The following is a 72,089-nucleotide window of genomic DNA, read 5'->3' on the forward strand; positions in this document are numbered from 1 at the left end:
CATACAACACTCACAAACATGTGGAACAGCTGAGATCACTGAAATCTGCAATTTCTTGCAGCCAGGGGGCCCATGTCCCTCCCTGCCAGGCTCAGTCCCATGGGGAAAGGGGCAATCAGTGCTGGGAAACAGGAGGGAGAATGAAGCTGCAGCCATAGATAAACTGAAAGCAGACCAGAAAATCTGGGAGCAGTCAGCCAAGCAGAGAGGACATAGGGCTAGTAAAACAGCAAAAAAAAAAAAATAGAAAACAAAATAAAAACAGAGACTCTGGAGTCAGGTAAACAGAATACTGAGAACAGCAGGGCTCAAACAGAATCAGACACATGCAAATCCAGGGAGGAAGAAACCTTGTCTGAAAAGCCAGCTTCTCTGCTTCTTTGATTGTTCCTTAATCTCCCTCAACTCCTGGTCTTTTAGCATTTCAATAGCCCATTAGATCTGCAAGGACTGTAAATTGTCCATACTGGCCCTGCCTCTTTTTTGTTTAAATTTTTTTCTCTTTTTCTAAAACAATTTTTCTAAAAAGCCCCCTACAAAAGGCCTCAAAGACTTGCAATTTGGGCCTAGACAAGAGCAGAGCTAAGAGAGCTCTGAGAAACAAAGCAATAAGTATAGTGGTGGAGAAAATTTGCTAAACACCATAAATTCCTAGCCCTTGGGAACTCAAATCCCAGGGTTGGAATTCAGAAACTAGGTTCAGTCAGCCATGCACCTGACAGGGTCAGGGTCACCTGGAGATCTAAACGCTCCCTGCCTCCTTACACTGGTGGGGGAACTGCAGGCTGGCAAGCACCACCTGCTGGACAGCATAGAAGAAGCACAGAGTCTAAAGGCCTCACAGGAAGGTCTCATTTAAAACAAAACTCCATGCCCTCCTCCTGAGACCTGGGCATCTCTGGACTAGGAAAACCTGATGGGGCTGACCGTATGTGAAAAGATCACCACACAAAAAGGCTACAGAGAGGCAGGGCAAGAAACAGAAAAACAAGAGGTGAAAAATTCTGATCAACTAAACAGAATCTAAGTTAAAGGTCTAGAATAAGCTGAACTAAGCAGCAAAGGTTAGAGAACAAATCCAAAATCTAAGGTTAAAAGAGTGAAATTAAGCTCCAGAATAAACTAATCAAGAAAGTCAGATGCCTACACAGCTTAAGATAACAAGCCATACTAAGAAACATGAAAATATGGATCAGCCAAAGGAACAAACTTATAGTTCAACTGAGATACAGGAATTGAAGCAAATATTGCTAAATCAATTCAATGAGCTGAAGGAAGAACTAATTGGAGATGTTCAAAGAAATCTAAATCAATTCATAAATTAAGTCAATGGACTGAGGGAAGACATAGCAAAAGAGATCAAGGATATATGAAGGACACTGGATGACCATAAGGAAGAATTCATAAACTTAAAAAAACAAATGACAGAACTTATGGGAATGAAGGGCATAATGGAGGAGATGAAAAAGATGATGGAGGGATGCAACAGTAGATTTGAACAGGCAGAAGAAAGGATCAGTGAATTGGAAGATCAGGCATCTGAATTCACACACATGAAAGAACAGATGGTGAAAAGAATAGACAAAAATGAGCAGGGTCTTAGGGAGCTGAGTGACAACATGAAATGAACAAACATAGGTGTTATGGGTTTCCCAGAGCGATAAGGAGGAGGAGTGTAGGGGCAGAAAGAATAATAGAAGAAATAATCACTGAAAATTTCCCAACTCTTATGAAAGACAGCAAATTAGAGATTCAAGAAGTACAGCACACCCCAAACAGAATAGACCCCAATAGACATACTGCAAGACACTTAATGATCAGATTGTCCAATGTCAAAGACAAAGAAAGAATTCTGAAAGCAGCAAGAGAAAAGCAATCCATCACATACAAGGGAAACTAGATAAGACTATGTACAGATTTCTCCACAGAAACCATGGAGGTGAGAAGACAGTGTTATGATATATTTAACATACTGAAAGAGAAGAACTGCCAACCAAGAGTTCTGTATCCAGCAAAACTGTCCTTCTAAAATGAGGGAGAGATTAAAATATTTTCTGACAAACCAGACACTGAGAGAATTCATGAGTACAAGACCAGTGCTACAGGAAATACAAAAGGGAGTGCTACAGGCTGATAGGGAAAGACAGGAGAAAGAGGCTTGGAGAAGAGTGTAGAAAGGAAGATTATCAGGAAGAATAAAAAGAGAGGAAAAAATAAGACATGACATATAAATTTCAAAAGACAAAATGATAGAAAAAAGCACTGCCCTTAAAGTAATAACAGTAAATAATCATGGATTAAACTCCCCAATAAAAAGACACAGACTGGCAGAATGGATTAAAAAACAGGAATGATCTATATGCTGTCTACAACAAACTTACATTAGACACAAGGACAAAAATAGGCTGAATGTGAAAGGTTGGAAAAAGATATTTCATACAAATGACAACCAGAAAAAGTCAGGAGTAGCTATATTAACATGAGACAATGTAGACTTCAAAAGTAAAACAATTAAAAGAGACAAAGAAGGGCACTATATATTAATAAAAGGGGCAATTCATCAAGAAAACATAACAATCATAAATATTTATTCACCAAGCCAGAGTGCCCCAAAATTCATGAGGCAGACACTGAGTGCACTGAAAGGAGAAGTAGATAAATGCACAATAATAGTGGGAGACTTCAATACAGCACTCACATCAATGGATAGAACATCTAGACAGAGGATCAACAAGGAAACAGAGATGTTGAATTATATGATAAATGAAATAGACTGGACAGATATTTATAGAACACTACACCCCACAACAGCAGGATAAACATTCTTCTAGAGTGCTCATGGAACATTTTCTAGGATAAACCACATGCTGGGTCACAAAGCCAGCTCTGACAAATTTAAAAATATTAATATTGTAAACAACTATCTCAGATCATAATGGAATGAAGTTGGAAATAAATACCAGGCAGTAGATTGTAAAATTCACAAATATATGGAGACTAAACAACACAGTCTTAAAAAACGAGTGGGTAAAGGAAGAAATTACAAGAGAAATTAGTCAATACCATGAGGCAAATGACAATGAAAACAAAGCATATCAAAACTCATGGGATGCAGCAAAGGTGGTGCTGAGAGGGAAATTTATTGCCTTAAATGCCTATATTAAAAGAGGAGAGAGAGCAAAGACTAAGGAATCAACTGTCCACCTGGAGGAATTAGAGAAAGAACAGCAAATAAATCTCAAAGCAAACAGAAGGAAAAAAAAATAAAGATCAGAGCAGAAATAATGAAACTGAGAACAGGAAAAAAAAAAAAAAAGAATCAGCAAAACCAGAAGCTGGTTCTATGAGAATACCAACAAAACTGACAGACCCATAACTAGGCTAACAACAACAAAAAAAAAGCAGATGCAAATAAATGCAACCAAAAGTGGGAAAGGAAACATAACTACTGACCCTGCATAAATAAAGGAGATAATGAGAAGATACTATGAACAACTATATGCTAATAAACTGGACAACATACATGAAATGGACAACTTTCTAGAAAAGCATAAACAACAAATATTGACCCAGGAAGAAATAGAGGACCTCAATGAACCAATCACAAGCAAAGAGATTGAGTCAGTCATGAAAAAGCTCCCCAAAAAAGAAAACCCTAGGACCACATGGCTTCACATGTGAATTCTACCAAACATTCAAGAAGGAATTAATACCAATCCTGCTCAAACTCTTCAAAAAAATTGAGAAGTACAGAAAGCTACTCAACTCATTCCATGAAGTCAACATCACCTTAATACCAAAATCAGACAAAGATACTACAAAAAAAAAGAAAATTATAGACCAATCTCTTTAATTAACATAGATGCAAAAATCCTCAACAAAATACTCACAAATTGAATCCAGCAGTGCATTAAAAGAATTATACACCATGACCAAGTGGGGTTTATTCCAGTTATGCAAGGCTGTTTCAACATAAGAAAATTAATTAATGTAATGCACCACATCAATAAATGAAAGCAAAAGACATGATCACCTCAATCAATGCATAAAAGGCATTTGAAAAAATTCAAAATCCCTTCTTGATGCAAACACTTCAAAGGATAGGAATAGAAGGGAATTTTCTCAATATGATAGAGGCAATATATGAAAAACCCACAGCTAACATTGTACTCAATGGGGAGAGACTGAAAGCTTTCCCTCTAAGATCTGGAACAAGACAGGGATGCCCACTGTCACCATTGTTATTCAATATTGTGCTGGAAGTTCTAGCTAGAGCAATCAGGCAAGAAAAAGAAATAAAAGACACCCAAATTGGAGAGAAAGAAGTAAAATTTTCACTGTTTGCAGATGACACAATTCCATATTTAGAAAATCTGGAAAATTCTACAGCAAAGCTATTAGAGCTAATCAATGAATACAGCCAAGTGGCAGGCTACAAGATCAACACGCAAAAATCTGTAGTGTTCTTTTACACAAGGAATGTGCAACATGAGGAAGAAATTTTAAAAAAATCCTTTTACAATAGAAACCAAAAGAATCAAGTATTTAGGAATAAACTTAATGAAGGCTACAAAAGACCTATACAAAGAAAATTACAAGAAACTGTGAAAATAAATTGAACAGGACCTAAAAAATTGGAAGAACATACCATCTTCATGGATTGGAAGGCTAAATATAATTATGATGTCAACTCTACCTAAACAGAATTATAGATTCAATGCAATACCAATTAAAATCCCAACAACTTATTTGCAAAAATAGAAAAATGAATAATCAAATTTATTTGGAAGGGCAAGGTGCCCTGAACAGCCAAAAATATCTTGAGAAAGAAGAACAAAGTGGGAGGTCTCACACTACCTGACTTTGAAGCATACTACAAAGCTACAGTGCTCAAAACAGCATGGTACTGATATAAGGACAGAGATATCAACCAATGGAATTAAATTGAGTCTTCAGAAATAGACTTTCATATCTACAGACAATTGATCTTTGATAACGCAGTCAAGCCAAATCAACTGGAACAGAGCAGCCTCTTCAATAAATAGTGTTGGCAGAACTGGATATCCATTTCCAAAAGAATGAAGGAGGACTCCTACCTCACACCTTATACAAAAATTAACTTTAATTGGATAAAAGACCTAAACATAACTGCTAAGACCATAAGACTCTTAGAAGAAAATGTAGGGCAGTATCTTAAAGATTTTGTGAAAGGAGGTGGTTTCCTAGACCTTACACCCAAAGCACGAGCAACCCAAGAACAAATAGACAAATGTGATCTCCTCAAAAACAAACACTTCTGTACATCAAAGGACTTTGTTAGAAACATAAAAAGGTAGCCTACTCAATGGGAGAAAATATTTGGAAACTATATGTCAGATAAGGGTTTAATGTCCCAAATATATAAAGCAATCCTACAACTCAACAACAGAAAGGCAAACAACCCAATTAAAAATTGAACAAAAGACATGGACGGACACTTTTTGGAAAAAGAAATACAAATGGCTCAAAAACATAAAAAATGCTCAACTTCACTGGCTACTAGGGAAATGCAAATCAAAACCACAATGAGATATCATCTCACACCTAACAGAATAGCCATTATCCAAAAAGAAACAGAAAATTACAAGTACTGGAGAGGAAGTGGAGAAAGAGGCACACTTATTCATTGCTGATGGGAATGTAGAATGGAGTAACCACTTTGGAAGACAGTGTGGACTTTCCTCAGGAATCTAAGTATAGATTTGCCATATGTCTCAGCTATTCCATTGCTAGGTATATACTCAAAGGAACTGAAAGTTAAGACACAAATGGACGTTTGTAAACCAGTGTTTATTGCAGCACTATTCATGATTGTCAAGAGATGGAAGCAGCCCAAATGGCCATCAATGGATGAGTGGATAAACAAACTGTGGTGTATACACATGATGGAATATTACGCAGCTGTAAGACACAACAAAGACATGGAACATAATATGATGTGGATGAACCTTGAGGACATTATGTTGAATGATGTTAGCCAGAAACAAAAGGACAAATATTGTACGATCTCACTAATATAAATTAACATTTATGAGTAAACTCTGAGAGTTAAAAGCTGATAACACAGGCTACCAGGAAATAGAAAGAGGGTAGAAATCAGGCATCTGACGCTGAAGGACTACAGAAATGTTCAGCAAGATTGATTGTATAGATCCAGAAATAGATAGCATTGTACTGTGTAATGGTAGCACAACTTTGTAAGTACATGAAACAAAGACGTCTGTGAGTAAAGCTGAAAGAAGTGGGATACGGAAATGTGTGACACCAGAGGTAAAGATACATGATGAAGACTGGAACTGTATAACTTGGCAAAAACTGGAGTGGCCAATGACTGTTGCTAAATGTACAAATATAAAAATGTTTTCACATGTGGGAGAACAAATGGATGTCAAACATGCAGAGTGTTGGAAAAGGGATGGTATTTGGAAAAAAACATAATCAAAGCAAACTGGAGTCTATGGTCAACAGTAGCATTCCAATATGCTTCCATTAAATGTAGCAAAGGCAATATACCAAAGTTAAATTTCTATGAGAGAGGAATATGGGGGAGGGCTGTGGGATTCTTGTAGGTGGTGTTTATTTCTGTCCTATTATATTGTATTGTATGACATTTTTATTTTCTTTTTATCATCTTTTTTATTATTCACCAAAAAACTTTTTCATAATAATATGTTCAAGTGCTGACTGTGGTGATAAATGTACAACTATGTGATGATGCCATGAACTACTGATTGTACACTATGGATGGTTATATGTTATGTGAATACATCTGTATAAGATTGTGGGAAAAAATATAAATAGAGCTAAAAATGCTGGAGAAAACATTGAGAGAGGGATGTACCCATTTACTGTTGATAAGAGGCATAATGATGTAGCCTTTCTGGAGGTCACTGCGGTGGCTCCACAAGAAGCTAAGTATGTGGGTCCATAAGTTCCTGCAACCTCATTATGAGGTACATACTTGGAAGATCTGAGAGCAGAGACATAAATGGACATTTGCACATTGGTGTTTATGGAGGCAGTATTCATGGTTTGCAATGGATGGAGGTGGCCTAAGGGTTCATTGACAGGAACAGAGTGGTGAACTGTGGTACATGCATACAATGGAATATTGAACAACTACAAGAAGGGGTGAAGCTGTGAGACACATAACGATGTGAATGGATCCTGTAGACAGCAAACACTATAATGCCTCACCAATTTGGACTAACTACAATGTGTAAATTCAGATTTGAATCTTATAGCACAGCCTAACAGGGAAATAATTATTGTAATGGTCCCTAGATTGTAAGCTATTACAGCAGTCAAATCTATTCCTATATTTTAATGGCTATCTCCAAACTCTGAGATGTTGATCCCTTAACATATAACCTGATTAGTCTCTGGAACCTTGGGCATCTGTGTGACACCTGAAACTCAGAGCTAGAGCTTGGCAGATATGAATATCAGTATTAATGCTTACAGCAACTGTTTAAAAAAAAGCTGAAATAGAGGCCAGACTTCAATTAGATATATGAATAAAACAGATCTGGTTAAGACTAGAACAAATTTGGCCAAAGGGTAAGGATTGAAACTGACTGTGTGTTAAAATGTCAACTTCCATGTGAGACCAAGGGAAGATATATTTATCTGATGTGGGATCTATATTTTCTAAACAATATAACTTCTACGGTCAGTTTGTTCAAACACTACAATTACATGGAACTTTGAATAGGAAGTGAGCTATGGTAGGTTTGTATAGACTAGAATGAAACAACAACAAATCCTAAAGTAATTTGGGTGGAGAATAAATATGTATATTTGGGGCCCCCTTGAAGAGCTGGGGTAGGATGCAGAGGTGTTGAACTTCCTCATCTGGATTGTTGCTGATGTTCTCACAAATGTTAGGGACTGACAGCTTGATATGCTGAGCCCTGTGTCTTGGGGCTGGCCCCTATTAAGCTGTTTGCTCCAAGGAGTGGCTAAACCTGTTCATAATTGTGCCTAAGAGTCTCCCCCTTGGTGCCCCTTTGTTGCTCAGATGTGGCCCTCTCTAAGTCACCTTGCTGGGTGATGTCACTGCCCTCCCCCCTACATGGGACCTGATTCTCAGAGATTCACATCTCTGAGAGATGTGAATCACCCTGACAATGACTTCTGGGGATGAATCTGGACCCAACATCATGGGATTGAGGGCATCTTCTTGACAAAAAAGGGAATGCAAAATGAAATGAAATAAAGCTTCAGTGGCTGAGAGATTTCAAATGGAGTCAAGAGGTTACTCTGGTGGACATTCTTATGCACTATATAGATAACACCTCTTAGGTTTTGATGTATTGGAAAAGCTAGAAGTAAATATGTGAAACTACCAAACTCCAACCCAATAGCCTTGACTCTTGAAGATGATTGTAAAAACAATGTAGCTTACAAGGGGATGACAGTAAGGTAACAGTACATTTGTGAAAACCTTGTGGATCACACTCCCTTTATCCATTGTTTGAATGGATGAATACAAAAATGGGGACAAAACCTAAATGAAAAATAGGGTGGGATTGGGGGGTGATTTGGGTGTTCTTTTTTATTTTTATTTTTTATTCTTTTTCTGATTCTTTCTGGTATAAGGAAAATGGGGATAGATTGGGGTGATGAATGAACAGCTATGTGATGGTACTGTGGATGGCTGAATGTACACCATGGATGATTGTATGGTATGTGAATATATCTCAGTAAAACTGAATTAAAAAAAAACTAACAGTCCCTTTCTATTAAAAGCTCTGGGGTTTATGGAAAAGAAAATAAAACCTACTGGGCCAAGTCTCAACTGAAATAACCTAATCAAAATGTTCCACCCACAATAATTAAACATCCACATGAAAGTATTAGCTTTAAGAACATGCACTTCTGGAATCCATAAATCTTCAAAATGTCTAGGTTTTTTCTGTACCATACTGGACAAAGCAGTCAGAAAGTCTTGTCTATCCAAGTTCAATGGGAGGGTGCATGGACTCCAGTTCTTAATGGAGAAGTAGCAAGGTTCTTGTTGAGATTATCAGCTCATGATATTTTGCAATGATCTTTGAAAAATACAACCTGTTCACAGATACCTATATCATTATGCTCTTTAGATAATAGGAATTATGTCACATTCTTCTCTTAACTCTTAAAACTGCCAAATACAACCTTTGAAAGAGAGATATATAGGAACCCTCAATAAGCAAGACCAGCCATCCTTTGCAACTAAGCTCTATGAAAAGTATATCTGGTATATAATTAACATGTTTTGATTATACTGTAGTTTAGAGTTTGTGGGTTCATGAAGTAATCTATGCTCATATAAAATTCCCTAAATATATTTATAAATATATATTTATCACTCAAATATATTTACATAATTTTTTTTAATTATGGAAAACCCAGGCATATAACCACCCATGGCCAGGACTTGAATGTAGTACTACTTCCTTTGTTGTATGCATTTAGAATGAATTGTGCTTGAAACTGATGTTTTGTGATATGGATTTATATCCTCTTATCCTAGTTGTATTCTAACTTAATTCATTTAATGTAGTGACAAGAAAGATGGTTTGATGTTAACTTTTATTTGAGTTTTACAAGTTAAAGGATGTAAAAACAGCACTGTCTGACAGAAAAACACTTTAATCGTTGATATTGTAGAGTGGCATGCTTTCCTTATTTCTTGCAGATCTGCAGTAGTGGTGTGATATTTTAAGTTAATCTGGGCATTTTGATGAAATAGATATGCTATTTCATCCACATATTGTTAAAATTCAGATGTTAAGAATTTTTGGCAAGCAGATTATTTTCATTCTGTTTTCTTCATTTCTAAACTGAGATTTCTTTCATAAAAATTGTATAGGTCTTTCTGTTTCTGAACAAAAAATTAACATGTAACAAAGTTGTATACTTTTATATCACTGATTATAAGAGTTTTCAGAACACATCTGAACCAAAACCACAAAGGATCTGAAACTTGAAGCCTGTGAGGCTTTCTTTGTAATATATGATGCTATGTTTTCATCTGCATAAAAATTAAGTGCAAGTCAATATTTACTGATTTTAATATGTGAAAATTTACTTGGCTGTGTTTGTTCTCAATTACTATTATAAGTAAACATATTTCACAGTAATTATGTGAAAAACAATGAAGTCATACTGGAAAATTGAGAGCAAAATTAATTGATACAACACATAGAATAAGTTAAATAGCACAAATGAGGTAACATTTGAGAATGTAGCGGAACCCAATTTGGGTGTTGCCATTGCTGCAAATTGTGCTCAATATTGATATCACCTAAAATGTTTCTCAGGTCACTTCCTCAAAGCCCCTTGACTTCTTTATTCCTCACATTGTATATAAGGGGTTCAACACAGTTGTGAGGATGGTGTAAAAAGCTGAGAACACCTTGTGAGGGTCCACTGAATTATAAGATTCAAGCCTCATGTAGATGGATACAATGGTGCCATAGAACAGTCCCACAACAGCCAAGTGAGAGGGACAGGTCATAAATACTTTGTTTTGGACCTCAGTGGACTGCATGTGCAGCACAGCAGCCAGGATTAGACCATAGGATGTCAACATGAGAGACAAAGGGATCAAGAGCATCAGGATGCAGCAGACATACATGAATAACTCAAAAATTGTGTGGTCATCACAGGCAAGGCACACAAGTGTTGGTGCCTTACAAAGAAGTGATTGATTTCCCAGGAGCCACAGTAATGGCAGCTCAAAATGTCCCCAGTCTGCAACAGCCCATCAACCCCTCTCAGGAACCAGGAACCTGCTGTCATGAGCAATCACATTTCATTCATGAGAATGGAGTAGCACTGTGCATAACTGATGGCCATATAGCAGACATGGGATATGGCTGCTAAGAGGAAGCACTCACTGCCACACAGCCTGAGAAACAGGAAGATCTGGGCTCCATAGTGAGTGGGAAAGATGGACATAGTGTCCATTATGTAGTTGGCTGCCATTTTGGGGATGATGGTGGAGACCAGCATCGTATCCATAAGGAAAGCTGGCTAAGCAGGATGTACGTGGGCATGTGGAGTCTGGGGCCTACAGAGATGAGGACAATCATAAGGGTGTTGCTCATGAGGGAGGTGATTCAGGTCATGAGCACCATGGAGAACAGGAGCAGATGGGACCTGTGTGGTTGAAAAACACTAGAAGAATGACATTCTCCCTTTGGTTTCATTTACATTCTCCATAGCTGTAAGCATACCTGGAAGACATACTAATAATTAAGTGATGAGATCAGTTTTAAAGGAAACTTGAGCATTCCCTAAAAAAACAGGTTCAGTTGACATGGGAAATCTCAGACCTGGAGGATTCATTGTCTTTAATCTTTTACTTACCAAGAAGTATTTTGCCAAAACATCCTGCTTTTCATTATTGCTGTTTTTACACACTAATTTTTATTCAAGATAAATCAGACAAAATTTACATATAGTAATACACATCAAAATTCTATTTAATTTTAATATTTTCTTCTGTATGTCATGTATAATTTTCTCAGTGTATTAAGAAATATTACATATGCAATCCCAGTTGACTACACTTTTGGTGTTCCTCTGTTGAAGTAGTTTCATATTCATGCATTTTAGTCTATGATGTGACATCTCTCATAATTATCACATCATATTTATCCTAAATTCTCTTAATGTGGTCTCTTAAAATTTCCATCATTTCCTTCAATATCATGATGAATTAAAATTTAAAAAGTAACAAATTTCATTAAAAGTTGGAGACTAAAAGTGATCAGTTAATTATGACTTACCCAAATGAACTTGTTCTCCAGGACCTTCTTCAAATAAAATATAAGGCATCTCATTTACTTCCAACATGAGCTTCTCATTTCACTAATGCCTCTAGGTCCCATTTCTCTTACTTTAAGTATTTTGATAGTAAAAGGGTATATGAATGTTCAAATGGTTTTCCCTGTTATACTTATATGAGGTATGTCTTTTGCTCACAAATTCAAATTGTCAAACAGCAATGGACCTAGTATTACCGAGAGGATTGTGTTTGGGCTTCAGCTGTAATCTATGGTAAAGCAAATCCTTTTTTGTTTATTTGTTACTTAATTGAAAAGCAGTGATCCTTGTGCCAACTGGCATCATAGTTTAAATAAATGCTAGCATATTTTGGTGGTTAGTATACATCACCAATATTCTTCATATCATTAAAATATATAAATGTTCTGTTTGCTAAAATTGAAGTAAGTGCTGTAAAATATTGAGCATATCACTCTCTCATGCTTTGTTTACTCAATAATATGTATTACACATTTATGTTATTAAATTAATTGCTACTTTAATTTAATATATTGTATGCATATAGCATAGTGTACTTACTAATATTTTGGTTCTTTCTACTATTCCCTAATATAACCCCTGCCTTTGTGCATGAAACATTTTCCCTAGTAAATATTCTAAAAGTTTTTGAATATTGCATCCTCAACTGTTATACTCTGACTTGTGTTTCAATTCTTCCAAATTTGATATTGGTAAGTATCATTAAGTTGTATAATTATTGCCAATAATGTAAGAGTAGAAAGTAATTTGCTTTAAGTTACATGTTCCTTAATGATAGTGAAGCAAAAACTCATTTTTTTCTATTCATTACCCTCTTGAATTTCTTCTGCAAACACTCTGAATTTCTCATGAACAGTATGTTTTCTATTACATTGTTTAAATTTTCCTCATTGATTGAATAATAATGTATATTCTTATTTATATATTGTTATATCTTGGTATTTGTATATATTGCAATATCTTCTCCAGCCCATTGTATATAGTTATTGTTTTAGTTTGCTAATGCTGCCAGAATGCAAAACACCAGAGATGGATTGGCTTTTTTGAAGGGGGTTTATGTAGTTACAAAGTTAGTCTTAAGGCCATAAAGTGTCCAAGGTAAGGGGGTACCTTCACTGAAGAATGGCCAATGGCATCTGGAAAACCTCTGTTAGCTAGGAAGGCCCATGGCTGGCATCTGCTCCAGAGTTCTGGTTTCAAAATGGCTTTCTCCCACGATGTCCATCTCTAGGCTTCAGCTTCTCTCCAAAGTGTTACTCTCAGTTGCTCTTGGGGCATTTGTCCTCTCTTAGCTTCTCTGGAGCAAAAGTCTGCTTTCTAAGGTCATCTCCAAAATGTCTCTGTAAGTTTCATCTCCTTTCACAGCTTCTGTGCTTTCTTCAAAGTGTCCCTCTTGGCTGTAGCAAGCTTGCTCCTTCTGTCTGAGCTTACATAGTGCTCCAGTAATCTAATCAAGGCCCATGCTGGATGGGCAGAGCCACACCTCCACAGAAACTATCCAGTCAGAGTCATCACCCACAGTTGGGTGAGTTGCATCTCCATGGAAACACTCAAAGAATTACAATCCACTCAACACTAATACATTTGCCCACACAAGATTACATCAAAGATAATGGTGTTATGGGGTACATAATACCTCCAAACTACCATAGGCAAGGAAATTATCCAATGAAAGATCTTACCCACAGTTGAGTGATCACATCTCCATAGAAACATCCAATCAAAAGTCTCCAACTCAATCACCACCAATACATTTCCTGCTCACACAAGACTGCATCAAAGATAAAGGCATTTTGGGGGACATAATACATCCAAACCAGCACAGTTATACTTTGTATTACATTTTTTGAACTAAATTTTCACATTCTATAATACATGTATTTAGGATACTTATATGTTTTTATTCAGTTAATATTAGTGTGCACACTACATTAAGATATTTCCTCATGTTAAACTATTTGAATATGATTTGGATAAAATTTGCTATTGACATATAAATTTCTGACTCTATAATCATAGTGATTTTAGCATTACTTCTGTACTATTTTTATTTGCAATGATATCAAATATATTACAAATACATGTATTGTGTAGAGATCATCTTTTAGTTTTATGATAGTAACTTTCAGGAAATAGGTCATGAATGGTTTAGATTTCATCAAAATACACACACAGGTTGACTGTAAGGAGAATATGGTTACTCACCCAGTTACCATAAGCTCTGACTGTATTTTGACCCTTGAACACATTAATTATGCACAATCCTTCCCCCCTCCAGGTTTGGCAGCATGGAATAATAATGACAAACTAAGTGACAAAGAAGTGCAGTAACACAAATCAAATCAATAACAAAAACTTTGACAAGAGAAACTCTGACCTTCAGAGTAAACTCACAAAGATAATCCAATGTCCAGACAACAGCAAAGCATTGCAAATCACACTAAGAAACAGGAAGGTATGGTCCAGTCAAAGGAGCAAATCAAAAAGTCAGAGGAGTTACAGAATTTAGAACTAATTAAAGATGTTCAAGCCAATCTCCTAAATCAATTCAAGGAGATGGCAAAAGAGATAAATAATATTAAGAAGACACTTGGTGAACATAAAGAAGAATTTGAAAGCATGCAAAAAAAAAGCAGATCTTATGGGAATGAAAGGCAAGACAGATGAAGTTAAAAATACACTAGAGGCATAAAACAGCAGATTTAAAGAGGCAGAGGAAAGGATCAGCAAGCTAGAAGACAACGTATTTGAATTTGAATAGACAAAAGAACAGATATAGAAAAAATGGGAAAAATTGAGCAGTGCTTCAGGGAACTGATTGACAACATGAAATATACAAACACACATTTCATGGGTGTCCAAGAAGGAGAAGAGAAGGGAAAGGGGGCAGAAGACATATTTGAGGAAATAATGGTTGAGAATTTCCCAACTCTTATGAAAAGCATTGATAACCATGTCAAAGAAGAACAATGTACTGAAAATTGAATAAATCCAAAAAGACTTACTACAAGGCACATACTGAACAGAATGTCATATGTCAAAGAAAAGAATTCTGAAATCAGCAAGGGAAAAGAGATTCATTGCATACAAAGGATGCCTGATAAGACTATGCCCCACTCAAAAGGTGGCATGGAGGCAAGAAGGCAGTGGTATGATATACTCAAGATACTGAAAGAGTAAAACTGCCAGCCCTGAATTCTCTATCTGATAAAACTGCCCTTCAAAAATGGGGTAGAGTTTAAGACATTCAAAGATAAGCAGAAGTTGAGAGATATTTTGTTAAAGAAACCCAACCCATAACAAATACTAAAGGATGTCTTGCAGGCTGACTGGAAAGGAAAGGAGAGTGAAGCTTGAAGGAGAATGCAGAATGAATAGTATCATTAAAGGTAACTAAATTGGTAGAAAGACAAAAAAGGTATGACACATAAAAGTCATAGGATAAAATGGTTAAAATACTGTTTTTACAGTAATAATATTGAATTTTAATGGATTAAATAACTTAATCAAAAGACATACTTGCAGAATGTATAAAAAAATATGAGCTATCTATTTGTTATCAACAAGAGACTCACCTTACATCCAAGGATACAAATAGGATGAAAGTGAAAGGCTGGAAAAGATATTACAAGCAAACCATATACAAAACAAAGCAAAACAAAACAAAACCTGGCTTAGCTATCAGATATAACAGACTTTAAATGCAACTGTTATAGGAGACAAAGAAGGTCACTATATATTAATAAAAGGGGCAGTCAACCAAGAAGAAGTAACAATCATAAATATATATGCACCTAATCAAATTGCCCCCCAAAACAGACTGCAACCACTAGAAAACTGAAGGGAGAAGTAGATGTATCTAAAATAATAGTTGGAGACTTCAATACACCACTCACATCAGGAGACTTCAATATAACACTCACATCAAAAGACAGAATATCTAGACAGAGGATCAATATAGAAACAGAAAACTTGAATAATTTGATAAATGAACTATACCTAACACATATATACAGAACAATGCATCCCAAAACAGAAACATATACATACTTCTCAAGTGCTCATGGGTCATTCTCCAGAATAGACCACATGTTGAGTCAGAAACAGGTCTTAATAAATTTTAAAAAGTTGAAATTGTATAAATCACTCTCTCAGATATAATGGAATGAAGCTAGAAATCAACCACAAGCAGAAAACTAGAATATTCACAAATTTATGGAGGTAACACACTCTTAACAATCAGTTTAAAAAAAGAAGAAATTGCAAGAGAAATCAGTAAATATCTTAAGACAATTGAAAACAAGAACACAACATATCAAAACTTGGGGGATGCAGTGAAGGCAGTGCTGAGAGGGAATTTTGTAGCCCTAAACCTCTATATTGAAAAAGTAGGAAGAGCTAAAATCAAAGACCTAACTACACACCTGGAGGAGCCAGAAAAAAAAAAAAAAAAAAAAAAAACACAAAAAAACAAAAAAACAAACAAACAAACAAAAAAAAAAAAAAAAAAAAAAAAAAACCAGCAAACTAATCCCAAAGCAAGCAGAAAGAAATAATCAAAAGTAGATCAGAAATAAATGAAATTGAGAACAACAACAACAAAAATATAGAGAATCAACAAAACAAAATGTCTTTTTCTTTAAGATCAACAGAATTGACGGGCCCTTGGACCCACCTTCTCCCGTGGAAAGAGAAGGAGGGGATCCCGCTCAACGCACGAAACCAAGAATGGGCGACTGGAGAGGGCACCGTACGGGAGCATTGCGTTGTATATTTGCGTGTGTGTCTGTTTCCGAAAGCACTCTGGGGAGGTTGGTCTGCAGAGGCGGAGCTCAACGGACCCAGGCCTGGGCTCCAGGTCGCGGCAGACTCCCGCCAAGACGCCAGCCCATCTGCGCCTGAACGCTGTTGAAACAACCAGCCCGACGGCGCTCCGGGCGGCGAGGCCGACGCACTGATGGGAGGCTGGGGCCGGACGCCTGAAAGGGTCCGAACCCCGCGGCCCCTGTCTCGAGCTGTGGATAGAAGCTGTGCAGCCAGTGTCTGCTCAGATACGTGGACTTGAGTGGGGGAGGCTCGGACGCGGGAAACCGGCAGGAGAGAACCCACCACGCTCCGCGTAGCCCGCCTGCTCGGTCCACTAGGGGAGTGCCGCCAGAAAAGCAGTCTTTGCCGCTGCGCGCCCGCAGGCATCGGCTGTGTCGGGAGCGCGCTCACCTGCCCCTCAGCCGCCCCTCCAGGACCCGGAGAGACGCGCACCATGAGCGGCGGCGAGGTGGTATGCTCGGGATGGCCCCGCAAATCCCCCCCGGAGAAAAAGTTGAAGCGTTACGCATGGAAGAAGAGATGGTTTGTGTTACACAGTGGCCATTTAACTGGAGATCCAGATGTCTTGGAATATTACAAAAATGATTATTCCAAGAAGCCTATTCATATTATTGATTTAAATTTATGTCAGCAAGTTGATGCTGGATTGACATTTAACAAAAAAGAGTTTGAAAACAGCTACATTTTTTGTATCAACACTATTGACCGGATCTTCTACTTGGTAGCAGACAGTGAAGAGGAGATGAATAAGTACGTTCTTGTATTTGTGATATCTGTGGGTTTAATCCTACAGAAGATGCTGTGAAGCCACTGGGCAACTCCTTACAAGCAGCAGCTGATTTATCTTTATCTGTAAATACAGTCCCGTCGTCCACCCGGGTGGATTCTTCTTCGGCTACTCTACTTCCTCCATATCGGCTAATTAACCTTCCACCACACCTGGAAAACTCTTGGCATCCAGGAGCATCCTCAAGACTACCTCTCGCTAATCAACTTTCAAAGCAAGAAGCCTGAACCCAGGAGAACACATGCTGACTTTGAAAAATCCATCTCCTTTGCAACAGACTGCAATGATAACGTCCCTTCTTATAAAAATCCTGCTTCCTCCCTGAACAAACAAGGAGTGAATGGCTTTTTTTCAGCAGCAAATAATGTATGACTCTCCACCATCACATACTGCATTGCTTTCTGTAGACTCCAGCCTTTATAATCTGCCCAGGAGTTATTCCTGTGGTATTTTACCAAAGGTATCTCCATTGAATGCCGAAGCAGATGGAGAATTCTATGTTTTTAATACCCCATCAGGGACATCAAATGCAGAGTCTCAAATGAGGCATGTGTCTATTAGTTATGACATTCCTCCAATACCTGGTAATTCCAGATTCCATGAACATTTCCAGAAGGAACCTTGGGACAGATGTCAGAGCTAGAGACTATTCCAGATACTCTACCACCTCAGCTACCAAAACCACATCCAGTTCATGACCGATCTCTTGTGGAAATGAGTAGTATCACATGCATGGGTTCAGACACTGTCAGTAGTTACTATATCCCTAAAGCAGGAATGCCTCCATTACATAGTAATATCATTTCCACTGTAGATTGAACAAATTGTGAAAAGACGCTAGTTCTCAAGACTGCTATGATATTCCACGAACATTTCCAAGTGATAGATCTAGTTCACTGGAAGGCTTCCATAGCCACTTTAGAATCAAAAATGTGTTGACAGTGGAAAGTATATCAAGTGAGGAACTGGATGAAAATCATGTCCCAATGAATCCCAACTCTCCACTGTGACAACACTCCAGCAGTTTTATAGAACCAATACAGGAAGCAAATTATGTGTGAATGACACCAGGGGCATTTGATTTTTCTTCATTTGGGATGCAGGTTCCCCCTTCTGCTCATATGGGATTCAGGTACAGCCCAAAGACCCCTCCCCGAAGGCCAGTTCCTGTTGCAGACTATGAAATACCCCCTGTGGATAGGAATCTCAAGCCAGACAGAAAAGCCAAGCCTGCACATTTAGAAATACAACTTTCACCAGAATGGAAAGAATTGCAAGCCTCAGTTAGAGCTCCCATCACTAGGAGTTTTGCATGAGACTGCTCTAGGTTTCTCATGTTCCCCCAACTGGATTCAGTGCACAGCACAACTTCAAGCAGTGACTGACATGATAGCGAAGAGAAATATGTTCCCATGAACCCAAACTTGACCAGTGAAGACACAAATCTTTTTGGTAGTAATAGTCTTGATGGAGGAAACAGCCCTATGATAAAGCCCAAAGGAGACAAACAGGTGGAATACCTAGATTTAGATTCTGGGAAATCCACACCACCACAAAAGCAAAAGAGCAGTGACTCCAGCAGCAGTGCAGCAGATGAGAGGGTGGATTATGTTGTGGTTGGCCAGCAGAAGACACTGGCACTAAAGAGCACCCGGGAAGCCTGGACTGATGGGAGAAGATCCACTGAATCAGATACACCAACCAAGAGCATGAAATGAAAATATTTCTTTGCTGTTTCTGAACACAAGAAAACAGAACTGTAAAAAACAAACCCTGAAAACAGAACCACATCCATAGCAGTGTTTGACTGAAGATGACTTGACACTTCTATTCTAAGCAGATCCTCCAGTGAGCGGAATTGAAGTCAAAGAACCTTGCAGATATAATCAAGCAACTGAGACCCTAAATGGTGCTATGTGGTATCTGAACAATTCATAATTTGTAAATAATGTACAAAAATAGCATTGTTTAGCTCCCAGAGAAACATTTGTTCTACAGTTAACACACTTATAGTATTGTTACTGCATTTATGCACTTTTTCACTTAAAACACTTTTTCACTTAAAGTATTCCCAATGTACCTTAACATAATTCCTTTGGGAGTACTTGCTTCTCCTCACACTACTCTCTATAACAATACTAAGTTAATGAAGCTACTTTTAGATTTTAGATTTGAAAATTGCTATTTGAACTACAGTTTAACAACATTAAATGAGTAGATTCACAATTTAACTTTCTACCTGGAACTTTGTGTAGCTGAAAATAGAGTGTAGTTGGACTCGTCACACATTGCTGAGGATAATGTAAATACTGGTTTCAAGAACTCACTCTCTGGTTCATGTATGTTTAGTTTTTAGTGGTGGAATTCTATTATATTTTGTTAATTACAGTGTTTTTGGTTCCTTGGGTAAAGATTCTGCTGGGTCAGATCTTGTACTCTTTAAAGACTGAAGAGTTAAAGCATCCAGTAAGCCTATAAATCACTGCCAGGATGAAGTGATGATGTGCTTTCACAGTAGTTAATATGTATTAAACTTTATATTGTTTACAAGGGTAGATTATATAAATAGTCAGGTACACACCAGTGTGCTAATACACTGATCAGGTTTAGTCAATGTGATTTAGTTGTGTTCTTGTTAGTCCTAATATTGGTTTCCAATTTGGAATTAATGGAACAGTTGACGTTCACTGTTAAAGCAACATACTGTGATTTTTAATTAGGCAGTTATTCAGATTTATTACTCTTAAGAATGAAAATTCTCTCTTTTGACACCATAGTGCCCTTTTTATGATTTTTTTTACTTAATGTTCTTCTTGTCCTTATATTTAAATCCCTATGCAATTAATACTTTATATCTTCATTTTAAAATGGATGTTATATAAGTGATTCTCATATTTAGCACCGGTTGGTTCTCCAGTGAAAGAATTAAAGATTTTGTACTGTGATTTATAGTCCCTGCCCTGATTCAAGAAATATTGGAGCCTTGCTATAATATGAAATCTTATAGTATGGACCCCTTCCAATCATTCTGAAATCACCAGAGGAATCTTATAATTCCTTCTTAACTTTAACATGGTCCTGTGACATGTGGATAGCAAAACCATAAATTAGAGTGAGGCTACAATTTTGTTCATCTGTTTTGACTTTGCAATGTAATTTAGAAAGTAGGTGTAGTTGTTTTGTTTTGTTTGTTTTACTAAGTTAAATACAATCTCTTATGCATTGACTTGGGACTCACTAACAGGTTTGGAGGGGGCGGAGATCTAAGAGTGCCTGCATCTGAGGTGTGGCTCCCTCAATTCAGACCTCTGATTGCTGCCTGAGTACACAGATGTGCCCCAATTCTGGCCTGTTGGCCAAGAGTACTCTGCCTAATCAAGTCTAATGGGTTTATCTCCCCACACAAACTAAAAATGTTCCTAGCAAGATGAATTGTAGACTAGTAACATTTAATACTTCTAAATGTTTGCTTCTTTTCAAACAAAAAATAAAACCCAGAGATGAATTTTGGGATGGATTTTTAAATAAAAAAAAGATTGTTTGATTAAAAAAAATTGAAAGGCCCTCAGACTGACAAAGAAATAGAGAAGATTCAAATAAATAAAATCAGACAATTCTACTGATACCACAGAAATAAAGAAGGTAATAAGTCTATACTATGTGCACAACAAACTAGACAACTTAGATGAAATGGACAATTTTCTAGAAATACAAAAACAACCTTCACTGACTCCAGAAGAAACGTAAGACCTCAACACACCAATCACAATAAAAGTATTTGAAAATCATCAAAAACCCTCCTAAAAAGGAAAGCCCAGGACCAGATCTGGCTTCACAGGTAAATTCTACCAGTCATTCCAAGAAGAATTAATACCAATTTGCTCAAACTCTTCCAAAATTTGAAGAGAAAGAAACACTACCTAAATCACTCACTGAAGCCAATATCACCGTAATTACAAATGTAGATAAATATAGAAGAAAGGGATATTACAGACCAATCTCTATAATGAATATAGATTCAAAAATCCTCAACAAAATACTTGCAGACTGAATCCAACTGTACATTAAGAGAATCATACACCATGGTCAAGTGGGGTTTATCTCAGGTATGCATGGGTGGTTCAACATAAGGAAATCAATTAATGTAATACATCATATAAAAAAATTGAAAGTGAAGAACCATGTGATCATCTCAATTGATGCAAAAATGGCATTTGAAATAATTCAGCATCCCTTCTGGATTCAAAACCCTTCAAAATTAGGAATATAAGGAATATTTCTCAATGCAATAAAGAGCATAAATGAAAAACCAACAGCTGACATTGTACTGACTGGTGAAAGACTGAAAGCTTTCCCACTAAGATTGGACACAAGACAAGGATGCCCTCTGTCACCACTGTTATTTAATATTGTGCTAGAAGTTCTAGCTAGAGCAATTAGGCAAGAAAAGGAAATAAAAGGCATTCAGAAATGAAGAAGTAAAACTTTCAACATGTGCACATGGCATGATCCTATATTTAGAAAGGATGGAAAAACCTACAAGAAAGCTCCTAAAGCTAACAAACAAGTTCAGTAAAGTGGTGGGATCCAATCAGCATGCAAATATCAGTAATGTTTCTAGATACTAGTAATGAACAATCTGAGGAGGAAATCAGGAAAAATATTCCATTTGCAATCACAATTAAAAGAGTCAAACAGCTAGGAATAAATTTAACCAAGGATATAAAGGACCTGTTCACGGAAAATTACAAAGCATTGATAAATGGAATAAAATAAAACATAATAAATGGAAGGACATTCCATGTTCATGGATTGGAAGACCAAATATTGTTAAGATGCCAATGCAATTCCAATCAAAACTCCAACATCCCACTTTGCAGAATTGGAAAAGGCAATCATCAAATTTATCTTGAAAGATAAGTGGGCATGAATAGCCAAAAACATCTGGAAAAAGAAAAATGTATTGGAAGAACTATTACTCCCTGACTTTAAAGCATACTACAAAACTACAGTAGTAAAAACAACATGGAATTGTCATCAAGATTGTCATGTTGATGAATGGAGTCAAATTGAGAGTTCAGAAATAGACCCTCATATCTATGGTCAACTGATTTTGACAAGGCTAAGTCCACTCAACTGGTACAGGGATGTCTCTTCAACAAATGTTGCTGGGAGAAATGGATATCTATATACAAAAGAATTAAGGAAGACCTTCGTCTCACACCTTATACAAAAATTAACTAAAAATGGATCCAATACCTAAACAGAAAGCCAGAAATATAAAACTCCTAGAAGAAAAACTAGAGAAGCATCCTTAAGGTCTGACAGTAGGAGGTGGTTTCTTATACCTTATACCCAAAGTACAAGCAATGAAAAAAATGATGAAGAAGAATTCCTAAAAATTTCAAACTTTTGTGCTTCAAAGGACTTTTTCAAGAGAGTGAACAAGTAGCCTACTCAATGGGAGAATATATTTGGAAACTACATATCTGATACATGTTTAATATCCAGGATATATGAAGAAATCCTGCAACTCAGTGAAAAAAAGACAGACAACTGAATTTAAAAATGGGCAAAAGAGTGGAATAGACATGCTTCCAAAAAGAATATATATATAAATCAACAGTGAATACTGCAAATATTTTTCCATAACTTGAAGAAATAAATTTTAGGACACACAATATAATGTATTAAGATATAAAATATTTTACTTGAAATATGAGGGAAATATGCTAAATTTACTGTGTCAGTTCAGAATCACATAAATCTCCTTTCCCAAAATGTAAAGCTTCTTTCCCAAAATGGAAGGAATCCAATTCCTCCCTGCCTCCTCCTCCCTCCACATCCAAAGTCACTTATTTAATATAGATGAAATTCCAAATGTGAACATCAATTGAAATTATTTTACAAGAAATATGTTGAGAAATGAACATTTTATGGTAATTTATTCACTAGTAGATTTAAACAAATTGCAAACAACATGCCTAAGGTAGTATAATTATACTGCAAATCTTGTGCATTACTAAAGACCTTAAATGTGAGGGAAGCAATTTGAAATAATATACAATGAAAATGAACCAGTGGAGATTTGAGAACTGGTTTAGAATCAATGGAGACATAAACTGAAAGCCATACATTTTTTTCTATACAACATTAGCAAATAAGGTATTAAATTACATTTATTTATTTCCTAATATAGCTTAACCTGGTCCTTATCATCTTCCACACACATTTTTGAAAGCACTCCAAATTTCCCTTACATTAAAGTTCACCATCATGAAGTTGATTTAATATATTACATGTTTACATTGAAAACATTATATGTGACATACATATCATAGTGGATTTAAATATGTTAAATGTGTAAATTTTACAAAGTATTTTAATACAGCTTTATAAAATTCTCATGATGTATTTGTATTTTTGAAACATTTTACAAACTTGTACCATTCCAAAAATACATAGCCAAAATCAAGAATATGGGCATAAAGGAAGACACAGACATAATTCATTTTATTGTGCTTTGCAGATAATGTGCTTTTATTAATTGAAGGCTTGTGGCAACCCTGCATCAAGCAAATCTGCACAAAATTTTTCAATAACATGCTTATTTCATGTCTCTATGTCACATTTTGGTAATTCCATAAAATTTCAAGTTGTTTCATTATTATTACATCTGTTATGGAGATCTTTGACCAGTGATCATTGATGTTACTATTGGAATAGTTTTGGGGCATCATGAACTGCATCCATTTAGGACGGCAAACTTTAACCAATAAATGCTGTGTGCTCTGATTGCTCCACCTTCTCTCATCTCTCTCCCTCCCCTTGAGACTCTCTATTCTCTGAGACTCAACGATATTGAAATTAGGCCAATTAATAACCCCACAGTGGCTTCAGATTTAAATGAAAGGAAAATCCACATGCCAACTTTAAATCCAAGTCCAGAAATGATTATGCTTACTGAGAATGCATGTCAAAAGTCAAGATAGGATGAAACCTAGGCCTATTGTACCAAACAGTTAGCCAGGTTAAGAATGCAAAGGAAAAGTTCTTGAAGGAAATTAAAAGTGCCACTCCAGTGAACACAAGAGTAATAAGAAAGTGAAACAGACTTATTACTGGTATGAGGAAAGTTTTAGTCATCTGGATAGAAGATCACACCCTTACATTCCCTTACAATAAAGCTTAATACAAAGCAAGGCCCTAACTCTTTTAAATTCTATAAAGTTTGAGAGAGGTGAAGAAATTGAGGAAGAAAAGTTTGGAACTAGTGGTAATTGGTTCATGAGGTTTAAAGAAAGAAGCCATCCCCATAATATAAAAATGCAAGACAAAGTGGCAAGAGCTAAAGCAGAGTCTCTGGCAAGTTATCCAGAAGATCTAGGTCAGGTAACTGATGAAGGTCCACACTAAAGAACAGATTTGAATGTAGATATAACAGCCTTTTATTGGAATAAGATGCCATTCTAGGACTTTCATAGCTAGACAGATGTCAAAACCTGGCTTCAGATTTTCAAAGGGCAGGCTAACTCTCTGGTCACAGGTTAATATACCTGGTGTTTAAGTTGAAACCAATGCTCATTTACCAATCCAAAAATCCTAGAACTTTTATGAGCTGTTCTAAATCTACTCTGCCTGTGCTCACTAAAAGGAATAACAAAGCCTGAATGACAGCACAGAGTTGTTTTTCCAGAGATCATTTTGGAAATCTTAGTCCCTAATCCACAGTTAAGCACAGATGATAATTGCAGGTGGTGCATTGTTAGAACTGACGTCTGCAATCAAAAAAAAAAATCTACTTCAGATTTTGTGTTCAAAATATATTTGTTCAAATGGAAACTGAAATCAGATAACTGATTTAAATTTATTGGCTTTTGAAAAAATATATTTACTCTATTTTCCCTTTCAAATACACATCCACATGATTAAAACCTCAATAATAAATAGTTTGATTTTTGTGTAAAATATATATATATATATGCATGTATAAATGTGGATTACTGAAGAATTACATGAAAAAGTAGAAAGAGTATTTTAATATTGCAAAAATTTGAATTCCCCCCAAAATCCCAATATTACCATGATAATGGAAGTCATGCTTCTAAATGTCCACAGGTTCAATTAAAATGTTGCATCCATAAGGGTTCATTGTGCCCAAGTTTGTAGAGAGAATTTTAGATAATTTCATGTTGCTCACTTTACCTTGTTCAATTGCAAAGTGATCTATTCAGTCTTGGAAAATTAAAGTGAGTTTGATTTTAACCAGACAATTCTCTTACATAATTCCATGGGATAATAAGATGTTCATATATGAAGAAGGAAAGTACAATAACTTAACATGCAAGGTGATGTAGGTTGGAGTTCAGAGGGAGGACACACAGGCTTACACTTCCATTTACTTAACTTTACATCAGTTAGTTACTATTAACATAAGTAGGAATGTCTCTTATGTTCATTTTCCATTTTCCCCTAAGCTAACATGTGTTATTATTTAGTTTATAATATCATTTTGTTCACATTTATGTAAAACATGTTACAACAACTTCCCCAAAAAAGGAAAAAAACAAAACAAAAAACAAGAGTCATGCAAACCTTGACCATCAATTGTAGAAGGAAACATAGTCATCATGGAATTCAAATCCCAGATTTTATATGATGACTTGAGACTGAAAGACAGTCTCTACTTACTTCAAATTCATCCACTGAGTGAAATATTTCTAGAATATCAAAGTGATGTATCCAAATTCAGAAGAGAATTAAATTTTACACTTTTTGGTGTTTTATTTAAGAGAACACAGAAATATAAATACAAAATTAAGATAGGACCTTGGAAGGACCCAGGGTATTTGTGAGGCCTTGGAGACTAAGTTTCTTTAGCATAAAGGTAAAATTGCCTCTTGAAATTATGTCTAATACCTTTTAGTAGTGTTTATTATTGTTATTTCTCAATACTATGTGAAAAATATTTTGCATTTAATGCACTAACCCAAGTTTCTACTTAGATGACCATAAAAAAAAATTCCAACAACCTTCTTTTCAGATATGAAAAACTGAATCATCTATTTATATGGAAGGATAAGTGTTCCCAAAGAGCCAAAGCCCTTTTGAAAAAGAAGAATGAAGTTGAAAGGCTCACACTTCCTGATCTTAAAACTTCTTACAAAGTCACAGTCATCTAAAGAGCATGGTACTAGCACAAGAACAAACATAGGGACCAATGGAACTGAATTGAGAGCTCAGAAATCAACAGCCACATTTATGGTCAAGTGATTGTTGACAAGCAGGCAAGGACTCTTCAGTTGGGGAAAAATTAGTGTCTTCAAAAATAGTGCTGAGAAAACTGGATTTCTATTTGCAATGGAAAGGAAAAGGACCCCTACCTCACACACCTATGCTTTTGTCAGTCTCAAGAAATAATGTTGGTCATCAAGATGGTGGCATGTCATAACTGGGCAGATCTCCTCTTAGAGCAGATCTGAGTTGCTTGGAACTCTGGAGGACAACAAACACTGAAGAAAGACTCTACTGACATTGAATTGAAGAAATAAAGAACACCCCTCCCCCCAAAACTGTAGGAAGCTTATAACAGAAGCAAGCAAGTTGTGAAACCTCCCCAATGCTTGGTGCTCATAGCTTAAGTGTCACAAAGTGGCAGCACTCTGCCTGGGCACCTCCCACCATGGTCACTGACTGCAAACCACACAAGGTGATGACCTTGAGCCCCGTGCACATTTATGCACAAGGCCCAAGACTAACTATAAACAAGATGGGGCCCTAACAGTCCCCAGGAAATAAGAGAGGCCTGTAAGGGAACTGTTCACAAGTTGTGCACCCATCCAGTACAGTCCCTAATTCCTGGGGCACCTAAACAAAATATTGAGCTTTTTTTTTAAACACTGACCCAATCTGGTTCCATGGGGTGGATTCTCCTGATGTGGAAGTTACCAGAGGCACAAAAGCCACACAGAAAAGGAGAAAACTTTAAAGCAGTGTGTCCCCATAACTGAAAGCTGTACCAAAAAGTGGGCCCTGAATGGGAAGAGCAGTTGAACAAATCATAGCCACTGGGGAGAAAAATTTATATAAAAACAAAGACAACAGGCTGGGACTACTGAAGGGGAAGAGAGAAAAGGAAATCCTCTCCTGGAGGAGAAACAATCACACATAATAGGGTAATCCTAAAAGCTGTTGTACATGCCCAGATGAAGAGATGTGTGTAAGGTAGTCTGGCATGAAAGATGGACCCATGGTCAGTAGTTATGTGTATGTGAGAGTCCAGTAGTAAACCAAGATCTGTTTCTCAAAGAATGAAAGAATAGTTTTCTGCTGTATGTTTCAAACCCTTAGATATTTGGCCCGAAAATGTTTTTCATGACCTACCAGGGACTCATTTCAGCATTCAGATCCATCACACACATTTCAAACACCCTTAATCTGTTGGGTCAAATGGTGCCCAAGTGACATAGTGGGTTGCACAGAATCCTCACTCTGTTGTGGATAAGGTAGTGATGCTGTATTGCTGAGCCTGACAGAGTGATATTTGATAGCAGGTAGAGAGGAATTTGAGGAGTAGAAAAAAGCACCTAACACAGAGGAAATTAGAGTCACCCACTAATTATCATAATTAAGTTTATGATAATCTACTGTTGTTCTCTAAGGTACAACTATTTTTCTGTATAAACCAAAAAGCAAAGGCATATGGAAGACATAGATTTATAATGTAAATATTTGTTTTCCATTATTTCGGAAATATTTTTTTCTCCAAGATGCAGTATTAATTTTGGCTTATTTAATGTAAATATTTGTTTTCCATTATTTCGGAAATATTTTTTTCTCCAAGATGCAGTATTAATTTTGGCTTATTTTTTGGAAGGAGGACTCAGTAATGTAGACTTCTACTTAACCCTTCTACCATGAAAATCCTCATTCACAAGTCTGAAGCCAATATGCAAAAACTCATGAGAATATCTATTCCAAATCTCCATTCAAAAACTGGGGAAATAATTACTTCATGGGTTCATGAGCCCACTATACCTACTACATTATACCCATGCCAAAACTCCATTTATAAATTTCCTTCCACATGTCTCAGTACAATTGGTGGACTAAGAGATATTGCAGATTCCGAGAACATAACGTTTGTTCAGAAACTGTGTCAATTAACACTCCGAAACTCTGGATATGTCCTTTTCCCCAAGGCATACTAAACAACTGCAAATAATCTCAGATACCCTTTCGGGACAATGCAGAGAGAATTGTAAATTGTTCCAAACCTCTGTGGTAGAGAACTTCATGTTGTATTTAACCTCCCTAGTTCATTGGTAATGTATGGCCCTAACAGCAAATATGATGAATCTCTCTGGATATGTTTCTGCACAGACCTTCCTTTTACATAAATAGATTTCTTGTAATATCTTGAAGAAAAATATAACAGGTAAGTTAATCCTTATCTAGTATTTCTGAATAGAAAATAGAATGTACTTTTAAGCCATAAAAATTTCAATTACAAAATAGGGATGATGTTACTGTTATTGTTATGGGAGTAGCTATTTCATTCAACATTGTCAGCCTTGCTTTTGCAGCTCAGCCTAAATAATGTTACAAATTAATCTATTATAATTTTTGAGTCATTATAAATATAAGTGAAATTGAGCATCTCTTAAATACCAATATTTTCTTTTTACCATGTATGTCTGATACCATACATCCTTCAGACATTCTTCAATAACAAAAGAATAAATATAGTCTCAAAAATATTTGAATAACAAAAAATATCATTAATGCATAGTCATTGAACACCTTTTAAAATGAGTAGATGAAGAGATTTGTTTTTATTTATTTATTTACCACTGTGTAAGAATTTTGACTTTGTTAAATTCAAAAATGTAAAACAATTTGATATATTCACATGGGAAAATAACATTATTTCCTTAATAAATCCTAATAGAACCCTCTACCCCTACATTCTTTAAATATAAATTAATGCATATTGATAGACTTATTACACATAGGACTTAAAAATGTGCAAGTTAACTTACTGAGATAAAGATGATGGGCTTTTGAGTCTTTACATGCTGGGATCTTACCAGTCACTTCAAATAAACTAAGTGACTCTTTGGATTGAAATATATTTGTTTTAAACAACATTAAAAAGTACTAACTACATGTAAAATAATCTTTTCACCAAATTATGAAACAGTATATGAAATATCAATTGTGAAAATCACTAGAACATTGTAAGATAACATTATATATTACAACTGAGCCTAAATAAAAAAAAACTGAACCTAATCTCTGTGCTTATGTAAAACTCCTTAATGTATGGATTCACACTTCCCGTGCATTGACAAGAATAAAACATTCATTTGTAAAAGCTTGCCATATTAGAGAATCATATATCAATTTATTTGTTGGTATAGAAGCAAGAATAAATAATCAGAAGTAATCCAAACTCCAAAATTATAATTAACTGCTGAAAATCTCTTGATGGTTTTGTAAAGTAATTTTGTAGGAGGGAGAATATCAAAATAGGAGTTGATTAATAATATGGCAAGTGTGCCTTTAATAATTAACTATTATATTCCTAATATCTTATCTAGTTTGCATCTACAATTCTCTAGTTGACACATGCCCCACTGATTTAGAATGACCAACTCTCTATGTTTTACACTCATTTAATATACATTTCTTTATATTCAAAAACAACTAGAGACAATGAAATTAGTTCACTGTCAGGGATCCAAATGCATTGTATGTTTGTTCTGATTTTCTCATGAAACTATTTTTATTGTCTCCTTCTTTATCTTTGAGACCAAGGACATGCGTTTTCACAAACAATGGTAATGAAGACAAAGTATAAAAAAAAATCAATCTTGACTAAAAGATTTTTTCTTTAATTGAGTTGACCTGTTTGAAGAAAATGCTTCAATAGGTTAAATAAGTACTCAATTTTCAAACAATCAACCGAAAAAAATTGAAAACACCTGATTCATGTTATTTTTAAAATACTACATATTGCACATTTTAATTGTGTTTATTTTAGAATGAGCTTATGAGCCCAATTTTGAAATTGAAAAATTATATTACTGAAATGCAATTGAAAACTCATATTATTAGCAGAGATGATCATCCCTGAATTTAAGCCTAAATAAGTCCACATTGTTTTGAACTTCTTTCTGCTGATGTTATTTTGTATTTCTCCCCATATTTTCTGGAGTGCTAGTTACTGATTTATGGGCTTACACCCCTTGAAATAAACATGATGAGTATAATGCAGTATTCTTACAAAAATTCTTATTTGTTAAGGGGTCAATGTCAATTATATAGAATTATAAGGAATTTCCTATATAGTGCATCATAATAGATATGCATGCTTCAACCATAAGAAGAAAGTCACTACAGAGTGTGGCAAACCATTACTCTGATTAGCCTTTTCCAGGAAATAAGCTAGTTTTCAGTGCTGGGTGAAATCTACTTTTTGATAAATTTTTGTTGTACAAGGATGTTGTGTTTTATATGCCCCAAATTTTGAGGAACATCCTAAAAAATATAATGCCTATACATCAACAAATTTAACTAACCTGCTCATTTCCTTTTTATTTCTGCAAAACAGCATATGGATCAATTGAGGTTCTCTACATTTAGCTGCCCTTCAGACTAGGTTACTGCCCTGTTGGTTGAGGTACTCTTCGTTTCCTTTCACACCGAGCTCTTCTATGTTAAGCACAGATGAAGTCCATTGACAAGCCCTCTGCCAAATTACATCACTAATAGCAGTTTATGCTTGTTCATTTGTTTCCATTTTGTTGAACTTTGTCATGTCATTAACAGTCATTTGAGTATGTGGAATTAAGATACTGAATCTCACCCAGCAGGCATCTAATTTGATACTGGGCTTCTAATGGTACTCCTTGAATGGTCTTATGGTTTCAGTCATCAAATCACAAAAAGTAAAGACAAACTTCCCATCTTGATTTCAAAATCGAGATTTCTCTTTTAGGGGCCACAATAGACAACATGCTGAGGCAAAGAAACAGGGATATTGAAAACATTTAGATGTGATTACGTCCTGGACCTTTAATAGCTGTTTAAATATGCAAACTAACTTGATCTCGCTACAATTAGACTTCACTTTTGAAAGAAAGAAAGTAATTCCTTGCAGACCTGTTACAAAGGTAAAATGGCATGTGTAAAGCAACTAAGATATTTCACAGAGGTGTAAGACAATTACTTATGAATGCTATCTCATTTTTACAGGCTCTAATTCTTGCAAACCAGGAATAAGCAAACAAGAGAATGTCTCTTTCAAGTATTGATGTTGTATATATACACAGAGATACAGTTATGTAAATTTATATAATGTATAAACTAAAATATATAAAGAGAGAGATATTGAGATATAGACTAAGAAATAGAGAGAGAGAGGGAGAGAGATTATAAAGCTATGTATGAATTTTATATTTTTAAATCAAATTGTACTTCTTAAAATTATCAAAATTTCAAAGAGTTTAAAATTCATTTCCTTAAAATGCTGAGAATATAATATGTTGGTGAAGTTTGGTTGAACTATTATAAATCAGCCTGCAGTGACATTGCAATGGTAATGAGAACAATTGTGTGGTAGACATAGAGCTGAAAGTAGGTGAAACACATAATAAATACTATGGTGGGACTAGGGAAGAGAATGAAGTTGGCACATTGTAAAATGAGGGTGGACCAATTTGAGGTAGGACTAAATATCTTTGTCTAATCTCTCCAGGATAATGAATTGGGAAGGAGAAAATGGGGAGATGGATTAATGAGACAACTGGAACTGATTTGGTTCTATTAGGGCTATTTCACCACATTCAAACTCCCAATCTCCTGTTCTCTCTCATCTTCTTGGTGTTTCTTATCACACTTGTTGGGAATATTATGATGCTAGTTCTCATTTGGTTGGACTCTCGACTTCATACACCTATGTACTTCTTTCTTAGCCAACTTTCCATCATGGATCTCTTGTATAGCTCTGCAATTGTCCCCAAGATAGCCAGTGATTTCCTGTCTGGGAAGAATACTATTTCCTTTATTAACTGTGGAATTCAGCTCTTCTTCGTCATGACCCTTTGTGCAGCAGAGTGCTTTCTCCTGGCAGTCATGGCTTATGACCGCTATGTTGCCATATGCCACCCTCTCCGCTACTCAGTTCTCATGTGCCCTGCAGTCTGTGCCTTCTTGGTGGCAGGCACCTGGCTGGGCTCTCTGCTCAATGCCCTGGTCCACGTCATATACGTTCTGAATCTCCCTTACTGTGCATCCCGAGAAATCCATCATTTCTTTTGTGAGATCCCAGCTCTCCTGAAACTTGTTTGTGCTGATACATCCCTTTATGAAAATGGGCTTTTTGTGAGTGGTGGTGTGTTTCTCCTCATTCCAATATCTGCCATCATGGCCTCATATGGGCAGATACTTTCTTTGGTTTTGAGATTAGGATCAAATTTAGGAATGAGAAAGGCTTTGGCAACCTGTTCCTCCCATATGATTGTCGTGTTTCTCTTCTATGGAACAGCCATCATCAAGTACTTTCTCCCCAAAGCGTATCATACCGCTGAGCAGGATGAAGTAGTTTCTGTCTTCTACACTATTGTCACTCCCATGCTCAACCCCCTCATCTACAGTCTTTGCAACAAAACGGTGGCTGGAGCCCTCAGGAAAGTGCTGGGAAGATAAACCTCCTTAAAAATGATATTTACTCAGAATAAGACATGAGAGGATGGACCTTATATGCAGAACTGTATTACCATAACAGAAATCGACAACATACAACAACAAAACTACTACTTTTATGGAGACAACTCATGGACAAATTTTTCAACATTCTCTTGGTGAAAAGATAATGTAAAATGATCACTTCTTCCAGCTAAGCCTCATTTTTGCTTCATAGAACTATTAACTGCATACTCTAATTCAGAATTCACCCAAAATTTGCAAGCAAAACTTGCAAGCAAGAGGAAGCACAAATGTCTATTGATATTAGTCAAGAAGAAAAATGCACAAGCTAGGCAATTCTCTCCATAAATAGCAGTATTACAATATTGTAATACCATTAAAAAATAAACATTAGCAATAAATTGCTCATAACACAAGGTTTGTAGTTTTTATGGTAAAATCTAATTTTGAATACATTATTCTAGTGTGGCCCACAAACATACATTTTTCTTCTGTTCTCACCACATTATTTTGGAAGTGGTTTTATGTTTTTAAACTAATTCTTAGAAGCACACATATTCTTCATTTATTTAATGATACGTGTCTATACAAACTACAGCAAAGTGTTCTAATTAAACATAGTAATCTACTTAAAATATTACCTTATTTGTTGTTCAAGTCCTTTCCTATATATACATATATATATATATAATTTCCTATATATATATAAACTTAGATGTATATGTGTATATTTTCATTCATCTATATACAAATACGTATGTATATGTATGTGTATATATATATATGAATATCACTGCCACCCTCTATTAAATATTTTTCCAGGTGAATATTCAAAAGTGAAAATAATGGATCCCATGATTTCATTATTTTTTTGATATATTTTTTCAAATTAAATTTTAGGAGTTATGTACAATTAAGACACAAAAGAAATGAATGCATGTAAGAACATATGTCTATGCAAGACTATGTGTGAGCAAACAGTTCACAACAAAATTTAACTTACAGTTTTATACTAATAGATTTTTAAATTAATTTTAAGTGAAAAAAAGGGAACTCACTAGAATTTTAATAAATATTTAGTTACATACCATTGAAAGTGTGTAGTAAATATTTAGTTATTTAACTATGTACCACTGAACAAACCTTGTAACATTCTTCTTTGAGACACTTCATGATGACTTTTATCCCTGTATTAGTTATGGTCTGCCTATTTGCTTATACATTTGATTTACTTGTTTTCATTTATTTTCAATGAGAAACCACAATTCATTAACGCTTTATACTTTAATCTTATTTTATTAACCTTAATTATTGCAAATTTCATTTTTAAATTTCATTGTATCTCATAACTTCACATTATTTGTTTTATTTTCCTATTATATCTGTACAATGTTTTGTATTTTCCTTTTTTTTTTTTTAAATCTTCATTTTATTGAGATATATTCACATACCACGCAGTCATACAAAACAAATCGTACTTTCGATTGTTTACAGTACCATTACAAAGTGGTACATTCATCACCCAAATCAATCCCTGACACCTTCATTAGCACACACACAAAAATAACAAGAATAATAATTAGAGTGAAAAAGAGCAATTGAAGTAAAAAAGAACACTGGGTACCTTTGTCTGTTTGTTTCCTTCCCCTATTTTTCTACTCATCCATCCATAAACTAGACAAAGTGGAGTGTTGTCCTTATGGCTTTCCCAATCCCATTGTCACCCCTCATAAGCTACAGTTTTATACAACTGTCTTCAAGATTCATGGGTTCTGGGTTGTAGTTTGATAGTTTCAGGTATCCACCACCAGCTACCCCAATTCTTTAGAACCTAAAAAGGGTTGTCTAAAGTGTGCATAAGAGTGCCCACCAGAGTGACCTCTCGGCTCCTTTTGGAATCTCTCTGCCACTGAAGCTTATTTCATTTCCTTTCACATCCCCCTTTTGGGCAAGAAGATGTTCTCCGTCCCACGATGCCAGGTCTACATTCCTCCCCGGGAGTCATATTCCACGTTGCCAGGGAGATTCACTCCCCTGGGTGTCTGATCCCACGTAGGGGGGAGGGCAGTGATTTCACCTTTCAAGTTGGCTTAGCTAGAGAGACAGGGCCACATCTGAGCAACAAAGAGGCATTCGGGAGGAGGCTCTTAGGCACAACCATAGGGAGGCCTAGCCTCTCCTTTGCAGCAACCGTCTTCCCAAGGGTAAAACCTGTGGTAGAGGGCTCAACCCATCAAACCACCAGTCCCCTATGTCTGTGGTCATGTTAGCAACCATGGAGGTGGGGTAGGCGAATACCCCTGCATTCTCCACAGGTTCCTCAAGGGGGCACTACATCTTTTTTTCTCCTTGTTTTTCTTTTTTTTTTTTTTTTTTTTAACTTTCCCTTCTTTTTTAGATCAACTGTATGAAAAAAAAGTTAAAAAGAAAACAAACATACAATTAAAGAACATTTCAAAGAGACCATAACAAGGGAGTAAGAAAAAGACAACTAACCTAAGATAACCGCTTAACTTCCAACATGTTCCTACTTTACCCCAAGAAAGTTACCTAATATAGCAACATTTCTGTGAACTTGCTCCTACTATATCCATCAGAAATTAACAGACCATAGTTCTGGGCATCCCCAGAACATTAAATAGCTTATCTGTTCTTCTTGGATTATTATTCCCCCTTCCTTAATTGCTCTCTATTGCTAGTTCCCCTACATTCTACATTATAAACCATTTGTTTTACATTTTTCAAAGTTCACATTGGTGGTAGCATATAATATTTCTCTTTTTGTGCCTGGCTTATTTCGCTCAGCATTATGTCTTCAAGGTTCATCCATGTTGTCATATGTTTCACGAGATCGTTCCTTCTTACTGCCGCGTAGTATTCCATCATGTGTATATACCACATTTTATTTATCCACTCATCTGTTGAAGGACATTTGGGTTGTTTCCATCTCTTGGCAATTGTGAATAATGCTGCTATGAACATTGGCATGCAGATATCTGTTCGTGTCACTGTTTTCCGATCTTCTGGGTATATACCGAGAAGTGCAATCGCTGGATTGAATGGTAACTCTATATCTAGTTTTCTAAGGAACTGCCAGACTGACTTCCAGAGTGGCTGAACCATTATACAGTCCCACCAACAATGAATAAGAGTTCCAATTTCTCCACATCCCCTCCAGCATTTGTAGTTTCCTGTTTGTTTAATGGCAGCCATTCTAACCGGTGTTAGATGGTATCTCATTGTGGTCTTAATTTGCATCTCTCTAATAGCTAATGAAGCTGAACATTTTTTCATGTGTTTCTTGGCCATTTGTATTTCCTCTTCAGAGAACTGTCTTTTCATATCTTTTGCCGATTTTATAATTGGGCCGACTGTACTATTATCATTGAGTTGTAGGATTTCTTTATATATGCAAGATATCAGTCTTTTGTCAGATACATGGTTTCCAAAAATTTTTTCCCATTGAGTTGGCTGCCTCTTTACCTTTTTGAGAAATTCCTTTGAGGTGCAGAAACTTCTAAGCTTGAGGAGTTCCCATTTATCTATTTTCTCTTTTGTTGCTTGTGCTTTGGGTGTAAAGTCTAGGAAGTGGCCGCCTAATCCAAGGTCTTGAAGAAGTTTTCCTACATTATCTTTTAGGAGTTTTATGGTACTTTCTTTTATATTGAGATCTTTGGTCCATTTTGAGTTAATTTTTGTGTAGGGGGTGAGGTAGGGGTCCTCTTTCATTCTTTTGGATATGGATATCCAACTCTCCCAGCCCCATTTGTTGAAAAGGCCATTATGACTCAGTTCAGTGACTTTGGGGGCCTTATCAAAGATCAGTCAGCCATAGATCTGAGGGTCTATCTCCGAATTCTCAATTTGATTCCATTGATCTATATGTCTATCTTTGTGCCAGTACCATGCTGTTTTGGCAACTGTGGCTTTATAATAAGTTTCAAAGTCAGGGAGTGTAAGTCCTCCCACTTCGTTTTTCTTTTTTAGAGTGTCTTTAGCAATTCGAGGCATCTTCCCTTTCCAAATAAATTTGATAACTAGCTTTTCCAAGTCTGCAAAGTAGGTTGTTGGAATTTTGATTGGGATTGCATTGAATCTGTAGATGAGTTTGGGTAGAATTGACATCTTAATGACATTTAGTCTTCCTATCCATGAACATGGAATATTTTTCCATCTTTTAAGGTCCCCTTCTATTTCTTTTAGTAGAGTTATGTAGTTTTCTTTGTATAGGTCTTTTACATCTTTGGTTAAGTTGACTCCTAGGTACTTGATTTTTTTAGTTGCTATTGAAAATGGTATCTTTTTCTTGAGTGTCTCTTCAGTTTGTTCATTTCTAGCATATAGAAACATTACTGACTTATGTGCATTAATCTTGTATCCCGCTGCTTTGCTAAATTTGTTTATTAGCTCTAGTAGCTGTATCGTCGATTTCTCAGGGTTTTCTAGATATAAGATCATATCATCTGCAAACAATGACAGTTTTCCTTCTTCTTTTCCAATTTGGATGCTTTTTATTTCTTTGTCTTGCCGGATTGCCCTGGCTAGCACTTCCAGCACAATGTTGAATAACAGTGGTGACAGCGGGCATCCTTGTCTTGTTCCTGATCTTAGAGGGAAGGCTTTCAGTCTCTCACCATTGAGTACTATGCTTGCTGTGGGTTTTTCATATATGCTCTTTATCATATTGAGCAAGTTTCCTTCAATTCCTACCTTTTGAAGTGCTTTTATCAAAAAGGGATGTTGGATTTTGTCAAATGCTTTTTCAGCATCTATTGAGATGATCAATTGATTTTCCCTTTTGACTTGTTAATGTGTTGTAATACATTGATTGATTTTCTTATGTTGAACCATCCTTGCATGCCTGGAATGAACCCCACTTGGTCATGGTGTATGATTTTTTTAATGTGTCTTTGGATTCGATTTGCAAGTATTTTGTTGAGGATTTTTGCATCTATATTCATTAGGGAGATTGGCCGGTAGTTTTCCCTTTTTGTAGCATCTTTGCCTGGTTTTGGTATTAGATTGATGTTAGCTTCATAAAATGAGTTAGGTAGTGTTCCATTTTCTTCAATGTTTTGAAAGAGTTTGAGTAAGATTGGTGTCAGTTCTTTCTGGAAAGTTTGGTAGAATTCCCCTGTGAAGCCATCTGGCCCTGGGCATTTATTTGTGGGAAGATTTTTGATGACTGATTGGATCTCTTTGCTTGTGATGGGTTGGTTGAGGTCTTCTATTTCTTCTCTGGTCAGTCTAGGTTGTTCATATGTTTCCAGGAAATTGTCCATTTCCTCTACATTATCCAGTTTGTTGCCATACAGTTGTTCATAGTATCCTCTTATAATTTTTTTAATTTCTTCAGGATCTGCAGTTATGTCACCTTTTTCATTCATTATTTTGTTTATATGGGTCTTCTCTCTTTTTGATTTTGTCAGTCTAGCTAGGGGCTTGTGAATCTTGTTGATCTTCTCAAAGAACCAACTTTTGGTGATATTTATCCTCTCTATTGTTTTTTTGTTCTCTATGTCATTTATTTCTGCTTTAATCCTTGTTATTTCTTTTCTTCTACTTGGTTTAGGATTGGTTTGCTGTTCATTTTCTAGCTTCTTCAGTTGATCCATTAGTTCTTTGATTTTGGCTCTTTCTTCCTTTTTAATATATGCATTTAGTGCTATAAATTTCCCCCTTAGCACTGCTTTTGCTGCATCCCATAGGTTTTGGTATGTTGTGTTCTCATTTTCATTCGTCTCTATATATTTAGCAATTTCTCTTGCTATTTTTCTTTAACCCACTGATTGTTTAGGAGTGTGTTGTTTAACCTCCAGGTATTTGTGAATTTTCTAAGTCTCTGATGGTTATTGACTTCTAATTGTATTCCATTGTGGTCAGAGAATGTGCTTTGAATAATTTCAATCTTTTTAAATTTATTGAGGCTTGTTTTATGTCCCAGCATATGATCTATTCTGGAGAAAGTTCCATGAGCACTAGAAAAGTATGTGTATCCTGGTGATTTGGGATGTAATGTCCTATATATGTCTGTTAAATCTAATTCATTTATCAGATTGTTTAGGTTTTCAGTGTCCTTATTGGTCTTCTGTCTGGTTGATCTATCTATAGAGAGAGTGATGTGTTGAAGTCTCCCACAATTATTGTGGAAACATCAATTGCTTCCTTTAGTTTTGCCAGTGTTTCTCTCATGTATTTTGTGGCACCTTGATTGGGTGCATAGACATTTACGATTGTTATTTCTTCTTGCTGAATTGTCCCTTTTATTAGTATGTAGTGGCCTTCTTTGTCTCTCAAAACATCCCTGCATTTGAAGTCTATTTTATCTGAGATTAATATTGCTACACCTGCTTTCTTTTGGCTGTAGCTTGCATGAAATATTTTTTTCCATCCTTTCACTTTCAGTTTCTTTGTGTCTCTGTGTCTAAGATGAGTCTCTTGTATGCAACATATTGATGGTTCATTTTTTTTAATCTATTCTGTGAATCTATATCTTTTAATTGGGGAGTTTAATCCATTTACATTCAACGTTAAAACCGTGAAGGCATTTCTTGAATCGGCCATCTTATCCTTTGGATTATGTTTGCCATATTTTTCCCTCTCTCTATTAATATCCTTTATTGTACCCATACCGAATCTCTTTAGTACTGAACCTTTCTCCAAGTCTCTCTGTCCTGTCTTTGTTTCTCTGTCTGTAGGGCTCCCTTTAGTATCTCCAGTAGGGCAGGTCTCTTGTTAGCAAATTCTCTCAGCATTTCTTTGTCTGTGAAAAATTTAAGCTCTCCCTCAAATTTGAAGGAGAGCTTTGCTGGATAAAGTATTCGTGACTGGAAATTTTTCTCACTCAGAATTTTAAATATATCGTGCCACTGCCTTCTCGCCTCCATGGTGGCTGCTGACTAGTCACTACTTAGTCTTATGCTGTTTCCTTTGTATGTGGTGAATTGCTTTTCTCTTGCTGCTTTCAGAACTTGCTCCTTCTCTTCTGTGTTTGACAGTGTGATCAGTATATGTCTCGGAGTGGTTTTATTTGGATTTATTCTATTTGGGGTTCGCTGAGCATTTATGATTTGTGTATTTATGTTGTTTAGAAGATTTGGGAAGTTTTCCCCAACAATTTCTTTGAATACTCTTCCTAGACCTTTACCCTTTTCTTCCCCTTCTGGGACACCAATGAGTCTTATATTTGGACGTTTCATATTATCTATCATATCCCTGAGGTCCATTTCGATTTTTTCAATTTTTTTCCCCATTCTTTCTTTTATGCTTTCATTTTCCATTCTGTCATCTTCCAGGTCACTGATTCATTGTTCAACTTCCTCTAGTCTTGTACTATGAGTGTCCAGAATCTTTTTAATTTGGTCAACAGTTTCTTTAATTTCCATAAGATCATCCATTTTTTTTTTTTATTTAGTCTTGCAATGTCTTCTTTATGCTCTTCTAGGGTCTTCTTGATTTCCTTTGTCTCCCATACTATGGTCTCATTGTTCATCTTTAGTTCTTTGAGTAGCTGCTCTAGGTGCTGTGTCTCTTCTGATCTTTTGATTTGGGTGCTTGGGCTTGGGTTATCCATATCGTCTGGTTTTTTCATATGCTTTATAATTTTCTGTTGTTTTTGGCCTCGTGGCATTTGCTGAACTTGATAGGGTTCTTTTAGGATTTGTAGACCAATTGAAGTCCTTATCTCTAATTTATCAGATCTACAGCTTCGTGGAGTACACTTTCTCTAAGTAACCAGCAGGTGGCGTCCACGAGCCACCTGTTCTCCACAAGCCAGTTCTCCCCTGTTTAGCCTTTTTGGTGAGTGGGGGAGTGAGTCTTGTCGGGTCCAATTGGTGTACCAAGCTTGCGTGTGTAGTTGGTGTTGCCTGCCCTGTATATGGGGCGTGTTTCTGGGCAGTCAGGGAGGGGGGGTGGCTCTAACAATCAAATCTCCCTGGTGATCCTAGAGTTTTAAAGCTGCTGCAATAGTCTAATCCTTCAGTTCAGTCCTGCCACAGTTTGTCTCTGCCACTGACCCACAAGTCCTTGGTATTGGCGTATGGTTCCTGAGACTTGCAAGTGGGCCCCTCTTCCAGGCCGTGCACCCCGGGTCCTCTGTTGAGGGATAACTGTGCTATGTTACAGGTGAGTGCCATCCCCCCAGGGCAGTTCTGGGCTGCTGGGCTGTGTAGGGAGGCTCCCAGTCTGCTGAAATGATGGCTGAATGGGGCTTTGTTAATTCACACTGCTCTACCTTCCCAACTCTGGGACAATCAGCTGAGGTTGCAGGGAAGGCTAATGTCCACACCCAGTTTTGTGGTGTGTGCCTGTTATTTGAAGCACTTCCGTCACACTGGGTTGTCTGGGGCAGTTCTGGGCTATGGGGCTGGCGATGGGCAGGAGTGTTTCCTGTCCACCAGGATGATGGCTGTGAGTGGACACCCCCCTTTTCTTGGGAAGTTGTGGTGTTTAGTGAATTTTCTCAGCCACTGGATTATTGCGTTTTGTCTCAGAGCTCTCCTAGTTCTGCTCTTGACTTGACCTGCCCAAATTGCAAGTCTTTGAAGCTTTCTGTATTGGGCTTCTTAGAGTAATTGTTTTAGAAAAAGAAAAAAGGATTAAAAAAAAAAAAAAAAGGCCCTCCTCAGAGATCTAATGGGTTATTGAAATGCTAAGAGACAAAGCAACCAGGGCCATTAAGGAAAGGTCCACAGGGCAGAGAGATCAGCTTTTCTTCGGGATTTGCATATGCACCTCAGGGCCTGAGCTCTGCCCTTCCCCTTTCTATGTTCACCAGAACTCTAAAAATCCTCCGCTTTTATTTTGGAGTTTTTCGTGTTGCTTTTTTTCTCTATGCCTGTCTCCTCTCTGCTGGGCTGGCTGCTCTCAGATTCTCTGGTGTCTGGTCTCAGTCTATCTATGGTTGGAGTCTGGATCAGTAGAATGAGTTTCCGATAAGGGCTGCCACTGCAGTTCTCCCTTCTCCTTCCCGGAGCTGACAGCCCCTCCTCCCAGGGGACTGAGCCTGGCAGGGAGGGGCGCGGGTCCCCTGGCCGCAAAAACTTACAGTTTTTGCTGATCTCAGCAGTTCCACGTTTTCATGAGTGTTGTATCAAGTATGCCCAAAGTCAGATTGCTCTGTGGTGTCCAGTCCACGCAGTTCCTGGCTTTCTACCTACTTTCCTGGAGGAGTAACTAAAACATACAGCTCACCAGTCTGCCATCTTGCCCCGCCTCTCCTTTTAAATTTAACTTACAAGTCTGCCCTCAGCCTGCTCCAATATGTGCAATTCTATATCTAAGCATCCATCTACTTATTTTTGAAACTTGAATTTAATAATCAATAAATTGCTCTCATTTTCAAAAGATTAATTGGCTGGATAGAACTGGTTCGCAAGTGAATAAAAATAAATATAGAAATATTGCTCAGCAGTACCAACTTTTTCTTATTTTAAGTTTTAAATACTTTGCTAATTTATGGTATTGTTTATCTCTGCTTCTATTTTTTAACAAATATATCCCATGGCTGATTAATTGTATGATAATTGGCCCTATGGGAATTTTGTTGAGTAATGATCCTTCAATGCCTAATTCTGTTAGGAGAAGTTGTTCATATCAATAAGCTAAAATAAATCCAAATATGTATTAAAAAGTGTGCCTGTGACACATTATTTCTTTACCTCCTACCTTTCCCACTTCAGCTTATGTAATTAATTGACTTTCCTCATATTCAGTTGATAGTAAATATTTTAGAACTGTAGCATGATTAAAGTAGCAATAGCCAAAAATTACATAAACTGTTGTGGATTAAACAGCCCAAATTCTTCTTTCTGTCATTGTGTAGACAAATCTTTAACCCACCCTACAGGATACCTGGGTAGTCTACTTAAAGTGCAATGAAAGTGAATAATTAGGTAGATTTGAACATATGCCCCCTTGTAGCTATTATCTCTGCTAACTTATTTAAAAACTGCCTCTACTCCCTTTCTGTAGTGTGAGTTTTAGTAAGCCCTTAAGGAACAGAATACTAACGCATAATGAAATGCATAAGGTTATCCAGGCCATCCAAACATTTACTCCATCTGCATAATCATAATTACTGTTCTAGGACTGAGCATAGATTAAAGTCAGGATCACCTGTTCCCTTCCCTGGGACCTTTATATTTTAAACTGTTTAGAGAATCAGGAGGTCACAAATTTCTCTTCCAAGGGAAGTGCTCAACTGGTGGAAGGCTGATTAGCCTTTCAAATTGTTTTAAAACCAATTGAAACAATATTTTAAATTGGCAGTTTTCACATACAACTATAAATTTCTTAAAAATATCCATAGATTTCAGATAAATGGATGACCTACATCTACCCATGGACTATCAGATGGGTATTCTTTGGATGTGAGTGTTAGTACTATACATGACAGGAAAGATTTTTTTTAACTCTTTGTCTGCCATACAGAGATTTGTTGACTTTTTCTCCAACCTAATCATATAAAACATCTAGATCAATTATCATAGGTTTGTAGAGGATGGTTGCATAATGTGCATAACAACTTCAAATACGAACAGCAAGCAATGAAAAATTCATTTGGGATTTAATTCTAAGAAATACTTAGATATAATCCAGAGCAAACCAATACAAGCTCCAAAGACTGAGCTGGATACTCCCTTTGCATTATATTTAACTATAAGATAAAGGAGAAAATATTTAATCCAAAGGAGACATATGCTGAATATCAACTATTATTTTATAGTTCACATTCTAAGTGAACACAGAAAAAAATACATCTAGTCCTGCTTAAAAGTGGAATGCTGTAGACACTTACTGGCATTAAACATATAGTATTATTTAATCTCACTCCTGAAAAATTCCATGTAGGACATCAAGTCTTCAATTCAGGATGTCTCTCTCTGAAAAAACTTTTGTTCAATTTAGATTTTAAAATCTTATTTTTGATTTATTTATATGTTTTGCCACCCCTTTTCTTTAACTTGAATTTCTTAGTGTTTATATATGTTTGATAAAAGTCTATCAATAAAAGTACACCTTGGTGCTGTCTCATTTATTTTTAGCTATTGTGTTGAATGAATTACTTATATCCAATATATGTAACCATAGTATTAAATGTTAGTATTATTTCTTAGCAAATTTTTACAGACATTTTTAAATAATATGTAGGATGTTGATATTTTTGATCTGTTAAAATATTATTCATTAATAATTTTGACTTTCTTTTTGCCTATCTATTCAGTTTGGAACTTTATAGTAAGGAATGTATTATATTAATGTGTTGAGGACTCTTTGGATCAAGTTAACCTATTTAGTGAATATTTCTGACATGTTAGGAAATGAAATACATTTCCCACACTTCCAGTTTCTGGCCCAGCATTTAAGTAAGTTGGAAGTCATCATTCCCAACCAAACAACAAGAAAAATGCTGAACAGAATAGAGGCACTTAATGTAGATCCTCACTAAACTGGTAGAGAAGTACAGAAATAGGAGCTGTCTGCTTGAGCCAGTACAAGTAGGAATGCTTAAACTTTTGTTGGCCAGTTTGTGAGTGCTCAGTGTGAACAATCTTGAAATCTAAGGACACCTGCAGAAGAGTTTTAAAGAGAAGTGACACTTGTAAGGAGATGTGCTTTTCAGAGCTTTATCTCCAACAGCCACACTGATCCTGACTATGAAGACTGGGGAAAATTCTCCCTTGAGCATTCAGGAGGGAGAGGAAAAAGTAAATATTTTGAAATATCCCTAGATTGATCTCTTCTCCTTAAAAAAAGACTGCCCTCAAAAGAAACTATTTTGGAAGTTTTCTGTGTGGGGTTTGCATTATTTTTGTAACTGTCCTGTAAGTTTGAAAGTATTTCAAAATAAGGAGCTTTTTTTTTTGTTTGTTTTGTTTGTCTTGTTTTTAAGCCTCCAATGGCTCCTTTTCTTAGAATGAAAGCCAAAGTCCTTCCTATGATGAAAGGACTCTATGGGACACAGGCCCCCACTTTAACCCTGATCTCACTTCCTACTTCTGTCCCTCTCATTGACTGTATTCCCACCTCAAGGCATTTGCACCAACACCTTCTATCTGGAACATTTTTACCCCAGATAGTCACATAGCACACTGCCTCATCTCCTTTAGGTCTTAACTCAGGTGTCCTCTGAAAACCTCATTGAAAATTTCATCCCTCCCCTCCCCAACACATACTCCTTAGTCTCACAGCTTTTTAAAAATTATCCCCATATCCCCTAACACCATGTAATATATAATTTTCTCATTTATTAGATCTATTTTTTGTGTCCCCACACAATGGAGTATAAGCTCCACTGAGACCAGAGTTTTTCTTCTGGTCTTTTATGTTCTCTGCTATATCTCCAGTGCCTAGAACATCGCCTGGCACATAGTAATCCCTCAATGAAAATTTCAAAAGATGGATGAAAAACATTATTTTTTCAAAGGATGTCATTTAGGGCATGTTTTTGAGAAATGCAGCTACCTAATACGGTACAATTCAGTATCAATAATCCTTAACAATTAGATTCTTGATCCTTTACACAGCAAGGTGAAGACATAAATCCCTGCAGTCTAGAAAAGGATTCCATTTCTTAATATTTCGGCAAGGAGCCAAAATAGCAATTGATTTCTTACCATCTGTGCCAGTTTGAATGTATTGTGTCCCCCAAATGCCATTATCTTTGTGGTCTTGTGTGGGGCAGACGTTTTTGGTGCTGGCTAGATTTGCTTGGAATGTGCCCTACTCAGCTGTGGGTAATGATCATTTTGATGAGATGTTCCCATGGAGGCATGGCCCCACCCATTCGGGGTGGGCCTTGATCAGTGGAGCTATATAAATGAGCTGACTCAGAGAGGAGACTAACTGAGTGCAGCTGGGAGTGATGTTTTGAAGAGGAGCAAGCTTGCTAGAGAGGAGAGTCCTGGGAGAAAGCCGTTTTGAGGCCAGAGCTTTGGAGCAGACGCCGGCTGCCTTCCCAGCTAGCAGAGGTTTTCCGGACGCCATTGGCCATCCTCAGGTGAAGGTGCCCGGTTGCTGATGTGTTGCCTTGGACGCTTTGTGGCCTTAAGACTGTAACTGTGTAGTGAAATAAACCCCCATTTTATAAAAGCCTATCCATCTCTGGTGTTTTGCATTCTGCAGCATTAGCAAACTAGAACACCATCCTTTCCCCCATTTCCTCCAACCAGCCTACTCCAACTACAGCTTCTACAGACCCATTTACTCCTGACCTCCCTTGCCCAGACTGATCCTGAAAATTTTTTTTTCTTCTGAAAATGAACTTGTCTTGGGAAGGGGAGGGAGTGGCAGTCTGAGAACAGATAAAAAATACACTACTTTACTAGCATATAACCTACTTGGATTTATTAGATCCTAAGTAACATGGTAGAAGGAAAATACTGAATTGCAGCCACCTCCACCTTTCCATGTTGGGGAAGGGAAATAATGAGCTCAATCCTGCTTTAACTTTTGATGTGTGGGAAGGGAAATCTACAACTCCAGAACTCTCTACATATCTTCTCTCAACTCAGGAGCTGGGGAAAAGTGGGGATTACAAAGCTGAGAAATACTTATGAAGGTCACAGTGCAGGGGCATGGCTTTACTAAAAGACTGGCACTCATTCATAGGTTTGTAGAATGCTTCCCCTCACCCCACACCTCAAAGGACATCAGTAAATCTCCTGATAATAAAACTTGAGTCCTTACTTAAGAAATACCTAGGGAAACTGAAAAAATATAAGGTTAACAAAACCAAGGGAATCAAGGGAAATGACAGGGTCTCTAATAGCTAGAGAAAACAGTAGACAATCCCCCATGAGGAATGGTCTTAATTTTATTCTATTCCTGTTGGTGTGAACCCATTATAATAGGAACTTTTGAAGATGTTATTTTTAGTTAAGGTGTAACACAGGTGAATAAGTTTGGGACTTATCCTTATTCCTGGAGGCTTAATGAAGAAAGAGACAGGTGGTGGAAGCAGAAGCTTATATTCAACAGAAGCTGGAAGAGAAAGAAGGAGACATTGCCATGTGACAAGAAATTTATGAAACTCAATGATTGCCAGACAGAACACTGCTGGCCCCAGGAGGAAGCAAGCCTTCTAGCCTTCGAAACCTTGAGAAAATAAATTGCTTTTGTTAAATCACCATAATTTGTGGTATTGTCAGAGCAGCAAGGAAACTAAGACAGTTTTTAGCATTGGAAAGTGGGATGCAGCTATTACAAATAGTTAAAAATGTGGAAATGGCTTTGGAATTGGGAAATGGGTAAACTATGAAGAACTTTGTGGCTCGTGAAACAAAAAGTCTGGAATGCATTGCAGAGACTGTTGGTAGAATTTTGGACATTAAAGATACTTTCAATGGGAACATAGAAAGAAATAATGAATTTGTTATTGGAAACTGGGGAGAAGGTTATCCTTGTTGTAAAGTAGCTGACAACTTGTTGAAGTTGTGTCCTAATGTTGAATTGAAAATAGAACCTGTAAGCAACGAACTTGGATATTTAGCTGAAAAGATTTCCAAGTTAAGTGTGGAAGGTGCCAGCTCATTTTACATTGCAGTATATAAAAAAATATGAGAGGAAAGGGATAAAGTTCTGATTAAACTATTAATAAAAACCAAAGGAAGTAGAAATTATTGATTTTGAAATTAATTAATCATCCTATCCTGATAATGTGCTATGAATTTCAGGCAGAAGGGGCCTTATCAGGTGCCTCCTTGAGCTTTCAGGAAGTGACACTAATGAGAACTGGGATCCAGTTTGTTCAGGGTTTAACTGAACAATCCTTTTTTAAGGGAGGTGTGGCTGAACATGGACACAGTCAATCTTTTTGGTAGAAGTCAGGATTTAAAATGTAGTTATCCTTTTCTACATTTTAGACAACCTTGAACTGCATGCAATACTGAAGGTTTTTGCAAAACTCCTATGAACAGTGACACACTCACATGGAATAAAAGGGACAAAAAACAGACAAACTGAGGGCAGAAGGACTTTAAGGACAGAAATGTGGATAAATAGGTCTGGACCAAGGTGATATCCTCAGGCCAAAGAAAGATGCTCATCTACATATGTGGAAAGGACGGGTATACTCTGAGCTTAAATGAGACAGGACATCTACCCCAGCACTGGGTGTGGGCCTTGAACCCCTATATTCTGGGAGAGTGCCACCTCCCCAAAGCTTGGATACGATGGGCCTCTACCACTGCATTCAGGCAGAGTGTGTCTGCTATTCTGATCATCAGAGAGAGCAGTGCCTATACTCTGTTGTCCTGGGAGAGAATGGCTGCTGAACAAGCTCTTGGAGAGCATAGAGATGCTGCTATAGGAGGTCCCGAGGACAGAGCACTGATGCAAGGATGACTCAGATCTTGCAATCTAATTGAGTTTGTCCTGCTTTGTTTCATACTTGCTTAAGGCCCATGACCCCTGTTTTCCTTTCAACTCCTCCCTTCTGAAATGAGAATGTTTATCCTATGGCTGCCATATCATTTTATTTTGAAAGCAAATAGCTTGATTTCTATTTTTCACAAGTCCATCAGACAGAGTAGAATTTTGGCTGAGGAAGGAGCATACCCAATACAGATTTTAATGACAGTTGTTAATTAAATTACCTATGGCTTTTGAGATGTGATGGAATAAATGTCTTGCATATATGAAGTACAAGTCTTTTTTACACCCCAGTAGGTGGACATTGGTAGGATGAATTTTGTACACTGTTAAAAGTAAACAAAAAATACTTAATGTTCATCCATTCCTCTGGGTGTGTACAAAGGGATTTTTGAAAATTTTATTTTGCATTAAGCTGTAGTCCAACTGATGAAGTGAAAGCCACTTGTAGGAGTGATGTTGGTAGGGAAAGGAGAGGGCATCAACCTGTGATGGGAAAGCCAAGGAACCAGGGATTGATGGTTGACCCTGTGAGGAAGCAAGCCTTCTAGCTGCTGAAACCATGGGCCAATACATTCCTGTTGTTAAGCCAAACCACTATTGTATTTTTCATAACAGCCAGAAAACTATGAAAAACTAGATGCCTATTTACCCCAGTGCCCTTTAATCAGTACCTCATATCTGCTTCCAATAAATAAACTAAAATACATTCAAAAAGACAAAGAGAATGGTCTGAAGAGACAGAATGAAAAGAGTTTGAGGATCAATAGTTCATATATGTTAGAATCGTAAGGTAAGAATTTAATATAGCCATGATTAATATGCTTATTCTAATGAAAATGTGAACAACATACATGAGCAAATGGGTAATGTAAACAGTCATCGACATTCTAAACATTTACATCTTATTATTTTACCCAAATTATGTTTTCTAATTTTCTTGTACATAAGTTAAACCAGACTTATTAATTACATATTTTAAACATTTTATAACTTTTCTCCTTTGTGTTCATTTTCATCCCATGAAAATTTGAGACAATTCAGGGTAACCTAGGTGTAAAAAGCAATTTTAAATTTAAATGTTTAATATATTTCACGATTTGCCATTTTACATACAATATATTTCATATAAATATAATTTTCTAAGCAGATAAAAATAGATCACTCAAAAATCATCAACGCACGTAAAAATTGAATACTGTTGACAAGCATCATACTTTTGAATATTTCTTCTTGATCAGAAACTTCCCCTTCTCCAAAGATGAAATGGTTATCTGAATTTATGTAATTCTTACTTGCCTTTTCTGTGTGGTACTCTCTTTCTTTTACTTTTGTTAATTTTATCATTCACACTCCATTAATATATGTGTATTCCCTCTTCTCCTTGTCCCCCAAATAATGGTAACCACTAGCCAGCTTATTGCATTTGTTGACTTGGTATTTCTAGATATAACTTAAGTGCCTTGTCTATTTCACTGAGCCTAATGTTTTTTTCTTCATTTTTTATTGAGATTGTTCACAAACCATAAAATTATCCAAAGCTCCAAAGTGTACAATCAGTTGCCCATGGTACCATCATACAGCTGTGCATCCATCACCACAATAAAATTTATCAATTTTTAGAACATTTTAATTACAAAAAAAAGGAAACTCAAATTCTCCCATACCTCTAACCACCCCCCCTCCATTATTGATTCATAGTTTTGGTATAGTACATTTGTTACTATTGATGAAAGAATGTTAAAATACTACTACCTATAGTATATAGTTTGCAACAGGGATATATTTTTTTATTCCTATATGCCCCTCTATTATAAACTTTTAGTCATAGGGCTATATATTTGTTTTAGTTCAGGGGAGATATTTCTAAGATTCGTACAGTTAATCAGGGACATTGTCCACCACAAGATTCACTGTTTCATACATTCCCATCTTTTAACCACCAACTTTCCTTCTGGTGACATACATGACTCTGACCTTACCCTTTCCACCACCTTCACACACCATTCAGCACTGTTAGTTATTCTCACAATGTGCTACCATTACCTCTGTCCATTTCCAAACCTTTAAATTAATCCTAGTTGAATTTTCTGCTCATAATAAGCAACCACTCCCCATTCTTTAGCCTCATTCTATATCCTGCTAACTTAATTTCATGTCTATGAGTTTATGTATTATAATTAGCTCATATTAGTGAGACCCTGCAATATTTGTCCTTATGTGTCTGTCTTATTTCACTCAATATAGTACCCTCAAGTTTTCTTCATAAACCCATTTTTTTTAAGATGGTTTTGTTCACACACCATACATTCCATTCTAAGTAAACAACCATTGGTTCCCTGTATAGTCGCATATTTATGTATTCAGCACCATTGCCACTATCTATATAAGAACATCTCCATTTCTTCCACAAAGAAGGAGGAAGAGTCAAAGAAGATAGTGGGACAGAAGAAAAAGAAAAAAGAAAGAGAGAGGGAGAAAAAAAACATGACAGCTAGAAAGCAACAAAAGGAAAGATAGCATTAAACTAAAATAGAATAAAGTGTCAGACAACATCACCAATGCCACGAATCCCATACCCTTCTCCTATGTGCCCCCATATGCATTTAGCCTTGGTATATTGCCTTTGTTATATTAAAGGAAGCATAATACAGTGTTTCTGTTAATTATAGTCTCTAGTTTGCTTTGATTGTATTTTTCTCCCAATCCCACCCTACTTTTAACACCTTGCAATGTTTACATTCATTTGTTCTACCTCATGTAAAAATATATTTTTACCTTTTAGTACAATCATTGAGCACCTTAGGTTTCATTGAGTTATACAGTCTGAGTCTTTATCTTTCCTCTTTCCTTCTGGTGTCCCACATGGTCCTAACCTTCCTCAGTCTTTATTGTTTGTCTTTTGTTCTGGTGTCCCACATGGTCCCAGCCTTCCTCTTTCAACCATATTCACAGCCATCTTTGTTCAGTGCACTAACATTGCTGTGCTACTATCTCCCAAAATTGGGTTCCAAACATCTCACTCCTGTCTTTTCTTTTCTGTCTGCAGTGCTTCCTTTAGTGTTTCCTGTAAAGCAGGTATCTTGTTCACAAACTCTGTCATTGTCTGTCAGAGAATATTTTAAGCTCTCCCTCATATTTGAAGGACATTTTTGCTGGATATAGGATTCTTGGATGGTGGTATTTCTATTACAATATCTTAAATATATCACCCCACTTCCTTCCTGCCTCCATGGTTTCTATTGAGAAATTTGCAAATGTTCTTATCAAGATTTCTTTGTGTGGGATGGATCACATTTCTCTTGCTGCTTTCAGGATTTTCTCTTTATTTTTGATGTTTGATAATCTGATTATTAAGTGTCTTAGCATAGGCCTATTCAGATCTATTTTGTTTGGGGTATGCTGTGTGTCTTGGATCTGTAATTTTATGTCTTCCATAAGAAATGGAAAATTTTCATTGATTATTTCCTCTATTATTGCTACTGCCCCTTTTCCCTTCTCTTCTCCTTCTGGGACACCAATGACATGTACATTTGTGCATTTTGTTTTGTCCTTAAGTTCCCAGAAGTTTTACTCATATTTTCCCATTCTTTTCCCTATCTGTTCTTTTGTGTGTAGGCTTTCAGGTGCCTTGTTCTCCAGTTACTCAGTGTTTTCTTCTGCCTCTTGAGACCTGCTGTTGCATTTTTCCATTGTGTCTTTTGTCTCTTGTGTTGTGCCTTTCATTTCTATAGATTCTGCCAGTTGTTTTTTCAAACCTCTTATTTCTACCTTATGTATGCCCAGTGTTTTCATTTTATGCTTCATCTCTTGTGCCATATCGTCCCTAAACTTTTTGAACTGATTTAATTTTAGTTGTTTAAATTCCTATATCTCAGTTGAAGTGTAAGTTTGTTCCTTTGACTGGGCTATAACTTTGTTTTTTCTTAGTGTAGGCTGTAGTTTTCTGTTGTCTAGGAATCTGGTTCCTTGGTTACCCCAATCAGGTTTTCCAAGACCAGACTGGGCTCAGATCTTAGAAGAAGTCAATAGTATCATGTCTCCCTGAGGGTGTGCCTTAGAAGGTTGGTGCACCCTGTGAGGTCTCAAGTCACTGTCCATTTCGGCCCAGCAGGTGGTGCATGTCAGCCTGTAGCTCCATTCTGGTTCAAGGAGGTATGGCTTTTGGCTGCTTTCCCTCAGGCTCTGGGATCTGGGTCTGAATGGAGGGTGGGTGACTGGGCCCTGCCTCTTTCCTCTTAGGGAAGATAACCCCCCCTAGGGAATGATCATTAGCATTTGAATAGACTCTCTGCCTGTGCTGTCTCCACCCTTGTCTAGGTGGGAGCACTGGGAACTGCAAATGGCTGAGAGTTTCTCCACTGAGCCAAAAAAGGGACAGAAAGCCCCCTTCAGGGCCAGTCTGTGGCCACCCTCTGGCTCTCCAAGGTCAATTGTCAGTAAAAGCCTCTGTTGGCTTGCTGGGAATTTGTTTCTTGTATTCAGCAGTCCATGCTTATTAATTAAAACCCCAGTTGGAGCTCAGCTGAGCTATATTTGCTTGCTGGTAGAGTGCTGCTCTCTAGCACCAGGAGGCTATGCAGTTTGGGCCATGGGAGGAGGGAACTCCTAGCTTGGATACACAGTTTTTACTTACAGATTTTGTGATGTGATCTCGGGTATTCATCCCATTTCAGAGTGGTGTATGATGAGTGGAAAGTCGCATTTGTCCCCCCACAGTTATTCCAGATTATTTACTTGTTGTTCCTGGTTGTTTATCAAGTTGTTCCAGGGAGACAAACTAGCTTCCACTTCTCTCTATGCTTCCATCTTCTTCCATCTCCAAGCCTAATATTTTAAATGTTATTCCAAGTTGCAGCATGCCTCAGGATTTCATTCTTATTGATGAATGATATTACATTTTTCATATGTAATGCATTTTGATTATACACTTTCTTCTTAATGGAAACTTGGGTTGTTTCCAAATTTTAGTGCTTTGTGTTTGTCATTTTTGCCAATTGTTTTTGCCCACTTTGCATTTGTATTTTTTTGTCTTTTTACTGTCTCATTGCAAACATTTTTATATATTCTGGATATTAAACTCTTATATAAGTTTTGCACATAGTTTCTTCCTTTCTATAGGTTGTCTTGTTTCTTGATAATGCCCTTTGATGTAAAAAAATTAATTTCAATGAAGCCAAATCAGTCTGCTGTTTTTTCCTTTGCTTATGCTTTTGGCATCATATCTGTGAATCCACTGATCTAATCACAGGTCATGAGATTTTGCCCTTTGTTACCATCTAAGAGTTTTATACTTTTAACACTTATACTTAGGGGCTTAGTCCATTTTAAGTTAATTTTTGCATAAGATGTGCGGTAGGGATTTAACCTCATTCCTTTATATGTTGATATCCATTTTTTCCACATCATTTGTTGAAGACACTATACTTTTCCTTTTGCATGTACTTAGCACTCTTGTAAAAATCTATTGACCAGGGCAATGTCTACAACCCAGAAATATAAGACACCTGAAAAAGTCTCTCCAGAGATTCAGTGAATAAAATGACAATTTGTATTTGCTTAGAAATATGGAGAACAGTAAAGATTGGAGAAGGGCTCCACAAATGCGGAAACAAAGAAACAGAAAAATACCAATAGGAAAATTCCATCCTGAACCACTGGTCCATTCTCATTCCCCACCCCCTCACTTGGTGCAGCTCGGGAGTCACATAGAGGCAGAAAATTTCAGGTTCCTCCCACCAGGCACAGAGAGTGTAGAGCGAGACACAGCAGCAAGTGACAACTGCATGCATATCCAAGCATAGGAGACGAAGTCTGCAGAAACTTAGGCTGGATCATAAGCTACTGAGGTGTGCTGAATACTAAAGGATCCCATAGGGGAAAAAGAGATGTGATGATAGAAATGCTGGCAAGAACTGCTGTGTACTCACTTGATCCAGTATCAGTTGTTGGGACCACCAAAATGCAGCATAGAATTTTCTGAAGTGATCCACCTTTCTGGATTGACACCATCTGGTTCCCTGTAGTGGGATACCCTAATGGGGAAGAAACTACAGGCAGAAAAGCCTCACAAATAAAAATGCTTGGTGTAAACCTGAACTGCTATAAGATAGGATGAGCCTGAGAATTGAAAAGTGTAAGGAAAATGGGGCACTGAGAGAGGGAGAACACTTGTACAAAATCATTGGAACTGAGAAGAAGATTCTGCATAAAAGCAAACAGAAGAGAAAATAATTCCCAGAGACAGAGCAAAGGAAAGTATGGAATGTGATTTAATTCTTGGTATTGAATTAATAATTTAAAGATGCTCCTTATGTGTTCTCATTTTATTAATGAATAGATTTATTTCATATATGGACATAGAATTATTATGTAAGACCTTAAGTTCCAATTGCCTTTTCTCTCTTCAGAGGTAAAACTTGATCAATTTTTACATAACCTAGAGCAGAAAGTTTCCAATGTTTACTATTATTAGAAAGTGAAAAATTGCAAGTTTTAAAAGAAATATGCCTTGTAATGGAAATACATGCAGCAGAGCTGGTAGAGCAGGTGTTGTATAGAACCATAAACTGGGACAAGTAAAAAATGGCATTTATCCTTTCATGTAGTTTATCTCCATTTTTTCTTCTGCTAAATGCCATCTTTTTTTTCTAAGACTTTTGGTTTGCAAGTTTGGGATTTCTTCAGTTTGATAAGTTGTATTTTTACCTAAGAAATAGATACATAGTTCCAATTAATTTGGTATGTATGAATACAATAGATGAAACAGATTTTAGAACCAACTGGCATTGGTTCATTTGGATTCTGAAGTCTACAAATGTGAAATTAATTTTTATATTCAAAATCAATGAGGCAAGTACTCAATACCAGTATTAGATTAAATTTTTAAATTAGGAAGACTTTTTCCCCCTAAATCTGGGAAATTAGAATTAATAACATCCTATTTTTAAAATTAAATTGTTCCTTGACTTCCACGGGTACCCTTGATGTCCATGTTTGATTGTCCTTTCCTGAGGCTTTACTATGGATGATCTCTGAGATACCCATCCCATTTCTGCCACTTTCATATGAGACCTGTGAATGTTGTTATTCAGCCTACTTCTCTCCGAATTCTCCATATGTTTTATTTGACAGAAATTAACACAATGTGCTGGTAAATACTAAACCATTTTTAAAGTTAAAATGCTTCTAATATAGCATCATTAGAGATCTTCAGAGGTGTGATTGTTAAATAAAACTTTTACTATACTTGTAGTTGATTTCCTGTTACTGTAGGCTGTGCAGATACCAAAATATCCAGGCTTTTAAGGAAAACACTTAAAATAATCTTTGTTTGCCAGGTTATTGACTGATAAGAATCTTTTGCAATTAGCACTGTGGATGTTAGTTCCCTACCCTTTTCTGATTCATTCTGTATTCTGAAACATTCATTCTGTGGAATGCATTATCTTTCAGCTAACAGGAGAATTTGACAAGGGATTTGAAGGTATTGAAACCATAGTCACAATAGACAATGAAACATGGGACAGAAAAGAGGGTCATGAATCTTTCCAAGTTAGCTGACTGCTTAAATAACAAACAAACAAAACCAGTCAAAAATTTATGCATGTGTTTATGTAAGTGCATATATAAGTATATTTCCCAGAGGACTTAAGCAAGACTGATGGCATAACACTGAATATACATAATTCCAAACTACCCAGATTATGAAGAACTAGGAAAATTTCAATTGTGAGAAGAAAATCAATAGAAGTTAACACTGAGATGTCACATATGTTGGAATTATCTGACAATGTCTTTCAAGAAACTATTTAAAAAGTGAGATCATATAATATTTGTGTCTGGCTTATTCCATCCAACATGATATTCTCAAGGTTCAGAAGGAAACATCCTCCACATGATAAAAGACATATATGAAAAGCCCATAGATAGCATCCTACTAAATGGTGAAAAAACCCAAACTATCCTTCTAAGGTCAGTCAGAAGACAAGAATGTCCAATGTCACCACTGTTATTCAATACTGTACAGGAAATTCTTGCCAGGACAATTAGGCAAGAAAAAGACAAAAAAAGCATCCAAGTTGAAAAGGAGTAAGTAAAACTTTCCTATTCACAGAGCACATGTCCTATATACAGAAAATCCTGAAAAATCCATTTCAATTTCCTGGAACAAATAAATTAATTCAGCAAAAAAGTGATGTAAACAATATCAACATCCAAAAATCAGTAGTTTCTCTACTCAAGCAAGGAACAACCAGAAGAAGAAACCAAGAGCAACCAAAATAATCATCTATCTAGGAATTAATCTAAACAAGGATGTAAAGTGTTTGTATAAAGAAAATTACAAAACATTGCTAAAAGCAACCAAAGAAGAGTTAAATAAAAGGTAGGGCATTCTGTGATCATGTATTGGAAGACTAAATATTGTTTAGATGCCAGTCCTATCCAAAGCAATTTATAGATTCAATGCAATCCCAAACAAATTTTCAACAACCTTCTTTGCAAACATGAAAAAAAAATCATCAAATTTATATGGAAGGAAAAGAGTTCCCAAAGAGCCAAGCCATCTTGAAAAAGAAGAATCAAGTTGGAGGGTGCACACTTCTTGATTTTAAACTTATTACAAACAACAGTAATCTGAACAGCATGGTATTAGCACAAGAGCTGACATAAAGACCAATGGAATTGCAATTGAGAGCTCAGAAATCAACTGTCACATTTAAGGTCAACTGACTATTGACAAGCAGGCAAGGACCCCTCAGCTGTTGAAAAAATAGTCTCTTCAAAAATGGTGCTGAGAAAACTGGATCTCTATTTACAAAAGAAAGGGAGGGACCCCTACCTCACACCCCTATGGTGGTCATCAAGATGGTGGCATGTTATACCAGGGCAGGTCTCCCCTTAGAGCAGATCCCAATTGCTTGGGACTCTGGTGGACAATAGAGAATGGAGAAGGACTCCATTGATGCTGAATTAAAGAAATAAAGAACACCTCTCTTCAAATAATGTAGGCAGGATGAGGCAAGCAAGTTCAGAACCTCCCCAATGCTTGGTGCTCATAGCTTAAGTGTCACACAGTGGCAGCACTCTGCCTGGTCTCCTTCCACCATGGTCACTGACCAAAAAGCCACACAATGTGGTGACCTTGAGTCCCATGTACATTTAGGCCGAAGACCCAAGACCAAACATAAACAAGGTGGGGACCTAGCAGTCCACAAGAAATAAGAGCATCCTGCCAGGGAACTGTCCACAGGTTGTGCACCCTCCCAGTCTAGTCTCTAATTCCTGGGGCACCTAAACAAAAAAAAATGGCTTTTTCTGAAAAAGTAACCCAAACTGGCTACATGGGGTGGATTCCCCTGATGTGGAAGTTACCAGAAGCAAAAAAGCCACAGAAAAGGAGATAAATGTAAAGAAGCATGTACCCTGGACTGAAAGCTGAGCAAGAGTGAGGCGTTGAACAAATCATAGCCACTGGGGGCAGGAGAAACTTTGCAAAAAAAAAAAAAAAAAAAAAAAAAAAAAAGACAACAGGCCAGGGGTTTTGGAGTGGAAGAGAGAAAAGGAAATCCTCTCCTGGAGGGAAAACAATTACACATTATAGGGTAATATTAAAAGTTGCTGTGCATGCCCAAGTCAAGAGACAGGTGCAGAAAGACATGACAAAGTGTGAATTGTTAAACATAGTGGCTGCAAAAGTTCAGTATATGCTGGACCAAGTATTGAAGAAGAAAGAGCCTTAACACAAAGACAATCTACAGTAAAACCCTAGATCAGAGGAAGAAACAGACCTTGAGAGTAGGTGCCCAGACATCAATGTTCGCAGTCATACAAAGGAACAGGAAGAGATGGCTCATTCAAGGTGACAAATTAAAACTTCAGAGAAAAGCCAGACATTGGAACAACTAATCAAAGATCTTAGATAAAATCCCCTAAATCAGTGTAAGGAGCTAAAGGAACATTTTCTGTCCAAATATCCATTACCCAGCAGTATACTCATGGCCCCAATGACCTCACTATTCTTGAAGCTGTAGATAAATGGGTGAGGCTTTCATGATGGTGTGAAATGCCCTACCACATTTCCTTGCAGAGTACTGCAAACAGAGTGGCCTCATATAGGTGGACAGAGTAGCCATTAGAATAGACTTGCTACCACCAAGTGGGGAGAATGTGTGGATTCAGCTTTTGTCTGTCCTCTACTGGAGCTCATCTGGAACACCACAGTGGGCACATAGGTATAAGTAGCCAGAGTGGCCATGAATGGTAGCAGCAGAATAATAAAGACACTTAAGATGATGGTATACTCATACTTGGAACTGTCCTGACACACTATGGCAATAGCATGGAATGTCAAAGAAAAAGTGATTAATGAGCCATGACCTAAAGAATGGAAGTTGGAGAATATATAAAGTGCATATTAAAGATTTGATGGAAACACCGGCACATGCATTTACGACCACAGACAAACAGTTCTATTTTGCTTGAACTTTTATGTATCTTCAACTGATATAATAAAAAATGGTATATCTTTCCCTCTTATGTAAAATTCTTACAGGAACATCTCTCGTTAGCAGACACTAAACCAAAATTTGACAGAAAATGGCCACCTGGGAAATTCTGTCCCTGATCCTTAGGATAACACAGTGCTGATACACACTGATAACAGATTCTAGCACAGTTCATCCTCAGTTGAACATCCATAGACACAACTTGTAAAATTTGTTTTAAAGAAAAAAAAATGATTCTATGCTCCCATATCACATGATAAAAGGTCTTCCATCCAACCAGATAAATGGCAATCTTCTGCCTAATATGAGAGTGACAATGCACCATACATAATCTCTAGATGATGTCATCCCTTTTCTACTCTAGTCACAAATCCCTACAGAACACTGTATATTTTAAATTGAATTATACATTTAAGCACCACTTTTATACCTTATGTCAGGTACGAAGTGATGTGAGTTGGATTGACTGCCTCAAATAATATATTGAATCCTAACCCCTGGTACCTCATAATTTGATATTATTTGGAAATAGAGCCTCTGCAGATATTGTTAATTTAGTTAAAATGAAGTCATACAAAAAAAGATAGCCTTGAATCCATTATGACAGGTGCCCTTATAACAAGAGAGAAATTTGGACATAGACACACAGGCACAGAAAGGAGATGGCTATGTGAAGAATGGAGCCACACATTGGAGTTATGCTATCAAAATCTATGGAGCAGCTGTGGCTACCAGAAGCTGGGAGAAGCAAGACAAGGTCTTCTCTAAAGATTTTGGAAGGAGCAAGATCCTACACATAAATTCATTTCAAACTTCTGGTCTCTAGAATTGAGAGAGAATACAGTTCTGTTGTTTTAAGACACCCAGTTTTGCAGGAATTTATGTCAGTTCTGAGAAATTATTTTGGTACCAGGAAGTGTGGTTTTACTGTAAGGAATAACTAAAAATGTGAAAGTAATTTTGGGAATTCGGTAATAGCCACAGGTTATCAGAATTTTGAGATGGATGATATACAAAACCTAGATTGCCTTTTGTTGGAAATATGGAGTTTATAGTGCAATTTGATGAGATATTCAAATGAAATGGAGAATGTGTTACTGGACACAGGAAGAGAGGCAACTGATGTCTTGAAATTCTAGAACCTTGTCTGAATTGTGTGCTACCAATGGTGAGATGTAGATTGTGCAAACTTGCATATTAAACTTAGGATATTTCCAAGAAAACTGTGGAAATCAGCTTGGCTTGCCTTTGCTCTTTATAGTAAAATTAAAGTGAAAGAGATACATTGAGGAAGGAAATATTAAACAAAGAGGAAACAGTAAATGATTATTTAGATATTTTCAACCTATATAGGTGCTCTGGCAGTAGGATTGTGGTATAGCAGGACTTATTTTGTTGACAGATTATGTGTGTAACTCATGGATGCAATCAGCAATCTTAGCAGAAACACTGCCACCTTGGACTGATGTGCACTGAAACAGGACAAAATTAAGGATGGCTGTTAGATTCCTTGGATTCCATAACAAGAAACAGACTACTGGAAGCTCAGGATCGATCCCAACAGGGACACCTTGGTTTAGGGCATCTCAGAGGCCAACAGAATCTGGAGATCTTCATGGGACCAAAGGGTCCATTGAACCTTGGAGAATTATTCTCACATCTTGAAATATTATGGAATTTGCCATGCTGTGCTTCATCTTTGCCTGGGACTTGTAACCCATTAATTTCCTTCCATTTTCTCCCTTTTTAAATGGGAATACAATCCTATGCCTGTCCCACCATTATATTTTGGAGGCAGATAATTTGTTTTCTAAGTTTCACAGGTCTGTTGATGAAAAGTTATTTTGCACCAAGAATGAAGAGTCTTACCCACATCTAAATCATAGGATTTGAAAGGTGAGATTTGGGAATTTTGGGGTTGATAATATTTAGATGAGATTTGAAATGGATACTGGAATAGGGTCTAACTTTTGGGGGGGATATTGGTTTTGGGTGAATATATTTTGTATGTGGGAAGAAGTTATATTTGGGGGGCCAGGAAGATGTAGAAAAATTGTTAGTCACTGTCATGAATTTATGTAGATTCACATCTCTAGCCAAAGCTCCTCTCTGCCAATGTGAATAAAATATATTCTTTACTGAAACTGCCACACACTTGAATGATTTCTATTTGACTCTGACTTCAAAGCCAGTCTTGGGAGGGAATGAAATGCTTTAAGTATCCACATTCAGATTTTCCTGGCATATAGTCCATATGATTTATAACCCAGATTGTTCTTTTTTCAATGGCCCTATAAAGTTCTCCATGTGGCCATTAGTATAAATGGAGTAAGATGTATATAAAATCAACAGAATAGATGGCAGGGAAGTGTTATCTACCTGTTTATAAAATTTGGATGTTTAGTTTTTCTAAGGAACATCTTAAACCTTCCATTTAATGATGAAGTCCTTTTCACATGACAATGTTGTGGATTTGTTATGTTGTCAGTTAACAGATTCATGAAGGTGAGCTTATGTTGCATGATAATTTGTGACCTATGATCATTCTTTATGTGTATGTGAGAGTCTAGTAGTAAACCAAGATCTGTTTCTCAAAGAATCTAAGTATGGTTTTCTGCTGGATGTTTCAAACACTTAGGTATTTGACCTGCAAATATTTTTTAGACTTACCAGGGACTCAATGCCGCATTCAAATCTATCACACACATTTCAAACACCTTTAATTTGTTGGGTCAAATGGGGCTCAAGTGGCACTCTGGACATTTCCTCTTCCCCAAGGCACAGTAACCATTGCAAATGAGCTCAGTTTCCTTTGGAACAAGCTATCTGGTTTTTAAAGCCCCTCCTCAAGATAATCTACTCTCCCTTTCTTTCAAAAACCTCTGCATTGTGAACATAATTGAGAGCCATGAATTACATATTTGAATGTTGTTAAAAGGAGAACTATTTAGGTTGCATATATGTTACTAGAATAAAATTTAAAAAAAAAACAGCCATAAGACTGTCAATACAAACATTGTATATGATAGACCATATTTAACAGTACAATGATTAAAATGTTCTTTCACGAATTATATCTAATGTACTACACTAATACAAGCTTTTAAAATAGGGTGGCAGAAGGGAGGTCTATTTTTTTTCTGTATTGTGATGGAATCAATGTATTTTTTATTAAGATTTATTCACACACCATACAATCATCCAAAGTATACAATCAATTGTTCACATTACCATCATATAGTTGTTCATTCATCACCCCAATCTATTTTTGAACATTTCCTTGTACCAGAAAAAAGTGAGAATAAGAATAAAAAATAAGAGGAAAAAAAGAACACCCAAATTGCCCCCCCACCACCCTATTTTTCTGTTAGTTTTTTTGCCCCCATTTTCTACTCATCTGTCCATACACTAGATAAAGGGGAGTGTGATCCATAGGCTTTCACAATCACATTGTCACCCCTTGTAAGCTACACTGTTATACAATTGTCTTCAAGCTTCAAGGCTACTGGGTTTGTAGTTTGATAGTTTCAGATATTTACTACCCATTATTCCAATTCATTAAATCCTAAAAAGAGTTATTGTGCATAAGAGTGCCCACCAGAGTGACCTCTGGACTCCATTTGGAATCTCTTTTCAGGAACTATCCTAAATTTTATGAGCCTTGGTGAGAAAGAAATTTAACTTGTTTTATAATTTATGTCACTTTGGGGACCAGATACCCTGCTTTATCCAGAAATCTATACAACAAGAAAATAAAAAGGTTGTTCCTGACAATCACTAAAGCCCCTGGTTCTCTGTGTTCTGTGAGGTAGGAATTTTTTTTTTTTTTTTAGTTTTGCAAATAGAGTTTATGAACTCCTTCCTATGGCTTAAAATAAATTTATTGCTTAATAAATCCAAAGAACAAGTCATCTTATTTAGTTACCTTGGCATACATTTTGCAAAAATTAAAAAAAAAAATTATATATATATATATATATAGCAAGAAGTTATACTAATGAAAGGAAGACGTGTCAGGGGTACTTTATTGAGATTTTCTTCTTTTACACCTGAAATGGATGTTTGATTAATCTAGATGGGGATCTGAATTGTTAAGTTTGTATGTTAAGAATAAACAAACTTTTTCCTAAAGGGAATCTTGACTGCTTTTGGATACTTGCTTAATTTACCTCAAGGGGGGGGGTGCCTTTTTACTTTTTCATATGCCCTTAATAGGCTCCTCAACTAAGACAAAAACCCTACTCCAGCTTAGCTGACAGTAAAGCATAGATCATTACACTTAATTGATTATAGAGAATAGGGGTATAATCTTGAGCTCAATACTGCTAATGATCTAACAAAATCCTGGCTGAGAAACACCATGGAGAGTTGCCTGAAAAATAGGAAGTTATACTCTCACTGCCTGAAATTCTTTAAAAATCTATTTTCTTATCAATCCAGACAGGCAGAGATTGGTCTTCAGGAAAATTTTCTTTCCATTTTTAGTACCAGGAATGCTTGTACTTTCATCCTTTTAAATGTTCTACCTGAATCTTTGAAATTTACTCTTATTTTACATATAAACACCCCCTTTTAGAAAGTTTTAAAACTTTTAAATATTCCATTCAAAATTGGAGGGAACCAATCTTTCAATTGTGCTTATGTGACTATTACTGCACATTAAATAACAAATTAAACACTCACATGGGGGCCACCAGGCATTGGTGGAGCACCAGAAGGTCCCGAAGGCACTTGAAAGGATTACTGGGGGTAGGATAGAGTCCTGGTGTGGGATATGAGCCTGCAGGGGCAGGATATGGTGCTGGTGGTCCCCACGCTCCTGGTGGGACAGTGCCCCATGGTACAGGTGGTGCTCCCCCTGGTGCTTGGGGAGGAGGAGGAATGGGACATGGCCCTGGAGATGGGTATGGCATATTAGGGGTAGGATACTGCCCTCCCATTCCTGGTGCCCATGGTCCAGAAGACATGGAACCCCATGGACCTAAAGGACCAGCTGCAGCTGGATCTGTGGGTGCACCATATGGTCTAGGAAGCTCTGGAAAGGGCATATTTGGTGTAGGATATGGCCCAGTGGGGCCAGGGCCTGGCACACTTGGGGCTGGGTAAGGACCACCAGGTGGAGAACATGATGGTCCAGAAGGAGGAAAAGGTGCTGGAGGCGGTCCGGTGGGAGGCACAGAGGGATACATTCCGGTTGGTGCAGGTCCAAAAGGCACAGAAGGTGTTGCACTTGGTGGGAGTCCAGACGGCACAAGAAGGTGGAGCACTTGGGTTATTCCAAGGGTTGAACTTGGCCAGCCTTGAGGAGGTTGACCAGGTTTTGTATTGCTAACAGTAGAGGTTTTGGCAGGGGAGTGGTTCGGGTAGTGCATCTGCCAACGAAAACTCTTCAGACATTTTCCCGGCAGGATCCGATCCCGTAGCAAGGTTTAGAAGCGGCGATGGGTACAAAGGAACTGAACACTGACGAACCGAACGCAGCCTGGCGGGCGACGGCGGCAGAAGCGGCGGCAGCAGCAACAGCGGCGCGCGGCTCCTCCTGGCGCCGGAACAGGAAGCGCCTAGCGCGCCTCTCCCGCCCGCGCTCCCGTCCCCTCCCCTCCGAGGTAGGAATTTAAAGTACTGAGTTTTCCTTTTCTTTTGCAATTTATCTAATGTAGTCAGATAAAACTACTCCAAACTATAATTAATGGACTCTTCTAACATAATATGCATTTTAAAAGTCATTTGTTCCTCTGAACTCTTGATTTAAACTCTTGCACTTGACTTTAGCAAATTAGAACTGATAAATAACTTGTTTGCATCAGTATGATATGGACAACAAGTTTTCAATTTTCCACTAGCAATTAATTAATCATGTATTTTTATCTAATAAGATTAGGAAATCTATTCAAGATTCCAGTTGTTTTAGGTTCTGTTTCCTTAAGACAGCTGGTGGCAAATACTGTGTATGTAAGTCAACATTATTTGGGAAAAGAGGAGTCACTGAGTTAGGAAAAATTCCACTTATAAAGGATTTTACTACCAGGAATTAGATGTTTATCAGAACTTCAAAAAGGCAGTGAGAAAGAAAGATAATTTTCAAGGTACTGGTTTTAGGAACTCACCTTGAAACTCCTGCAAATCTCAAAATGTACAGAAGTTTCCACTAACTCTCTTAATCTCTAGGGTCAAAGTAGTTTATTTTGTACAAACTCACATAGAAGTGGATTTGAGAATTACATATTTTCACACATCTGCCTGCTCAGGGAATAACTCATTTTCTTTTCTTCCAGTCTTCCAGATTGCACATAAATCATTCTCCTGTAAAGATGATAAATATGAACTATACAGGGAATGGGATTCTGGGAAATGTAGTTTCCAGTTCCATATACCATGAAGCTTTCTCATCCAAAGGAGACTTGGATGGAAGTGATTGCAACTGAAAATAGATAATCTAGCATGGGATGACAGATCCTTATGTTAGAAGTGGTGCTGTTTGTAGACAAATTTATGCTCATTTAATGTAAAGGAATCATCAGTGGAAAATTCTTCTCTCTCAAATATTTCTGTGGAACACAATAATAGATAAAAACCCTGTTTTCTTTCAAGAAAAATTCCAAAGAATTTTTGCACTATTTCTATTTTAAAATCTAACAGTGCCTAATGACTAAATAAGCAATGCTGGATTTAATTGAAAAGGGGGAAATTAATTGAAAATTATTTAAAATCTGCCTTTCCTTGAGTAACTAAAGTGGTGATTTTTTATTGTGCTCTTTCTAGATAGTTTGGTAGTACTTGTACAACAAGTTCAGGTGGCAAAGAAAATATGTACTAATTTCTAATTATGTGATTACTGTAAAGAACTTGGGGTGTGTAGAAGCACCTTCCAATTGCTCATTATTCTTGTTTTTGTGTTTTATACCATATTTTAGAAAGTTCTTAGTAGACTACAAAAATTCTAACCTCAAACTTTTGTTGGTGTATTAAATGTGGTGTTGGTCCAAAACATGGCTGATAAGAACACAAATGTTATAGTGGAATACATACCATCAAATTTTGTCTCCACTACTTGATCTCTGAAATTACATAACTTCTATACTGGAGAAATGCAGTTGTTATTCATAGTGCCTTCCTATGAGGGACAATGGGAAGTCTGAGCATTCAATATATACATAAAGCACTTATAGCTCTACCTAGCACATGAGGACTTCAATGAGAGTTAAATTTAGTTCATATACTCACAAGGACCTAAAATGAGCACTGTGTTAAAACTAACCTGCCAAGTATCCCATACACAGCAAGAGATTTCATTCCAGAACCAAGCTCAATTCTTAGTATTGTCATAAATCTGTCCTTCCCCCCATATATTAAAAATATATATCTGGGGATCATTTTGAGATTAGAATGTTCAGAGCCCTTTAAATTAAATGGGTAAAAATTATATAAATATTCAAGCAAATAGCAACAGCAATGAATATTTCAATTGAAAAAGATCAAGGAAGTTTTGTTATATATATAAATCATGTGCTGTTGTGTGTGCTTTGTGCCTATACATATATGTATATTTTATATATAATGTATGTACATGTCTGTTTGTTTTTGTACATTTTCAAATGAGAAGTCTGACAGACAATAAATTGATGGAGTCACATATAGTTCATTAATAAAATGTTAATCCTTATGCAATTCTCTAATTTTGTGTATTTGATAATACCAGAAAGAAAAATATATGCATTTGAGTAATTTACATCAAGAATTTTACATTATGGATCAATTCATATTCCTCATTATACTAATCCATAAATTCAAAAACTCATCCACATAATTGTGATGCATTTAATGTCTCATTCACCTGCACTGTTTCATGAGATTTTCATTAATCAATTCACTTTATGCTCACAAAACCCTACAACATCATGTTCTTATCATCCCCATTTTGTAGATGAAGTACCAGAGAAAAGAAAAGTTAAGTAACATATCTGGGTCTTCCTTCCAGGAAGGAAATCCACTCACTCTGCATCCAAGGCAGCAGATGATCAATTCTGCATTGGGATTTCAACCCTGCAATTTTCCAGTTTTCAGATGAGTTAGCTGGGACTGCTAAATAAATTATGTGACTGATTGATATTTTCCTTTGCTTGTTTTGGAAAGAATAGATTTGCTTTATTTGGGCATTGAAGGACAATGGAATAATATGCTTGGCCTACCTAAGGGAACAGAGGGAAGAAAAGGGACATTTTCTCTGAGGACAGTGCAAGTATAATTGAAAATTGTTACGAACTTCTGTGGCAAAGAACTTCATGTTGTATATAACCTCCTTAGTTCATTGGTAATATATGGCCCTGACAACAAAGAAGATGAATCTCTCTGGATGCTTTTCTGTGTAACACTTCCTTTTACATAAATACATTTCTTGTAATATCCTAAGGAAAAATAGAAAAGGTAAGTTAATCTATATGCAGTATTTCTAAAAAGAAAATAGGATTTACTTTTAAGCCATACAAATTTAAATAGCCAAATAGACATGTTGGTAATGTTATTGTTACATTAGTAGTTATTTCATTCAACATTATCAGCCTTACTTTAATGTTTAAAAAATAGTCTATTCTAAACTTTGAGTCATTATAGGTATAATCAAAATTGAGCTGGTGTTAAATATCAGTATTTTCTATTCTATTTACCCTGTTTCTGATACCATATATCCATCAGAGATTCTTCAGTAACAAATCAGAATATTGTCTAAAATTTTTGAATAACAAAAAATGTATCATTAAGGCAGAGACAATGAATACCTTTTAAAATTTGCTTCTGTGGATTCAAATTAGAAATAATTTTTCAAAGTTTTAAATGCAAGACTCTTGACTTCATTATATTAAAAAATTGTAGACAATTTGAGAAGCTTACAAGGAAAAGTAACATATTACACAAAAGTAGATCCTTAAACCCCTGCAGTATTTAAATATAAATTAATGGGTATTGATAGATATGTAGGACTTAAGAATGTACAAAGATAAAGATGAAGGGCCTGTGAGTCCTTTATATGCTAGGATCTTATTAGTTACTGCAAATGAATTAATTGACTTTCAGATTAAAACATATTTGTTTAAACAATACTAAAAAAGTGCTAAGTACCTACTGATATAATGATGAAAATAATTTTTTCACCAAATTGTGGGAGCAGTATATGAAATATCATTTGTGAAATCACTAGAACACTGTAAGATAATATTTTATGTTTAAAATGTGCCCACTGTATGTGGTTATGTCTACCTCCTTACATATAGATTTGCACTTCAGCATGCATTGACAAGAATCAAATGTTCATTTCCTGAAAGCTTGCTATACCAGAGAATCATATATCAAGTTATTTGTTGGCTTAGAAGTAAGGTTAGGCTATCAGAAGTAATCCAAACTCCCAAATTCTTACTGACTGCCAACAGTCTCTTGATGGTTCTGTAAAACTGTTTTTACAGAAGGGGGGAGAACATCAAATTTGGAGATGATTAATTATATGGTAAATGAGACTTTAATAATTAACTATTTCATATTCCTTACATCTTATCTACTTGGCATCTGCATTTATCTAGTTGACACATATCCCACTGATTTAGAATGACCACCCTCTCTGTATGTTTTACGCTCATTCAATGTACCTTTTTTATACTCAAGAAACAATTATATTTAGAGACAATAAAACTAATTCACTCTAAGGAATCCAAATGCGTTGTATGTTTGTTCTTCTGATTTTCTCTTTTAACTACTTTAAATCTCTCCTTCTTTTACTTTGAGAACAAGGGCATGCATTTTCACAAACACTGGTAGTAAGACACTGTATAAGAACAATCAATCTTGAATATAGGATTTTTTTTTCTTTAATTGAGTTGACTTGTTTGAAGGAAATGCTTCAGTAGATTAAGTACTTGATTTTCAAACAATCAATTGAAAAAATAAAACTGAAAACAAAGGATTCATACTGTAATTTTTTAAATGCTACATATTGCACATTTTAATTGTTTATTTTAGAGTCCCTTAATATGAATTTATAAAATCCAATTTTGAAGTAAAGCAAATTACATTGAGTTGAAATCCAACTCAAAAGTCATATAATTTTAGCAGTGACAATATTCCCTGAGTTTAAGCCAAACTAATGAACTATTTGATATTTTGAACAATTTTCTGCTGATGTTATTTGGTATTTCTCTCCATATCTGTTGGAGTACTAGTTACTGATTATAGGCTTACATTCTTGAAATAAACATGAGGAGTATAATGCAATATTCATGTAAAATTCATGTTTGTTAATGGATCAATGTCAATTATATAGTATTTTATGAAATTTCCTACATAGAGCATCTTAATAGATATGCATGTAACCATAAGAAGCAAGCAAATTACAAAAAAAGTGGCAAACCATGACTCTGATTACAGTTTTCCAGGGAAGGAGCTAGTCTTCCGTGTTGAGTGAAATTTATTTTTTAATGTTGCCTCGATGCTGTGTTTTATGTGCCCCAAATTTTGAGGAACATTGCGAAAAATGTAATGCCAGTCTATTCATCTACTCATTTCATTTTTATTTCTACAAGCGAGCATATGGGTTAGTGGAGGTTCTCTGCATTTAGCCCCATCCTCCTTCCAGACTAGGTTATTGCCCCATTGGTATAGGTTTCTCTTAATTTCCCTTCATTTCACCTAGAGCGCCTCTCTATTAAGCACAGATGAAGTCCATCAACAAGCCCTCTGGCCAAATTACTTCACTAATAGCAGTTTCTGTTTGTTCCTTTGTTTTCATTGTTGTTGTAATTTGTCACATCATTAACAGGCATTTGAGAATGTGGAATTAAGATACTGAGTCTCACCCAGAAGGGATTTCATTTGATACCAGGCTTCTCTTACTCTTTGGATGATCTTATGTTTTCAGTTATCAAATTACAAAAAAATAAAGACAAACTTCCATCTTGATTTCAAAATAAAGAACACTTTAACCAGATTTCTCTTTAGAGGCTGCATTGGATAACACGCTGAGGCAAAGAAACAGGGATCTTGGAAATATTTAGGTGTGACTATGGTCCTGATCCTTTAACTGCTGCCTAAATATACAAAATAACTTGATTTCTCTAAAATCAAACTTGCCTTTTGAAAGAAGGAAAGTAATTCCTTGCAGACCTGTTATAAGGGTAAAATGACGTGTAAAACAACTAACATATTTCACACAGGTGTTTAGAAGATTACTTATGAATGCAATCTCCTTTATACAGGCTCTAACTCTTGCAAATCAGGACTAAGCAAAAAGAGAATGTCTTTTTCAAGAATTGGTGTTGCAATATACATACAATATATGTAAATTAATAGATATAAATATGTAAATTAAGAGATATATCTAGAGAGATAGAGATATTGACAAACAGAGACTGAGAAATACTGAGTTAGAGGGAGAGAGATTTTAAAGAGGTGTATGAATTTTGGATTTTAAATTACATTCTACTTCTTAACATCATCAAAATTTCAAGGAGTTAGATACATTTCCTTAAAATGCTGAGAATATACAATCTTTGCAAAGTTTGGTTAAAATATTTCAAATCAGCACACAGTACCATTGTAATATAATGAGAACAATTGTTCAGTAGAGATAGATTTGAAAATAGTTGAAGCACAAAATATATATTTTGGTATGACTAGGAAGGAGAATGAAGTTGTCACTTTGTAAAATGAGTTTGGCAACAATTTAGGTTGGGACTAAATATCTTTGTCTGATCTCTCCAGGATAATGAGTAAGGAAGGAGAAAATGGGGAAATGGACAAATGAGACAACTGGAACTGATTTTGTTCTATTAGGGCTATTTCACCACATTCAAGCTTCCAATCTCCTCTTTTCTCTCATCTTCTTGGTGTTCCTTATCACACTTGTTGGGAATATTATAATGATAATTCTCATTTGGTTGGACTCTCGACTCCATACACCTATGTACTTCCTTCTCAGCCAACTTTCCATCATGGATCTCTTGCACAGCTCCACATTTGTCCCCAAGATAGCCAGTGATTTCCTCTCTGGAAAGAACACCATATCCTTTATTAACTGTGGGATTCAGCTCTTCCTCTTCACGACACTTGTGGGAACAGAGTGCCTTCTCCTGGCTGTCATGACTTATGACCGCTATGTTGCCATATGCCACCCTCTCCATTACTCAGTTCTCATGCACCCTACAGTCTGTGCCTTCATGGTGACTGGCACCTGGCTTGGTGCTCTGCTCAATGCCCTGGTCCATGTAATATATATGCTGAATCTCCCTTACTGTGCGTCCCGAGAAATCCATCATTTCTTTTGTGAGATCCCAGCTCTCCTGAAACTTGTTTGTGCTGATACATCCCTTTATGAAAATGGGCTTTTTGTGAGTGGCGTTGTGTTCCTCCTCATTCCAATATCTGACATTATGGCCTCATATGGGCAGAAACTTTCTTCAGTTTTGAGATTAGGATCAAACGTAGGGATGAGAAAAGCTTTGTCAACCTGTTCCTCCCATATGATTGCTGTGTCTCTCTTCTATGGAACAGCCATCATCAAGTCATTTCTCCCCAAAGCCTATCATACCATGGAGCAGGATGAAGTAGTTTCTGTCTTCTACACTATTGTCACTCCCATGCTCAACCCCCTCATCTACAGTCTTCGAAACAAAGAAGTGGCTGCAGCCCTCAGGAAAGTGCTGGGATGGTAAAACTCCTTAAAATATTGATACCAATTATGAATAAGGCATGAGAGGATGGACCTCATATGCAGAACTGTATTGCTATAACAGAGTTTGACAACATACAACAACAAAACTACTACTTTTCTGGAGACAACTCATGGACATATTCCTTCAACCCACCCTTTGTGAAATGATAATGGATCAGTTCACTTCTCCTGCTGAAATTCATTTGAGCTTCACAAGAACTTTAAACAAAATGCTGTATGTCAGAAGACACCCCAAATTTGCAGGTGATAGCAAGCAAAAGCACATATGTCTATTAACATTAGACAAGAGGAAAAAATGCAGAACACAGGCAAA

At 36.5% G+C, this 72,089-nt stretch overlaps 2 protein-coding genes and 3 pseudogenes across 2 annotated transcripts; 3 read left to right on the forward strand and 2 right to left on the reverse strand.

The window, feature by feature from the left end:
- Positions 1–10,355: 10,355 nt before the first annotated feature.
- LOC119506569 lies at positions 10,356–17,118 on the reverse strand (annotated as a pseudogene).
- On the forward strand, positions 17,117–19,188 carry LOC119506205 (annotated as a pseudogene).
- Positions 19,189–32,254: 13,066 nt separating this feature from the next.
- LOC119506570 (olfactory receptor 2T2-like) lies at positions 32,255–33,181 on the forward strand. The gene has a single exon (XM_037799580.1). It carries the CDS (start codon positions 32,255–32,257, stop codon positions 33,179–33,181), a length of 927 nt encoding a protein of 308 aa, XP_037655508.1.
- Positions 33,182–63,735: 30,554 nt separating this feature from the next.
- LOC119506571 lies at positions 63,736–64,461 on the reverse strand (annotated as a pseudogene).
- A 6,503-nt stretch (positions 64,462–70,964) lies between these two features.
- Positions 70,965–71,756, forward strand: LOC119506572 (olfactory receptor 2T2-like). The gene has a single exon (XM_037799581.1). It carries the CDS (start codon positions 70,965–70,967, stop codon positions 71,754–71,756), a length of 792 nt encoding a protein of 263 aa, XP_037655509.1.
- The last annotated feature ends 333 nt before the right edge of the window (positions 71,757–72,089 follow it).

This window comes from Choloepus didactylus, chromosome 11 (genome assembly GCF_015220235.1).
Source record: "Choloepus didactylus isolate mChoDid1 chromosome 11, mChoDid1.pri, whole genome shotgun sequence".
Classification (NCBI taxonomy): Eukaryota; Metazoa; Chordata; class Mammalia; order Pilosa; family Megalonychidae; genus Choloepus; species Choloepus didactylus.

Excerpts from the sequence above, each read along its gene's own strand:
- LOC119506570 (XM_037799580.1), top strand. The coding sequence starts at position 32,255 with ATGGGGAGATGGATTAATGAGACAACTGGAACTGATTTGGTTCTATTA.
- LOC119506572 (XM_037799581.1), top strand. The coding sequence starts at position 70,965 with ATGATAATTCTCATTTGGTTGGACTCTCGACTCCATACACCTATGTAC.